Consider the following 60,948-nt stretch of genomic DNA (forward strand, 5'->3'; position numbering starts at 1 on the left):
ATAATTGCTGGATGTGTTTCTGGAATAACATAGAATGAATAAGGAATGTCAATGAGTAAATTTTTACCTGATTGCCCTGTGTGGGTCATCCTCAATTATCAAGACTTCCAAGATGCTTACTGCTGTACCGCCAATCGGATTCTAAAACTACAAAGGAGCAATAATAGCTCAGTTCTGTGGCACTTTGGATGCATCAAAATTCCTCAGTGATTTAGAACACCATCACACAAGGGTAATCTCAAAAATTGTCACTGCATTGCAACTGATGAATATGGTGTTTGGCAATCAGGTTCAAGGAGGATATTCTAGAAAGAGATAAAAAGGGAAGTTTTCATGTTCTGTACTAAGAATTTGTATCTGAAAGAATGAAAAAAATATATATATCTGGGTTAATATGAGAAAGGCTAGACATTCAGCTCTTGCAATTGAAATACACCATTTAAGATTGGATCAAAAGTCATTACGCTTAAGAGGACCAATACCTTCTTATAACACTACGATACAATTATCGGAAGTTATAAGTTCTACTGTTCTAAGTAATTCCACAATCACTCTTAATCTCATAATTTTATGGCCTTCTCCTCATTCGCACTAACAAAGGTTCATTTTTCATACCCATGCCTTAGAAACCCACAAAACTGAGCCAAATAATCAGCCTGATAGTTGAAATACTGATCAGTCAATTCCATCTGACACAGATACCACATCACGGAAAAAAAAAAGAAACAAAGGGTTCATCAAAGATGCCATGGGAGCTGTCACCCGTCACAACGAGGAAGCAGATATCTTCATTCCATTGCATGTATTAGATGCTACTTCAAGAGCAACAGGGAATTTCAGAGATATTGATGATTATTACGTATAGACACTGACATTTTCATTCTCCTAATAGATCTTTGCTTTACTTTTAATACTGCATCGCATGTTGTCTGCTCCATCACTGGAAATATGGATAAAAGTACAATTGACATTGTTGAGAGATTATGTTCTGCAAATTGTTGCGAAAAAACAAAGGTCTGCTTGGTCATGCCTTTCATGGTGCAGGCTGAAGTTGAAAATTTGAGGATGTCTCAAAGAGCAGATGAATCAAGAATTCTCTAAGCCTCGAATCATGCAAAATGTGCAATGACACAGTCCATGCTTTCCAGAAGTTGGGCGTGGATGACCTCAACCTGGACAATCTCCCGCTTTGCTCTCGTAGAGTCTTGATACAACACATCCAGAGAACAAACCTCGGAAACCTTCACAACCTAATTTGTGCCTCGCTTACAGGGGAATGTAATATGGTAAATTGTAGTTATTTTTCAGCGGATATGCATAAACTGTGCAATGAAGTGCTTTGAGCTTCCTACACCAACGGTAGCCACAGAATTCATTATCATGTTCATGTGGCACGAAATGCAAAAGCAATTGTTTCTGGAAGAATTTAGAACCAATTCTCCCCATTGTGCAGCCCTACTCTCTTAATTTCTACGACTTAAATTTTAAATCTTTCTTACGACTTAAAATATTTTAAGTCTTTAAGGCAGGTGGCATTTGGCGCACGCCATATGACACCCAGTTTATTCCACTTGCCGACACACATGCCGAGCGAACATTAATTCGGCGCCACAGCGAGCCACTACGCGCCAATCACATAATCTTTGGCGCGAACTGGCGCGAACTGGCGCCGGCCCAGTGGACTCATAGCATTAGGTGGCTTCGATTAAAAGTTGAGTGTCGAAGCTGTTCGCAATCTAAATCTAACAAGGACTTAAACTTTCAGCCAATCAGATGACTTGTAAATGACGTCATGCGCTATCTTGAACCGCCTAAAACCGGAATTGGCGCTGGCCGTCACTTTGCTTCATGCGATGCTAGATAGCGTAGTCATACACACACATTCAGTGCACAATATGTACATTGTACATGTACATAGTACTTGTACCTACCTACCATCGACCATTTGCAAACAAACGCTATTAACAGTTGAGTTGGTCTTGAAGGCAGAAGTCATGCAGGCCGGAGTTTTTTGAGGGCATGATCTGATGGAAGCTTGACCAAGTTGCTTAAAGGTGAGCATATTACTGTATGAATGCTTAAGAATGTGTTTGATAACTCTGGGACTCAGTAACCAAAGATAAAAGATGTTAAGATGTGCACTAACCGCCCTACATTTTTGGCGAGTTTGAGCCTTGCCGCTGTATACAGCGCTGTCCATCCCTGAAGCGCCAGTGCTAACGTTAGCTGTTCATGGCTAATGTGTCTATCCAAACATTGTAACAAGTTACATGTAGGCTAACGTTATACTAGTATTGTGGGGGCTCTATTTCGGTGAAACTGCAAGTACAAGTGTAATAATACAGGGACTCTTATAAAGCGCCCATTCTATCTAATGATTTACGATGTTGGTGTCTTGACTGAAAGGTATAGCTATGGGCATAACTAACAGGCTACTGTAGCGTAGGCCTAACGGTCGTCTAACACTGAGTAACAGTAACATTAAGTTAGTGTCAGTTCACCCCTTCCTACACTCTTGTAAGGTTTAATTTATCAATTTCTACGTAGAAAGGCACAGTTCTAGGCCTTATCATGCCCCACTATGCTGTGATAAAATGTAGGGCATATGCTGTTAGATGGGTTTTATTTTTAACGTTGTGTTTAGGCCACCAATAGTACGTAGACCCTATGGGCGCTACATTAGAACTGCGACCAGCCCAAACACGAAGCCCCCTGTGTGATGAGCGCCCTAGGGTTTAGGGCGCCAATGTTGCAATGCCAGTGCAGTGGCATCAAGCTCTGAACTGTAAAAACTTCTATCGCATGGGCCATATTGGCTGACATCACCAATTTCCATTGACTTCCATATTAAAATAGGGGGTCTACAATTAATAAACAGTTTCTGTTCCATTGCATGACTAGGTCTACTGAGTCTGATGTCACAATAAACAATTACCTTTGGCGTGTGCACTCAACACTCTTACTATCAAGCGTGCATCATGTCACTCATTTTACTGGAATAATCAACTTCAATGCTACTTGCACTCGGCTGCGTACATGTGTATGTAATGTGAATGTGCTACTGATTTGCATTCCATGAAAATACTTCTACTATTATTACTACCACTCAGTAGTAGGCCTGGACACCTAGGCCTTATGGTTGCCATTTCTGCACTGAATTCAAGACTCTTTCTTGAACTAGTAAGTCTGTTAGTGTTATTGTTGAAGGCGTTGTATGAAACAAATAATGTATGGGATTAACTCGTGCAATGGAACAAGATTTCGCACCTGGATAAAGGTATTCTACTCCAGTCTTTCTCTTTTTAGCATAATCAATGTGGTGATCTGTGTTTGAGTAGAAGGATCTAGACTTAAAAATTCTACAGATCTACACTTCTGGCTGAGATGTATGCATTAAGCATCACATACACCAGTGAGAGAATGTAGTGAAGTTTTACAATATATGAGGCCTTTTTTATTTTTCACTTTTAATATTTCTTAAGATAAAGAGAATGCAAATTACCTGTTATTTATATAATTTGTACTCCAAGGAGTACTCTGTCAGGAATATCCCTTCTTGGTGTTTAGATATGCAAGACATCCCTGGTATTTCTAAAAATTGATTTTAACGATAACATCTGAAACAAAAATCAGAGATATCGGTCTCATTTTTTCCTCCAGCATGAAATTCAACCCTCGAGACCAATAAGAAATGATTAATTACATAAAAATCTAGAAATGTGGCTATGGCGACCGTTTATACCCCCGACGAAGCATATTTGTTTTCTTCCTTTTTTTTTTGTCAAGCGTTTCTGTTTTTCATTTTCCACTTCCTTATCACTGATATTTCACAGTTTTTGTCCCCGCCGAACGAGTTCGAGCAGGGGACTATGAAACGGGCTCCGTACGTGTGTGTGTCCGTGTGTCCGTCCGTCCGTCCGTCCGTCCGTGTGTGCGTCCGTGTGTGCGTCCGTGTGTGATCAAAATGTTCAAAAAGCTACTCCTTCGCCATTTCTAACCCGATTTTGATTCTGTTTGCTTTATATGATAGCACTACATGAGAGCTTTGAAACTTCTAGAACTTGTCTATACAGAATTGCAGTTGTGACCTTTGACCTTGACCTTTGACCTATATTGTACATTTTGCTTCAAAATGCTACTCCTTCGCCATTTCTAACCCGATTTTGATTCCGTTTGCTTTATATGATGGCACTAGGTGAGGGCTTCAAGACTTCTACACAGAATTTTGACCTTTGACTTCTTTGACCTTTGACCTTGATTTTTGACCTATATTGTAGGCCTACATTGCCTACAAAATGCTACTCCTTCGCCATTTCTAACCCGATTTTGATTCCGTTTGCTTTATGTGATGGCACTAGGTGAGGGCTTCAAAACTTCTACACAGAATTTTGACCTTTGACTTCTTTGACCTTTGACCTCGATTTTTGACCTATATTGTACATTTTGCTACAAAATGCTACTCCTTCGCCATTTGTAACCCGATTTCAATTCCATTTGCTTTATGTGATGGCACTAGGTGAGGGCTTCAAAACTTCTACACAGAATTTTGACCTTTGACTTCTTTGACCTTTGACCTTGATTTTTGACCTGTATTGTACATTTTGCTACCAAATGCTACTCCTTCGCCATTTCTAACCCGATCTCGATTCCGTTTGCTTTATGTGATGGCACTAGGTGAGGGCTTCAAAACTTCTACACAGAATTTTGACCTTTGACTTCTTTGACCTTTGACCTTGATTTTTTTACCTATATTGTACATTGGCTACAAAATGCTACTCCTTCGCCATTTCTAACCCGATTTCGATTCCGTTTGCTTTATGTGATGGCACTAGGTGAGGGCTTCAAAACTTCTACATAGAATTTTGACCTTTGACTTCTTTGACCTTTGACCTTCATCTTTTTACCTATATTGTACATTTTGCTACTAAATGCTACTTCCGGCGGGGACATATATTACGCACCGCGTAATTTCTACTTTTCCTTGTTGTGTTTATTTTCAGATCAATGCGGACTTTGCCCAGTTGTACCGAGAAAAGTGCAGGAGATGGTGAACAGATGGGGGCCATTTTACGTCAATAGAATCTTGCACTTGCCAAGCGAAACCACCCTTAGTTGCAAGACATCGTAAGAAGATGTGAAGACATGGATGATCCGATGGAGACAGTAAGTCCTTCCGCCAATCCTCATAGATCTTGTGGCATTGATTATAATTACTGGAACAATTTCTGTCCAAAGTGTAAGAGTAAAACTTACTCATTTGTTTATGCTTCATTGCTATTACACCTTTCAGGAAAGTGAATGTGTACGAGTTTGCTCTTCATAGACTGATATTGATAATAAGTCGAAAACTGAATGTTAGGGATTGTCAGAGCTGATACAATACGTCATATCTAATATTAAAGAGAATGGGTGAAATACTTAAAGTTGAAAAAAAAAAATGTATTGTGTTCCATTCTATAGGAATTGTGTGGAATGTCACTACTTGCAGCGATGCTTCACAGACCCAACATCCCCATGTAGAAGAAAGGGAGAGGACCTCTCATGCTCCCGAGGGATGCCCAGCAGTACCTGGTGCAGAATGACTATGTGCCTGTAAGTACAGTATATGCTTAATGTTTATAGACTTGAAATCAGTTTATGATCAAATCATTGAGCTTCCAATTTTGAGAATTATCAATATGCATGTTTCATTGGGCTTTTAAGTACCAGCTCATGTTTAGAGAAGAATATTTGAGCTTCGTATCTTACAAAGCAAGACTCGTGTAGAATCTGCATGTACTCAGTAACAGGTGGAATTTAAAAATCTGAATTTCTCATGCTGTCGTGAGAAATGCAAAGTTTTCTTCTCTGATATATCAGTGTTTTTGAAGCGATTCTTCTCAAACAAACTTTAGAACATTCAGCAATGAGTATTGTGTAGGGGTATCTACCGTGTTTTGACAGTTTTCTTTTAAATTCATTAAATCACAGATTAAAAATGCATGCTGACTTCTATTGATTTGTAATAATATGTACATCAAATATCTTATGAGTCTGGAACATGTAAATATCAAGTAGGCCCCACCCCGATGATGGCAAAAAGTAATCTGATTTCTGGGAATTTTTTTCAAGGCTTTGAGGTTTACCAGATGAGACAAAATGTTTTAAAATAATATGTTCCAAAATATATCAGAAATATTTACTTGTACATCACAAACTAAAAGTTATGTGATGAATATGTTATTAGTACATTGTATTTAAGATCAATATGTAAAATTATATTTTAATATTTTTTCCCTCCAGAGTGCCCTCTCACTGAGAACTTAACTTCCCTCTATGTGATGCAAAGTTTATTTGATAATAATTGTAGCCTTTGTCATTTGCTCAAACGATTCAAGTGAAATTTAGTTCGAAATATCAGTAGTGCTATACATGTTTAATCTCTTTTCAGGTAGGAACCAATGTTCATGGCATTGCTGATGCAGAGACTCCAACCCCAGCCCCCAAGCATCTTCTGATCTGGAGATTCTCCCACCTGAAAGCCCTAGCAAACGGGAAACGCCAAGTTGATCCGCGCGAAACGTATACATCACGAGCGAGAAGCGCGAAGTTCAGTGATGCTAAAGATGCCACCTTCAGCCAGCCCTGCTTAGTCAGATAAGGGAGTGACTAGACGTACATCCAGTATTTTCTCATCCTGGACAAGACCATACTAAGTCCAGGCTGGAGATGACCGGAAGCAAGAATTTGACAGACTCTTTAAAGCCCACTGTGTCTTCATCGTCAAATATGCTTGGGTGCTTGAAGCATTCTTTGATTTTGTGGCGGCATATTCACGTACTGCTACAATCCCAAGTGAGGGCTTCGTTCTGGGCATTAGCCACGAACTTCAAGAACACGTCAGTGTATGATACTAGTAAGATTTTCCGACATTGTGCCACAAACCCATGCACACAAGAAGCATATCTGACTTGCCCTGATGTGCAGCAAAGTTTTCTTAATTTTTGGTGAATTCTTAGATCAAAGTAACACAGGTAAAATGCTGCAATGTTTCCTTTGAAGATACTATCATGCATAATGTTTGACTCATGGATATTGAGTTATGTTATGTGTGCCTCACTTTTCCATTTATATTGAGCTACAAATCCATGCACACAAGAAGCATGTCTGTCATGCCCTGGTTGTACACAGTAAAGTTTCCTTGTATTTTTTTTTGTGTGCATTTTTAAATGAAAATAACACAATAAGGAAAGTTAATGCTGCAATGTTTCCTTTAGAGGTGCTATCATGTATGTGTGTGCCTCACTTTTGCATTTGCATTGCTACGTGAACATTTAAACAATATTTCAAGTTTTTATACATGTCCAGTTTCAATTTATTTATTGTTCATCTGTGGCTTGTTTTCTGTATATTATGTCTGGTTGATGATGAAAAAAAAAAAGTAATGCCAGATCCGCATTGATTTAAACTGAAAGAAGAAAGTTTAAGTTCCCCTGAACACTTTTGTAATTATTCAACGATTACCTAATTTTCATCACTCCCACAGTGTTGTTGAGCCATTGTCCATCACATTTATTGAGCGCTGATTTGTTGCTATTTTCATTATGACGTTGTGGCTAAACACTTTAATATGAAACTCTCTATTTATAAAGAAATAAACTTTGGTTTTCCAGCCAAAGTATGTGCTTGAACCCACGAGGATGGATAGATTCAGCGCAGATGGGCACCTTAAACAAATTTAGAGCATTTGACTTGAAATTTGGCACACATGACCACTATGGTATATAGATATGGAAACAATGTGGTGAGCAATGCGTTGCCATGGTAACAGCTTTTTTTAAACCAAAAAACATACAAAAATATTGTGGATTCAGCTAACTTCCTTTAGTCTTCGAGCATTTAGCTAGAAATTTACAAAAGACCACTGTGGTATGTAGATGTGTAAACGTATTCTTTCGTAAGTGTCGATCAATGTGTTGCCATGGTAACGGCATATTTTGAATGAAAATCATACAAAAATATTGTGGATTCAGTTAACTCCCTCACTCTTTGAGTAATTGGCTTGACATTTGGCACATGCAACAACTTTAGCATATAGATGTGCAAACTTAATCTTTCATCAATGGTGAACAATGCGTTGCCATGGTAACGGCATCTTTTCACTAAAATGCATACAAAGATATTGTGGATTCATGTAACAACCTCAGTCTTTGAGCATTTAGCTTGAAATTTGGCACACCTGACCACTATGGCACGTACATGTGCAAACTTAACCTTTCGTCATTGTTGATCATTGTGTTGCCATGGTAACAACATAGTTTGAATGAAAATCATACAAAAATATTTTGGATTCAGGTAACTCCCTCAGTCTTTGAGCATTTGGCTTGAAATTTGGCACATGCAACCATTGTAGTTCAGAAATATGCAAACTTCATATTTCATCATTGTTAAACAATGTGTTGCCATGGTAACGGTGCATTTTCAATGAAAATCATACAAACATTTCGATTCTCCTGTCTCTGTTTAGAGCATTTTGGCTTCAAATTTGGCACATGTTACCTCTACATTACCTAGATGTGCAAAAAATCTTTTGTCAGTGTGGAAAATGTGTTGCCATGGTAACAGTATATTTTGCACGAAAATGATACACTAATGTGAATTCAACTAAACCCCTCACCCTTTTAGCATTTAGCTTGAAATTTGGCACATATGACGGCTATGATATAGGGCCTATAGTTGTGCAAACTTCATTTTTTTTCCTTAATGTCCAACATTGTGTTGCCATGGTTACACAATTTTTAGTAAAAACCATAGAAATCGTCAGTTTATCTTGCTCACTCAGTTTTTGAGCACTTGATTTGAGAGGTGGAACAGTGCATTGCCATGGTAATTTTTTTCTTTATTAAAAAATAAGAAAAAATAATCCTGGTTGAGCTAATTCCCTCAATTGTGGGTGGGGGTATATTAATCACAATGAGTGATAATTCTAGTTAAAAATTCAGATTGCATCACTTCAACATAGTGCTTTGTTACGAGATATGACATCAAATAATTAAGAAACTAGTGGTCCATCTCACTTGAACAGTCTCTTGAGATGGTTCCCTGTCATCAGTTGAGATGGATTCTTAAATATCAATAGATTAAGCAGGAATTTGTATATTCTTTTGTCAAACATTTTGTCTACCAAAATGCAGTATGGAAATGTACTTATGTAAATCCATTTCAGACAATCGATATTCAAGAAATTTTAGAAGTAAGTTTAGAATGTTAATTGTTATTTGAGCTTCTTAATGTTTTAAGGTGAATTTACTTCAGAGTTTACATAGATCTTGCTCCCTACTGTTGTATGTAATACAGTTTGGATTCAACTGTGAATTTTCCCTACGGAATAGTGGAAAAATTAGGGAAGTCTGGTAAGAAATAAGGAAATGTAACATGTTTTCAGAAAACATTTCTTGACTAGTCCGTATGAATATGCAAATACATGCAGGTGAAAAGTGTAAAAATATTTTGAAGGAATGACATCATCAATTCCCTCATTTGGACGTTCATAAAGACTGGACAAGATCTGTTTTCTGGAAATGTGTGAAATTGAAAAGAGGCATATCTTCCTTATTTCGTAGCTGATTTTCATAGTCTTTACACCATTCTGTGTAGGGAAATTTCTTCTCTTTTCTAATTTGATTACACTAATTTTGGCCTTCACTTCCCTCTTGATTAAATTTATAACACAATAAGGAAAGTTAAGCATCATTCCAAAAAAATCAAATAATTCTTTAAATTGCATGCATGGGACGTACAAAGCGTGTAAATCTAAACGTCAACTTAATGGAGGCTGTATTGTTTATTACACAGCATCATTTCTAAAATTTAAGTTATTAGAATTCATATATAATCTTATATTTGTTCATAGTTTCCATCTTACGACTTAACGATGCTCACCAGGGAAAGAAATACATAAAATGAAAGTGAATCGAGTCGTATGGAGTCATCTTGCAAGATTTTTAAAAAAAAGTGAAAAAAAGTAATCTATTTGGCAATGAAGGTTCCGGTCGTCTAGTAACTTGTTTACAGAACACAGTGAAAGAAGCATCAGTAACATGAATGTGAAGATGTGACCATCTGATACTATTGCAAAATATGCTCTGTTTTCATCATGTCGTATTTCATTTTTTCTGGAGCCTACATGTGTATGACAATCATCTGTATATTTTGTAACTTATCGATGTTTGTGAAAAAAGCATCAGTTTGATTTTGTTAAAATAAATAGACCTTTACATGTGAAGAAAGTGCATCAATTGGCTGTCATTTTCAGTAGTCTGAGTTTAAATCCATGATGGATTTATTTGAAATAAATCCAAGGAAGGCTTACAATAAGTCTTTCGTCGTTTAAATCCAAGCTGGATTTATTCTAAAAACAAGTCTAAGAAAGATTTAAATGTAATCTAATAAGACTTAAAAAATAAATCCTATAGACTTGAAATTTAAGTCGAACATAGACTTAAATTTTTAAATCCTAGCTAAGACTTACTTTTAAGTCCTAAGGTTTTGTCTGTATTTACAGTCCGCTAGGACTTAAAGAAATAAATCCTTAGGACTTAAAAATAAATCCTAGAAATTAAGAGAGTATACAAGTGCTGTGACTTCAAAAACAATGCATGCAGGGAATGAGCCTAGAAGACATAAACTAAGTAAATATCCCGTGAATTTTTAGTACACGGTTAATATTGTTCATTTAAATTCTACAACCAAATCGTCTTAATGGGGGCATTTAGTCATTCAGACACAGTTATTGAGGCACTTTTTTCCATTCACAAGTTTTACCCAAATGCAAGCTCTTAAAGGAATGTTTCCCATGGCTGCCATTTTGCATTTCAACATGGCAGTGTACCGACTGGAAGCAGTCCCGCTTACGCCCCCAAATACGGGTCGAAATCCATCTTGAATTTCAAGAGTGGCAGCCAATGCGAATAATCCATTATTACAGAATGTATAATTATGTGTGTGTGTGTGTGTGTTTGTGTGTGTGTGTGTGTGTGTGTGTTTGTAAAAGAATGTACAATGTACACCACCATAAACATTGATATGCCGCAAAGTTGCTTGCCATTAACTGAAAAGCAGTCATTTTGAATGATAAAATGGCAGCCTCAAAAATGATCTGCAATTTTAAGGAGGGGATCAAAGTGCATCTGAATGTTCAACATCATGAGCCCGGTTTATGCCCGAAATGTGAACTTTCTGTATTGGTTACAACATGAAATATGGGTCAAAATATACATCCTGGTATGGCGGCCATTTTGAATTTCAAGATGGCCACCTATAATATCAAAATGGACCATCATTTCAGAAAAAGATGTTTCAGAAAGTCTGATGGCATATGCATGCTCTTTTCCTCAAATTAGAACCTACATAAACAATGCATATTATATGAGATATAGGTCCAATTACATTTGCTACGGTAGCCATTTTAAATTTCAAGATGGCCGCCAACCAAAATGATCCATCATTTAAAACAAAAATGTACATATTAGCATGTCTGACATCATGAGCATGCTTTTTGCTCCAAATTTATACTTTCCATGGTGCTAATAACCTGAGACACAGGTAAAAATACATTTAGCTATGGCGGCCATTTTGAATTTCAAGATGGCAGCCCTCAAATTGTATTAAAACAATATACAAGATCAGGAAATGGTGTATCAGAATGTCTGACATCATAAACATGCTTTTTGCATCAAATTTGAACCTTCTATAATGCTCACATTATGAGAATTGGGTCGAAATACAGTTTGCTATGGCGGCCATTTTGAAATCCAAAATGGCAGCTGAAGACGTGGTCGAAAAAAAAATGGAACCAAAGGTTTTTGGATTCAGCACCCCCTAATTGACAAAGTTAGCTTTAAAAAAAAAATCAATTTTGGCACGAAAATCTCACGGGGTCCAATATTTCGACATAGCAGACTATATTATAAATGTACAAGGCAAGAGTTCCAGTGCTTTTTGTATGACAAAGTAGTAGGTAGTAAGTGCTCTGAGCTAGGCCAACTAATTCAAGACAAAAAAACAAAAACGAGCAAAAAACAAAAACAAAAACAAAAACATAATCACGGAACCCCTCGCTGCTGACAGGGGATTTCAGTATTACAGCTTCGGACTTGCAAACAAACAAATACTCAGTACTAAGTAGGCATACATTCCGGTGTTGGTCGTTCTTAATAGAATATGTGACCTTTCTGATAAATTATTAACAGAATATGTGTGTTGTATTTCGTTTTTCAATGCGATATAATTCAATTTGAACATCTCATGGAAAATTCCGGACATGCTCATTGAAATAGGAAAAAATAAAGCATAAGACAAAGAAAGAAAGAAAGTTAATGAGATAAAGAAACTAACAGTTGAAATGTATAACACCCCCTGCTATAAGTGGTAGCATACAATACGAATGCAGTGGCGGATCCAGAGGGGGGGGGGGCGCAAGAGGCGCATGCCCCCCCCCCCCTTTATTTATCGTTAAAAACAAAAGAAATAAAAAGAAAAAAAATGAAATGAAACCCGGAAGTGGCACCAGAAATATTATCCGCCCCTGCGAATGGGAAGCTTTCAAACAACGGCAGCTGCTTTTAGTCGTTTTCTACATTTAGTATGCATCATTATTAACACTCCATGTTTTGGCAATGAGAGTCGCCAGGTGAACAATTGACTTGAGGCGGGCCAGGTGAATAGACCACTGAGGACCTAGCACTCCCAGTAAATGCGATGTCGACTGCGTGACGTACGTACGGATGGCAGCGATGCAACGACGGAAAGCGTTGCGTTGCCGTGGGAAAGCTGGCGAGTGGCCGCAGGAATGCCTCCCCACAATGTGTAACGTGTAGCGAATATGCATGTTTTACAGTACTTTACAGTACACATAGTATGCAGTAGTATGTAGGATTACATGTAAACCTACATTTTACTGCTTGTAACACGCCTGCATATGGTAAAATGCGAACTCCGCATCCCTGTGAACGCATCCGTAATTGAACTGGTCTTCGGCTGGAAATTCTGCATCGTGCAAAAATTGTTTTTTTCCTATGTCATGACGTGAACCAAGACGCTGGCAGATTGGACACATACATCAATATTCAAAGACCAGCTCTTAAAGTGTTATTTCGTTTTCCCTGCCCTGGCTTGGTTTACCTCGACTCGAGTGCATAAGATGGACGGGAAGGGGTAAAAAGGAGAGATAAAACATCATGAGGGAGATGTCGAATAGCCAGCATGGTAAGTCACACCAGGTAACGTTAGTTAATTTTTTGTTTAATTCTGAGAAGTTTTCTAGGTCCTACGTACTATAACTGCGACCAGCCCCAACACGCAGTGTTGGGGCTGCGCATTGTAGCAGACATGATCATGACAGGCGAAGTGTAGCGCCTAAAAATCAATATGAAATCGCAAAAATTCTGCAATATGAAGACTTACAGGTGAAGATGTAATGTTGAAGACTGACTGCGTTCAACTTTTGGTTCTTGCAATAGTCCCTTTCTGCTCGGTTTGATGAGTTAAATGCGACTCGGTCGAGAGGAACTCGGGGGAACTACATCTTACACGGTCAATGGATTTGAGATTTGTGCGCATGCGCTGGCCGTCAAGTCGTGTAGCTTTGTGGCAAGGCTTTATCATACTGTTGGCAAACCCTCTCGCTGTATATTGCGTTGCTTTCTGGGTGGGTGCGCGCGCGCAGGCCTTGTCAGAAGGCTAAACGCATTGCGACTCCGCCAGCACATGAATATTTACGTGCGCAGTGTACTGCATACTGATTTCGAAAATGGTGAATGGGATGGGGAGCTAGGACTACGGACCCGTATATGGCCGTGAAAAAAACGTTTTTTCAAGATCATTGGACCAGTGTGAACAAGAACAAGGTGAACGAAGGGTATTAATTAGATAAGAATCTTATGTATACTATAAAAGTACGTTTTTTCCTCGTGATATTCGAAACTTACGGAGGTGCGAAAATCTGTGACAGACTGTGTATGTTTTTCAAGCTTACCGATATAGCACTCTATTGACTCAGGACGCTCCCACAGTGTGTAACTGTGTATACGGAGCGTCCCGGGGTTAACGTACTACTACTACAATGCATGGTCATGCAATTATACAACGGAAGGCGAAGCTTGGTTGGACAAGGAACTGATCGAGTCTTGCAAATGTTTATACACAGCATGCAGCAGAAGCCAAAGAAGCAGAACAATGTTAATGGTTACACTGACTGAGTCTCTGAGTCCACAGACTGAGATCAGCTAAAAGTAAAATTAAAACTAATAATAATTTTATTTGTTTTGAGTAGCCTACACTATATAATTGTAAGAGGTACAATTGTACTTGACTACAAGCTCCAGTACCCGAGTAGCATTCATGATAACTAACTGTTAACAGACTACAGTATATGTTTAAACAATCAGAACCCGACTTTAACAGGATATCACCCACAGAAATTGGTGAGTGTGCAGCCTTATATTTAAAACATCTGTGTAACGTTAGGTAAATATACACAACCTGTTGCTGTATTCACTGCACAGAATTCGCTGTAGACCTACTTCACACAACGTCAGATTGGGCTATTATCTACACTCGTACATCTTGTAGCAGTTCATAAGATTTGTGTGACACAGCACTGGTCACCTGACATACACACACGTTGATGTAGTGCTGATCACATGACACCTCAGGGTACAGTTGCTAGTTGTAAGATTCATCCCACAAGCATCTTTAACAGACACCATCTCCCCTGGTTCTTTGTCTGTTATCTGGAGGTTGTTGGCCCCATGTCTACCCTGGTTAAAACTGCAAAGTAAGATTTCTCCAGAGGCTCTCTGGAGGCTGTCCACCGTGAACTTTGCATAAATTACTTACAAGCACAATCTTCCTTGGAAAAAAAATATATATATTTGCCAGAGGCTACTGTACATGTACCCTGAGGCTACCCTGCATTTTGTGGCCTGTTAAGATGGGCTTTTGTAGAACTTCATGTAACTACTCAACTGGTACATGATCTCAGAGTAAAAAACAATGTGCAGCAAAAAATGATTCTTCATTGTATTCAAAAGGAATTTGAAAAGTATGAAACATCATCCCAAAAGAAAATGTCACCATATGGTCAGAGCCAATTGTCACTGTAGATAAATTGCTTTCATGACAAGGAGATCAAACTCTTTTTTTAGAGACTATTGTGTCATGAATGATATTTCTGAGATCATACTTTAACTTCATTCTCACAGTTCTAATACAATGTAAAGGATACATACAGCTGTACATTATGTATACGTGTATGTTTGTGAGCCATCTTTTACTGATTTAACATCTTATTTTTCATTCTAGGTGCTGTTAAACGCTTTACTTACAATGGACCCAACTCAACAGCCAAAGACAACTCGGCCCACACTGATGATTGGTTCAGTGGTGCTCCCACAAAGTCAAAATCAGATCAGTCTCGTAAGTTCTTTACATTACTGTATGAACCTCATCTTTTTTTTAGAGATTTGAAAGGATAAAATTTGGCACAGTATGAATGTTACACGTGAAATGTAAAAAGATAGAAACAATGACCGTTAATCAATGAGATGAAAATGAATGGAGAATACAACATCTATAAAAGTATTTCTTTATAACGTGAATTAATGAAGCAAGTGCAATTACATCAGTGAAACTTGCAAATTGCCAAGAAAGTTTGTAATTTTTTATTGCACTCTTGGTTTCTTAGTTTATTCTGATAAACTTTTTCTTGGGGGTTAAACCCATGCATGTTGAGTTGTGAATGTATATTATTGTATGCCCAGCCAAAATGGTTGTTTTCACATGGTGATATTGTAAATGATGACAGGTGGCATGACTTGTACTTAAGAATATTTGTAGGGTGTGACAACGCATTTTGATCAAGTCACTATCCACCATACAGTGGCAGATCCAGAGGGGGGTGCAACCGGTGCACGCCCCCCTTTATTTTTCGTTAAAAACAAAATAAATAAAAAGAAAAAACATGAAATGAAACCCGGAAGTGGCACCAGAAATATAAGTAACGCCCCCCCCCCCCCCTTTACAGAATTCCTGGATCCGCCCCTGCCATATAATGTCATTACCATTCCTGACATACAGAATCAATGTCTATATATGCAAGCATTCAATTTTGTGGTAAACCATTGTGTAACTTGGTTGAGTTAATGCAACCGTCCTGAAAGTTGTCCATAGATCCTTTGATATATAGCCAGGTACTTCACTGTAACTTAACATGTATCAAGCTTTGTCATCATCATAATTGCTTTTAATCCCCCTAAAACTTGAACTAATCATGAATTAGACAACCTGGCTAGGTATAACAATGTCCCATTCTAGCAGGATAGTAATGGTTAGACACTAGGGGTTAGGGGCTTTATTCATGTAGGCATATCATACATGTACCTCTTCATTGAGAGTGAATTTCAAGACAGCTACAGTAAAGTGCACAAGAGCAGATGAGCCAATGGGTGCTTGAAGAGCAGTAGTGGTTAATAAAAGCTTCTTTTACATTATAAATCTAAAGAGATGAATGTATCAAAATGTGTATTATGTACAACCATGCTGAATGATCAGCTCTCTCTGTTTCTCCCCGCAAAAGTTGTCATGGGTGGGACTGAGCTGGATGATGTGTGGAGTATCCGCAAGAATGTGTCCACTAGCCTGAACAAGCCCTCACAGTTGGCTTCGAAGCACGCCTCCAACACTGGCTACTACTCACGCCACGGCCAGTACTCCAAGTCATCCAAGCTAGACGAGGGCATGGCTGGTCTGACCACTTCTGACCCATCTGGAATGTCAAGTATGATTGTGTGCACCATATTAAGGAAATACTTTTTAGCCATGCAATAGTTTGGCAATAATATAATGCTCAGACAGTTTGTGAGCATTGTGTGGATGCAGCAGACTTGTAAAAGCTTTGTTTTCAGTGATGCATTGGCATCATTGAAAATGACGTCATAGAGCACTGCATAATGTACAATGTAAATGTCACACTAAGTAAATGGTATACCAATAAACAAAAATATTTTGCTATAATATGGTAAAACAGTTTTCTGTCGGCTTGAAAATGTCCCTTATGTCAAGAAGCACACTTCCTTGGATTTAATTGTCAAACTAGAGAGCCAAACAAGTGTATTGTAATAGCGCTAACTTCAGTTTTAAACTTATGTGTTCATTAATTCAAAAAAATAGCAACTTACAATTTAAAACATGTGGCTCTTTATTTCTCTACTATCCTCTGCCAATGCATGTGCTTGAATGCTTGGGTGTACATTGTGTGTAAGATAGTGTGTACATTGTATGTGTGTGTGTGGGGAGGGGACTGCATGTGAGTGTGCATTGCCATCATATCAAGCAAGATGTTTTTGGCGTTCAAACACCCCCTTAGACAGAAGAGGGGTGTTTTAGATGTCGAAAAGACCCCCTTTTAATATGAATCCATGTTTAAGGGAGAGTCCACCTGAAAATAACTTGGTTGTAATAAGAACAAAAAAATATGTAGAAACAGGTTAATGATAGTTTGAAAGAAAGTGGATAACAAAAATAAGTTGTGAATTTGTGAAGTTGTTATCAGTCAGACACAAATTATCATGCGATGTGATATCTCACCCGCTGTGTAGTAAAATGTAAAAAAAAAAATGTGTTCACTCATAAGAACATTTGCTATACAGTACATGTACATACCAAAGGTATGAGTATCGGATATGCTCCTGAGAATTATCTATATTCCTGGTTCAACTAACATGAAAAATTGAAATTTTTATGTATTTTGTACAGAGCAAAAGGGATCTAAGTTTACATGTATTACCACAGAATTGCTGATACATAGTGGTCGATCACAACACTAAAAATCCGTAAATTTCTTATTAGATTTTCCTTTGACTGAAGGATTCATGTCATTTCTCTACTTTGATTGAGAACTTCTTATTGTCAGGGTGGATTGTCCCTTAGAACTCCCTTTCATAGCAGTGCTGCCAGTACTTTTCATGCATTCATGCATGTTCGCAAAATCAAGAGTAAACAACAACTCCCTAAAAAAAATCCCGGATACACCACTGTGTATGTGTTTGTTGTAGTGTGTTGTGTGTCTTAAACTCACAAAAAAAAGAGACACCAAGCAAGACACAAAACACCCCCCCACCACCACCACCACCACCACCACACACACACACAGACACACACCAGCCTACCCATAAAGACAGATTCAGGTTTAAAACTATTACATTTTTTTTTCGGCCACGACTGGGGGCTTCCAAAAGAGGGAGAAAATGTGGTTCAGTTAGTTATACGCTGTAATGAGCCAAACATGTACCCTGCTATGTCTGGGAATAAATCAAATACACTAGGCATACTTGAAGCCCCCATTTATTGTTGAAATATGCATTTAAAACGGTTACTAAAGCCTCTGTACACATTTACATTATAAATGAGAAATGAGCTGTGAACAAGTCCACGCACATGCGCAGTCTTACAAAGCTGCATCTCATGAATATTCATATCATATTTGCCCCAAAGGTTCAGAAAAAAAAAAAAGATCACGACTGGGACACCGAGATAAGTTCACTGATTAACAAGAAATCAAACTGTTGAAACTTAGCAGGATACAAACAGTCATGAAGTGTATGTAAACTTGTTAACAGATATTTACAGTCAAAATCCGATCTTCTCTTGAAGAATAATACTGGTACATTTATATCCGCCATGTATGTATTATTTTCATATACGTTGATACTTTCAATATCATTTTCCCCTGTAGGTTTGTTATTAAAATCTCTAAAAAAACAAATTGCGAGATTGCTATATTCCTACTCAGGATCTGATCGTCTCTAGAAGGATTATTAGACTGGTACATTTATATCCACCATGTATGTATTGTTTTCATAGACACCGATGACTTATCGTATTCCCCTGTGGGTTTGCTATCAAAAGCATGAAACATGGCAATGTTGAGAAATCACCTCTAGGCAATAGTTGTAACCAGCTCCTGTAAAGCAGTCAATATTTGTATAATGTTTGTTTCTTCTCACAATTTTTTGTTATTTATTTATTTATTAGGTTCGCAGTTGACCGATCACCCAAGTTCATTTCATCTATGCTCAAAATTACACATATAAGTGTATTCATGGTCTGCCTTGCGCAATACCCATTTTTTTGTACGTGCAAACCTAGCCTGTCTTGTTGCCAAGAGACGACACTGTGTTGGCAGAAAAAACATACTGTATTTGTGTCAATGCAGAGAGAAGGATGACACATCCTCTCATTCACTAAAATATGCGCCTCTGACGTACAAGTGGAATGTTTTATAGCAAATCGTCAGCGTGGTATTTTTTTGTGTGTGTTAGTATTTCCCTGTTGAAATAGTCGGACTGGGATTTTCATGGTGGAAATACGTGTACATGTAATTGTATGTTCTGTCACTTTCAATGACCTCGACCAGTCAGAGGACAAGAAATAATTTGTGAGGGATATAATTGCTCATATTCATCGTGTACAGGAGATAATACTTTAAAAAAATACCAGGCCATTAGATGAATGTAGATTGAATTATGCTCAACACAACCCCAGTAACAGTCTATCCCTTAAAACATGAATATTACATTGTGATTCACACATGGTATCTCAAAAATTGTTTCTTCCAAAGATGTCCACCAGCTCTTGATGGAGGCTCATATTCTTGTTATTGCCTTTCTGTGCAATGCACAGAACTACCGTACTGAGGGCAAATATCATCAAAATGATCAATATTTGGTATCATCATATCTATGATATGTTTGCAAACAAACAAAAAATGATTTAATAGACTTACTACTGTCATAATAATTGTCTTCACCCTGACACCGTGTACACTCTTAGGATCTGGAGGCTACTCGTATGGGCAGAGCAGGAGCAGCTATTCCTATGCAGGCGCTGCTGGAGTTGGTCCGGGCCAGAGTACCAGTCCCCGATTCCCAACGGGGCCAAGCACAACTCAGGGGATTGGCAAGGGAGGAGGTGGGTTTGGTAAGATCACTACCATGAGAGGTGATTCCTAGTCACACCAGAAATCTGTTCATAGATGGTTGATGGCATGTGTGGAAATGAAAAGCTTTTCATATATGACCAACAGTGTCGCCAGGGTTACCCTTTTTTCCTCTCTCTCCGTTCTTTTTCATTTCTTGGCTGTGTTTCTGGATAGTTGCACTTACATCCTAAACACAGTTGCACAGTTCAGGCATGAGATAGTGGTATGTTAGTTGTTAGATTAGAAAAGCATATACAATAAGAAAATGACACAAACACAAGAAACATGGTCTACACATCAATAAATAGAATGTTCATTATGATAGTAAAAGTAGATAACCCAGTTATAGACTGAAAAGTACCATAAAATATTTCATTTAACTTCTTGTGAACCATAGTTTTATTGTTGCTGTGTATGTCTCTGTCCTGTGGTTATGATGTGGAAATCATTACCTGTTTTATTACATATTGTATACTTTATAACAAAGCGAAACAAAAATTGACAACAAAATCATTTTATAGGAGCTAAAAGTGTCACAAGTGTACTTCAAGATACAGATGTCATACTATCTCACGGGACTGTAGCTACTTGCAGTTTTTGTATATCATTTTATTTGTTTGTGTTTTTTTTCCTGCTCAGGACCACCGCTGATAAGCAGTTCCCGTTCACCGACACGTTCCAGCGGCCACTCGTCCGGCTCCCAGTACAGCAAAGGGAGGGGCAACGACAGCTGGAGCAGCTTCTGATCAGGATCAGTGTGTATAAATGTGTGTGTGGGGGGGGGGGGGGAGATGGGTAGGTATGTGCCAGTGAGGACTGTCTAATGCAAGGCAGTGGAGGGAGGGGCAACAACAGATGGATCATCTTCTGTTTGGGCTCACTGTGTGTGTGTTTGTGTGTAAGTACCAGTGAGGACTACTGGCTACTGTGATGGAGGATTCCAGAGAACATCTGACTCTGACAAGAATTAGAGAGACCCCTGTAGGAGCTGCACATTCAAGTGAAGAGTTTGACAGACAATCAGGGGGAGGGTGTTTGGTGACAGTAAGTTTGGTATGGAGAAGGAATTCTGAAAGTGGACTGCTAGAGATATTATGACTGATTGAGTGTAAATCATGTAACATAGAAATTACTATTTAATCAGATGAAATCTTGATCTATGATGTTATGTTTTTGTCTTCAGATAGTGTGAATATTTGTTGTGAGCATTGGCTATTTAAATCTGCTGTTTTGTGTCATCTTAATACTTACCCACTCATTTGTCTGTAATGCAATTGTCTATTATGAGAATTCACAGTGTTGCAGGACATGTTCCAGCGGTCATGTCGAAACAGTGTACTTTGGAATGGACGGGGGAGGGGGTGGAAGGGGGGCTTTATTGTAGTAGCTAAAGAAATGGCAAGTCCCATGAGCTTGCTTGTTGAGTTAACTGTGGTAGCATTCTATTCATGGCTGAAACTTGATTAATTCTCATTAGATTCCAGCCTTTTGTTCTTGAAAACAGTTTCCAAATGGTCAAAGAGAAAGTTGTTTCTTGTTTTGTTTTGTTTTTTTTTTTTTGGGGGGGGGGGGGAGGATCCTGTCGGTGGGTGTGATAGTGTTTATACCATGGCACTCTCAAAATCTTCTCCATCACCATTTCAAGTGGAATAGGAATGTGCCACATTTCATCTTGATCTGGCTTCTGTTTCTGAACATGTAATGGCATGATTGCATCATAGCTTGCATACCCAAATTCAAGTGTAACCTCAGAAGCCCTGACATATTGAGCAACAGTGTACCTTTCATCTACAGACATGTGATTTTTTTTTTTTCAGGGTTACATTACAATAGGTTGGAAGGCTTAATTTTGCAGTGGACAAAGGCTGAATATCTGAAAGGAATATGTATTTGCACAAGATTCAACTACAAGTTAGTTCGAAGATTAATGGCTTTCAGTGTCACCAAACTTTTTTTTTTTTTTTTACATGTACATACACATAATGTTGCTTGGGCAGGTGCCAGCTGAAATTCACTCTTTGTGAAATGAATGTGGAGGTTTTTAGGTCAATTTGTGATGCAGAGTGTATGTCTGTTACAATTTACTAAGGAGTAGATTTCATTTCATCAAATTTGGTGCACAAAGCTCCTCAGTTTGGGTAGTCTTTTGGAGATAGTTTTGATTTTCACCATGTTATGGAAATTAGGTGTATACAAGATAATGCTGTTAAGGTATCAAGTTGGTATTGTAGACCAATGAACCAATAATTCTCTGGCCAAATGGTGTAAGGGGTGGTACTGTAATATATTTGTGCAAGCATCCACTACAATTATTGATTTTGTGTCAAAATTTGATACCTGATATTTCAATGCTTCTGTGTTTTATGCATGTAAATACACAAAGCAAATTCACATTCCAGTCTTATTGTACAGCTGTACACTTCATCGCCATTGTAGTATAAAAACATATAGGCGTATGTTTACATCAAAATTCACAAATGAAACCTAACATTTTAAACTTCCATAGGGATTTTGTCTTCACATCTTACAAGTGAGCATCTGAAATATACTTTCCAGCAGGAAGAGCACTTAATGGATTTTAAACATTTTCCTCCACATCATGTAACTCCCAGTGCCACATGTTATAACTTGTACAATGATTGTATACAGTGTTTCACTCATCTTAACATACTCAATTTGATGTTTGTCAAGTGTTTTGTTATTATGTACCATGACTGTGAATTTAATGTCTGTCCCAGTCACAGCAAAAGAATGTCAAAGAACCAGAATTGGCTGAAGTGAATCCATAACAATTTAGTGCTATACTTTCCCTACATGTGATTTGGAGTATTGCACAACATGGACAAGGTATAACAGTGCATGCTTGATAATCTTGATACTGAAATTTTGACATTGTTAGTGTGTGGGTGTGCATGTATGAACTTTCATGCATTATATATACCGGTATTGCACTTTCTATGGATATAATTTGCAGAGCACAACTCGTATTGTTATAGTTTGTTTGTGGCAATTGTACATCAATAGAGACAGATTCACTGTTTTTTGCATTGCAGACACCTGAATGATACAGGTATACTTGTGCCTCTTACAAGCCTTAGTGATTTTTTTTTTCAAACAAATATATTTTTAGAGAAAGTTCCCTCACAATTATTTTTGGTTTGGTAGTTGATCACAGAAATGGCCATGTATTCTTGTTTCTTGTGTGGCAGAATGCCACACTTACACAAAATAATTGTGATGAAAAGACTGACACTGGTATATATGTATAAATGAGGGACTTGCACAATTACACACTGTATAAGACTATGTTGTTGCTCTGTGCTGAAGGGAAATCACATGTTAAGAGGCTGATGTAAAAATGAAAAAGATAGCTTTACTACTTGTATCATACAATGTATATCATTTTCACCCCCCCCCCCTTTTGTGTGATAAGTTCATTTAGTTTATGTGTACATTGTGAATAAAGTTTGTCATTAACATTCTTGTAATTCTAGGATTACCTAGTAGGTATACTTGACCACAACCTGTGGCAGAGTACTTTTAACCTGTTGAGGGCAAGCTGATTTTACCATAACGTGCTTTCTCCATAGACACTTGTCTGAGTATACTCGGGACTAGTCTTCAACCAGTTTAGCAGTAGGTGAAAGCACGTACTATTGTATCATGCTTGGTGACTTGCTACAAGGCTTTTTTCCCCCACGCTTATGTGATTTGATATGTCAAAACTTGCACAGTTAGTCAAATCATTAGATAAAACAATTATATTAAGACTTTTGTAGGCATGGAAATGAAAAACCAAATATGACCCTGTAGAGAAATTTCTGAAGTGAGAATGAAAAGTACATGTTGCAAGATTTTGTGAATTGGGCCATGCTCACATTCGATCATCAGGTATTAGAAAAACTACAGTAACCAAAGTACCAAATAGATTGTCACAGCTTAATTATTAACTGATGTACCCACTGTTCAATTAGCATTGTGCAGTAAAGTTATCATCTCTGACAAGGACAACTTTAAAGCTGATTACATATGGTCATGTTGATGCATGGTAATGTTCATACAAATGACAAGACAATGAACGTACATTCTCCAGTATGACGTGACAATGATGCTAATCATGCATTTTATGCCTCTACGCTTGTAGGGCTTCAGGTCATTATTCATATTCATGTTTGTCAGGATAATAGGTAGCAGTGGTAAGTGCATCATTTTAGGTGCGTAGGACATTTTTTAAACCAAGATTTCACTTTGTTCTTTCCATCTGAAGTGTCACCCACCCTCATCAGTTCATTCAGTATATTTCCATCTGTCTATTATAGCACAGTGATTTGCTGAGTCTCATAAATCATATGACATTGTTTGGGTTTTTAGTGAAAGAATGACTTTATACATATAATATTATTCTGAGTGCTTTGTTTCCAAAGATTGCTGTAAGTGAACAACAGGTCATCCAAATTTCAGACCTGCCTGTGGCAGGCTGTGAAAGGACTGTGCAACAGTTGCACAAGCTTTAATGTGTGTGGATTTATGATGTTTGTTTTTCTTCTTTGTGACAAGTATGGCTTTAGATTCTTTGTTTGTTTGTGTAAGTGTGTTTTTGTGTTTGAAATCTCCCTTTACATCTCAGAGTATAAAATTTGTGTTTGTGTTCTAATTTTCATTATGTACGCTAGCTGCAGAGTTGCTGATAGATTCATACTGCTTGTAGCAGTACTTGTACATTATATGTGCGGTGTTTAGTACACAAATCCTGATGTACATTATATATCATTAACCACATTCCAGATTGTGTAACTCTTCTTACAACTTTAAATTGTAACTCTTAAAGCACCTCACAAATGAAAATGCTGTAACAGTGAAATCACTATGACCAGATGATGCAAAGATATTGTGCTGTGACTGTTAAACAACTCCTAATTTGTCATGATTAATGTCAAAATTAATGTCAATTGTGTATGATGTTTCAAAAGATGTATTTGCACAAAGTTAATGTGAGATACTTCAAAGAAAAGTCCACCCAAATGTATGTGTGGTTTAAGTGAATTCAACAATATCAATAGAACACATCAGTGAAAGTTTGAGGATCAAGGACTTAAAGATCAGACTATCCATTCAAAAGTAATGCTCTTTTAAAGTTTCAGCATCGCCATCACTGGATGAGAAGATTTCAACAGTTTGTGATGTCTCTACAGGATAACTATAAACAGAAAATATGAGCAAAATGTAACATGTATTTGTATTTCTAGCAAAATGGAAGGGCATTTGACTTGCCTCTTTCAGTAATCAGTGTAACAATATTACCCTGAACATGAGTTTGTAACGTTAAGTCGAAAGTGCATATACGTTTCATACACACACACACACACACACACACACAAAGAAATTTTGTGGAAATCTCTTTATATTTTCTTGATATGTTGTTTTCTGGCAGTAATGACACAAACTGTTGTAGTTTTCTCATCCAGCAATGGTGGCGCTGAAACTTTAAAAAATCATAACTTTTTACAGATTGTCCAATTTTCCTCAACCTTCACTGATATGCTCTACTAATATTACTGCATTCGCTCAATTGGCAGGTGTATTTGGGTGAACTTGTCTTTATGATGTGTGTCTGTAAGTGATACATTTCTAGTCAAAACTTGTATTTCCATTGCAGTTGAATTGTAACTGAATGATAATCATGAGATAATATGATTGGGAAATCATGAAATATATTTTCTCAAAAGTGTTGTGATATCAAAATTATCTAGAAGAAAATGCCACACTCACTCTACATTCCTATTGCAAGATCATGAGGTTACATCATGATATGACCTCCATAGTCTTAATTATACGCTACATATGCAAATCCATGCACTAACACATTCCTTCTGCATAAATTTGTGCATATATGTAACAGTTTATATTGTAGCTTTATCGCGCTTCAGAAATTTAACCTGTATTCTTCATTCAAAGCTGTACCTTTGTGAGCTGCAAATGTCACATGATCGAGTGTGCATATTCAACATCTAATTAACAGAGTATCTTTTGAGTGGTATTCCATCCAAATTTCTATGTCATGTGTAGATAGGGGATGGGATTGGATGGTTGCATTAAAACGTGTGAACTCTCTGAACAAGTTTGATGCATTCTTTTATTTTGAAAAGTGACTTGTCTCAATGTGTGATGTTCTTATGTGCGAAGTGCACATATGTTTCTATTTATAGAATTGCAACAAAATTAAATCAATAATTCAATTCAAGTTTATTCCACAAATTCAGTTAAAAAACATATAACAGAGACATTCAATCAAAATATACATATACATTATTTCAGGTAAGTACATATAGTCATGATTAAAAAGAGTGTGATGGAGATTGACATAACAATTTGAGTATTAATGGTGATGGAAATCGGCAGTAGGTCATTGGCCTTTCGAGGCTGATTCCAATAATCACAGCTATGAGAATCTTCCGTGGCTTCACACATTTCAGTGTAAGGTGATCATTCAGTTATAATGCCAGAGCACTCATAATATGTTTCAGGGCTTGTAAAAGTATGTAGGAAAGAACTGTGTGACATTTTGGCTTTATAAGCAGAAAGGGTTGATAAAGCAAAATATACTCTTTACTGAAACATAAATTGCACCGATTATCGACCAGATGAAAATAAGTATACTAGTACAGTATTTTTCTTGACATACTTTTAATGTACAATACATAGAACACATTCGTACATACAGGTGTACACATACCCATACGTGGGCCCCTATGTAGGTAGATGGATAGTAGATAGATAATACAACATAGATAGATAGATAGATAGATTGATAGACAGACAGGTAAATAGATAGGTAAATAGATAGACAGATAGGTAGATAGATGATAGAGATAGAAAGATAGGTAGATAGATAGACAGATAGACAGATAGCTAGGTAGATAGATACGTGTAGATAGATGATAGAGAGAGAGAGAGAGAGAGAGAGAGATAGGTAGGATAGGATAGATGTAAATAGTAATAAATTTCAAAACTATCAAGGAAGATATGAAACTGCCAAACTTTGCAACGAGAGATCACATAATTATGCCCCGTCAGCAAATTGCCACTAGGGATTTATATGTATGAAAGACAATTGTAATGATTTATTCTATTTTATGGCAAATATGTTGTTATTTATGTAGAGCGTCTTCATTGTCACAAATTCACAATCACAGTCTTTTAGCATTGCACCACCTAAGCATTCACGTATGCACAGCATGTGCGAACAATAAAATTTTCTTTCACATTATTATGAAGGTGAAGCAGAAGTTTAAAATGTATACTTAATCATTATGCTGCCTTGGATTCTATTACAATGTATAAGGAAGAAAAACGCCCACAAGTTATTACAGTGCCAAGGAAATTAACAAAAAAATAATTAAATAGTTTAATTTTTCAAAACAGAAAAAAAAAAAAAAACATAGAAGAGATCTATTTTATTTCCATGCATGAGTCATATCCTGCTTGGAAAGATGGTAGACAGAAAGATCCATCTGACCGGAGGAGTCTTTTTTTTTTTTTTTTTTTTTTTACGTTATCGCTCTCCTCTCTGGCCAGAGCAATTTTTTCTTGTGATTTATCATCGGTGACTGATGATAGGATAATATTTCAAATGTGGGGACTGATTTTGTGATCTGGGCTCTTTTCCTTTCTTCTTTTCTTTATTAAAGGCTGTCAGGGTCAAGCACTGGACAGGCCAGATGAGGAGTATTCTTACCGCACTTGCCAGAAATCGCCCAAAACAGAAGATCTCCCATAGGCGTACACCAAACTTTCAGGGGCATTCGTACAAAAACTAGCCAATCTTGCACTCTCCGCCACCGTGCATGCTTTCTACGTAAAGAAGTTTGCGCTTACGTTTAGTTATAAAAAAAGAAAAAAAACAAACATTGGGCTATATTTGATCTGTGTTTGGCTTAAAAATGTGTAACCGGCTTGGATACCATTTACGCAACGATTGTACTAGTACGCTAGCGTGGTTAGTGTGAAAAATTAGGGATTATGGCATTCTCCTGCCGGCTACTTCTGTCTCAGTATCACTCAAGGCTTCAGCAAAGAACATGTACACTCTGCCTCTTAAACCGACGTGGATGCAGGAGAGTCAAAACAAGACTGATTTTCAGGCATGACACTTCTGTTCATTTCTCAAGGACAGCTGCTTTCTGCACTGCACATGGAAACTCATCACCATCGAACAGCACCAGCAGCCTCTGCCCGAACTCCGGGGACGAGAGTTCTCAAGCGACCGATGATAAAGGCGGGCCTGCGACGAAACTCCGAGTCCCACCCCGTCGTACACAACGAGTTTCTATAGAATCCGGCCCTTCATTAAACGATTTCATCGCAGAAAGCCAAAGCAGTTCCAGAGAAGATGTCATTTTTCGCAAAGGGGATTATATTCCTTATTTGCCTGAAGCTGTTGAAGGTCGAGCGAGAAAAGGTATTTATTATGACTGTCATGCTTTCCCCCTAGCTAACATTACTTTTTTTCTTCATATGAAAAGGATGATGAGCCCTCATTACTTAATGTTAGATGGATGTCAGCCCTCCTTGTACTGTAGCTGATTATGATGGGGTACTCTGGGACTGTAGTAGGCTACTGTCTACAGCTCTGTAGCTTACACAATCATGTACATTTAAGCTGGTTCCACTGTTGGATTAAAATTACACTGTACATTATTGAACCTATCAATAAGTATCACAAGTATAGACACTACTTCACTAGACCTACTCACCTAGTGTCATGCATATTGAGCCAATAAATGCATTATTGGATTGTGATTGTATGCACAAATTATTTCATTGTCTAAGGCAATCGCCATGACTTTCAAGTATTCAATTAAAGATATTTCTGTGTTTACTTCAATCTTAATGTTATGACAAAATTTGACGAAGTCAAGTGATATTAGTATTACCAAAGATGGTGGGAACAAAAATGAACTCTGCATGAATGGATTCGGCAATTACATTTTCACTGAGTTTTGGTAAATGGGTTGGCTGGCAAATACTACTGTATACATGGCATGAAATAATTTTGTGAAGAAATCTTTGTCTCAATTTCCTCTTCATTTTGCTATATTGTTTGTGTACAGTTTACTTCGAAACCTATGGCTGCCAGATGAATGTCAGTGACACAGAGATTGCATGGGCCATCCTGGAGAAGAGTGGATTCAAGAAGACAGGTGAAATCTCTGAGGTAAGAGAAGACTTCCCTCAGTGCAAAAAAAAAAAGAAAAAAAAGTCAAATTCATTTATAGTGTAAAGTATGTGTATGTTATCACAATAAAAATTTCATTGTTCATTCAACATCAATTATTTCAAGTAGATACCCACATTACACGTTTCATGATAATTCTATAAGGGGTAATCCATCAAGCATGGTACAGGTACATATCGTCGCTGGGGCGACAAGACCTCGTATCTACAAAATGTCAAATGTTCAGGAGAGCCAAAAAACATGGCGGCCAAAGCACTGTGGCGAATGGGAGAGCCTTTCCTTTGATGTGCTGTGGTGGCTTCATTTTTGGAGTAAGACAGTTGGGATTTGGACAGGACATCACTTAACCCATTATTTGACCATTAATCAAAAAAAGTCATTTTCATCAAAATTGCAGATACAAGGTCTTGTCACCCCAGCGACGATATATTTACATAAGGTACTTATATACATATCATTGCGGTATGACAGAATATTAAAGTCCCATCTATTCAGAGGAATTGGCTGTAATGGGTTAAATACTGATGCTGATGTGCAATGTAGATGCTGCTGACACTCATGGTATGCAGAAGCATAGAAAGGTTAATATCAAATTGCACACTAAGACATTTTAAATCTAAAATAGATTAATGGTTTATTTTGTAATTATAAAATGTATTGTCTTGTCATTCATTTTGTGCCTCTCCTCCCCTGCTGCCTTTTCTTCACTTACATGTAACAGACCCTTCCCTCCAGTCTACTCACAGAAGGTGGTTCTTTTGAGGACTATCCAAGATGAATACTCCTTCATTTCTTCCTCTTTCCGTTCCCTTCACTTTTATTCAACTTTCTACTTTTTCTTTTTTTTTCTCTTCTTTTCTTTCTAGTGTATTTTTTTTTCTTGCCATTCTAATCTTCCTACTCCTCTTCCCTTCCCAGACAGACATTTTAATGTTACCAAAATGTCAACCATAAATTGTACAACTGAAACTCATGCTTTTGTACTTTTCTTATGCTGTTCATACAAATTTGTCATTCTAGTACTCGGTATGCTTTGGTAAATACACATTGAATGTTTCAAATGTTTTGTGCCATTTGTGCATACACTGTAGGCTGATGTAATCCTGGCTGTCACTTGTGCAATCAGAGAGAATGCTGAGCAGAAGATATGGAATCGCCTCAAGCACTTCCAGTCACTCAAAAACAGGAGGAAAAAGGGGGAATTTCCTCTGAAGATTGGTCTGCTGGGTAAGTGAACAAGTAGAAAATAAGCAGAAAAATTTCTATTTATCATATGTTTGATGGTATTCTGTGAAAGAATATTAAACTGAAGAATCTGTGCAGCCTTGTTTGCCCATGAATGTTTTGATGTGAGAATTTGTTTTGTTGATTATAGTTTGAATTTTCTCATATTTTCCATTCCTTCCTTGTGCAGTATAAAAGTCATTTTGATATGAACAGATACCATGGAAACATAGTAAATGGCTTTATCCACCTAGGTTGTCAAATGTAATTTTAACCCGCATAACTGGTTCATACATGCCATCGACATGTGTACCATACAAGACCTACAGTTCATTCTCTTTGAAGCTACAAACGTATCTCACAATTATAATCCAGATTAGATTACATGAGGATGTAGCACATTAGCCATTCTGTTTCAGTGGCATGGGTGCCAGTGGATGTCGTAACACTGCAATGAGAAGCAGTGAAACAAATGGGAAAATGATAATCACAATTAATAAAATAACAAAATTTTACGTTGGATGAACCAAGTTTAACTTCCGCAAGACAAACACACATACTGAATACATCTCGCAGCCCTTTTTATATTTCTCTCCGTAACCCAGGATGTATGGCAGAAAGGCTGAAGAAGAAGCTCCTTGAGCAGAGCAAGACAGTGGACATTGTCGCAGGGGCCTGACGCTTACCGTGATCTCCCGAGACTCTTGTCGGTCGCTGAGTCGGGACAGACCGCAATCAATGTAATGCTTTCAATGACGAGACGTACGCAGACATCGTGCCAGTGAGATTAGACCAGGAGTCCAAGGCTGCCTTTGTGTGAGTACCCCTTATATGCCAAGTCACTTGTGTACGTGTACAATTACCTCCACCAAGGAAGGAGGCTTAAAAGCATAATTTACCATTTGCAGAAGAAACAAAAACCCAGCATAAGTGTCTTAAAATAGTTCTGAAATGTGAGTTAGGGATAGAAAAAAAAACACACAAAAAATTTGAATCCGTATAATCGATGTTAAGTCTGTTAAATACACAAAATGTGAACAATGGTTTATAGTAAATATGTTTCAAGACTAAACTCCGTCTGCAGTTACAGTTTAATATAGAAAAATAGTGATATCTCTGTATATTTTAGGCTTATTGCAAAAAAAAAGATTATATGGTAGGATGTTTTGTGATACAAAGACCTACACATATGCACCCAATGTGATATCTTGAACATTTTTAAAATCACTGTTCTCGAAGGTAAGCAGGACCTTTAATGTCTTCATCAGTGTTTGTTTGCTTGTTTGTCTGTCTTCAAAATAACTTAAAGGGATGGTATAGTTTTGGTTGAGACCTAATTTCATGTTTCTAACATTTTTTGGTGAGATAATGAGAAACCTCATATGAATTATGAAAGAGCAGCAGAAATTCTGTGAGTAATTCAATGTTATTTGATGAAATTTTGGTTTTTAAATGGCTGAGATATCCAAAACAGAGTGATTCTAATAAAGTGTGAGACCCACCTTTTATTACGATCGCTTAGATTTACCTTGTTTTTAGATTTTTCAGTCATTCCAAACCCAATTTTCATCAAAATAAACTTTGAATTCCTTTAAAATGGTATGCTCTGTACGATTTTATAAGTGTTTTTCTTGGCATCTCGCAAAAAGTTTAAAGCCTAATTCTCATCTCCACCAATACTGTACCATCCCTTTAAAAGTTGTGAACGGATTTGGATGAAACTTGCAGAAAAGTTTTGTAATGACACAAGGAACAGAATATTTAAATTGTGGTAGTGATGTAAAGAATTTTTATGAATTTTTAACAGAATTTTTAAAAAATCTTTTGGCATATAGGTTAAATGTTCTTTGGAGTTCAAGCTGCACTTATTTGAGGTTTTCGTATGCACAGTTACCCATCTAGTGGTACTAGTCTTTCTTAAGAGTGATTTCTGATGATCTTGTATGACTACGAGTTGTCCATGCTTCCTTGACGATATTGAATGCCTTTTGAGATACGTTGTTTACTGTGTTGCCATGGTGATATGCTACCAACATTACATGTCCATATTCTCTTGACAGGTCCATCATGAGAGGATGTGACAACATGTGCAGCTACTGCATCGTACCGTTCACCAGGGGGAGGGAACGGAGTCGACCAATCAGCTCCATCGTGGACGAGATTCGAGCTCTCTCGGATCAGGTAATTATAGTTCAGTGAACATAAAGAGATGAGAGGATTTTGTCACAAAATTATCAGCCTTTCATGGCAATTATCCATTGAGTAAAGTATGCCACAACAAGCCTGGCAGTAGGCAGTGGTGAGGTTTTACTTCTATAATATCCTATCCATGTAGAGTCATCAAAGGTGAGAAGTGCTTTTATTCACTAATAAAAATTACCTACAAAATACAGAAGGATTCAATGCCCTTTCCCAATTGATTTCTGGATGCCACAAATCACCGCCTTCCATTTCCTTCTGTGAGTTTTCCATGTGTTCTTCTTTTCTTTTGTTTTGTTTTGTAGTATCTGTTTCATTCTGTTTTGTTAAGGAGTTGTGCCATATATTCTGCATAATCAGCCAAGGGTTTTCATTTGAATTAGGAAGAAATTAAAAATTTGCCTCACATTCCTCTTCACCAAGAGTGACCACAATATATTCTTTTCCTGTTCATTTCACAATCAGTGTGGACTTTGTTTGTTTGTACAATTTTATCCACAAAGAATCAATTTTTGTTGCACAGATGTTGTATGCAACTCTGCACACTGGCACTGGTCAGATGGTCCCTGACCAGTAAAAATCACTTTTAGACCAGTAACTTTTTCAGGATTGGACCAGTAAAAAAAAAAAAAAAAAAAAAGAATGATTACCAACTGGTCTGAAATGACAAGTTGGACCAGTAGAAAAAAAAAATCTGTCAGTGTGCAGCCCTGTTGTATGACAGGGCAATTAATCATATTCCAGATAAAAATCTATAGAAGTGAGTGGTATGGATTCTATATGTAAAGGTTAAATCTGATTTTGTCTCTACAGGGAGTGAAGGAAGTGACTCTCCTCGGCCAGAATGTGAACAGCTACAGAGACGTGTCAGAGACCTCCTACTACAGCCTCGGTGATGAGAGCGCCCCCGATGGTGACAAGCCGACACAGCTTGCCAGGGGTTTCAAGACCATCTACAAGACGAAGAGGGGCGGCCGGAGGTTTGCAGACCTGCTGGAGCAAGTAGCCCAGGTGGATCCTGAAATGAGAATCAGATTCACCTCGCCACACCCGAAGGACTTTCCAGATGAGGTATTTTTTGAAGCTTTGGATGCAGTATTACACCATAGAAACCATGAATACAGAGGCCCTAGTATTATTTATAGAGGATTGTTGTACATTTTGTATGGCAGAGATACATTATGCAAGCAAAGACTGTGTGAGATGACAGCTCAGATATTATATGAGGATATACCAGTGGTTATGTCATGGCTGCCAACTTATGGTAGTTGATCAAGCTTGACAGATTTCTGTGAAATCTCACCTTGCAAAATGGCTGCAAAATGGCATCTGATGGTGTCGGGACAACCTCTTTCAGAATACTCTTGATGCTGTCTTGTCTGGTAGGAACGTAAAGATTTGTCCCCTTTTTTCTGGAGGTGGGGGTGGATTTTGCATGTGAAAAGATTAAAACCATCCTTGCTCTGTCCTGTTGAGGTGAGCCACTAAAGTAAGTATGACAAAATCATAATGTGCTATGTCTGGGCTGTGGTGACAGTACAGTGACTGTTGCAAGACAAGCTGCTGAAATCAGCAAATGTTCATAGATGTCAATAACACAAAGACACACATGTTAGGTTTACATGGTAATGTTTCATCATAGTGTGTTTTCTGTCATCCTCTGGCTGCAGGTTCTTCTTGCCATCAGGGACTTCCCCAACGTGTGCAATCAGCTGCATCTTCCGGCACAGAGTGGAAGCACACAGGTGTTGCAGAACATGAGGAGAGGGTGAGTGTTAAAGAGACACACACACTCCTTTGGTCTCTGATGTGTGGTAATTTGTCATAAATAGGACACATACAGTCAGTGTGTTCAGTTCCTGGAGCCATTTGATTAAACTACTCAATCTAAGATTTCTCAGAAGCCAAAAGTATTGTATAAGAATGATCCCTTCCTTTATGAGAAGGAGTCAAGCCTCAAAATAAAATCTTGGTGTTGACTTTTGTATTTACCCAGGAATTCAGTCTCTGTAGTTATAGTATTCATACTCAATCTATACCATATTATTTTCAAATGTCAGTAATGCCTTGGCAAAGGTTATGAGATCAAAGTGGCAAAACAGGAGAGCAAAAGCTATTACAACCATGTCATAAATCACATGTATCAATAAATCCTAGTCTCCTGGTCTAATGGGCATCATTTCTGTAAGATCCTTTGGTGATTTGCTCAGAGTGTTTAACACCTTCACCCCTGCCCCATTGCATCCATGAACTCATATACATGTTTACATTAAATTCACAGACATAAAGTATTTTGTTATTTCACATACTATCAGGTATAGTCGTGAGGCCTACATCGAGCTGGTGGACCACGTGAGGGCCTACATACCTGGCGTGGCACTGAGCAGCGACTTCATCGCTGGGTTCTGTGGTGAGACAGAGGCTGACCACGAGGACACGATGTCACTACTTGGGCTGGTCAAGTACAACTATGCCTTCCTGTTTGCCTACAGCATGCGACAGGTGAAAATGGAGGACTAGGATTTTGAGTTACACATGTGTCATCATATTCATGTCTGACTTGATGAGATTTGCTTCCTGTTTCTGTTGAAGGTCAAAGTGAAAACGCATTTTTAATTTACTTTTGTTTTTCAAAATGTGTAGCTCTGAAAGAAAAGATATATCAGTATTCAACAAAGCTTCCATACCACACATCATTGCACAAGAATGTCTTCTTTTCTCTCTGATTGGATGGACTAGGTGCGATCGTTCTGTAGGTTTGGATATAAAAAAACTTTAAGAAGTGATAAAGTTAAACTCTTACCATTTTGTCATCCCTGATAAAAAAAAAATCAGAACTTTTTGTGAAATTCTGCTGTTATATTATTTTATATTCCCACGTACTTAGCTTTATTTTCCCAAATTTCTTTTGTAGAATTCAGTTCAGTTCCCCAAAGACCAAGCTACAGAAAACAACTCCATACATATCCATAAACTAGTAGTTGCAACACGTCTGTTGTAGTGCTTGGTGCACAAAGCAAGCCCGCAGATGTGCCAATCAGCAAACTACGTATAGAAAGAGACAGAAGCTAAATGTTTAGATGTCATTAAGAGCAGAATGTTATAAAATGCCAAATAAAAAAAGGAAGCTGTAACAGTTGGTCGTTTCGCTAACATTTTGACGAAATTGTGAGTCTCCTCTCTTTACCTGTGTGCAGAAAACCCACGCATATCACCGCATGAAGGACGACGTTCCTGAGGAGGTGAAGCAGAGGCGTTTGCTAGAGATCATCGCAGTTTGCCGGGACGGCATGGCAGAGATTAATGCGGCTCAAGTTGGTGCTACACAGCTTGTTCTTATAGAGGGGGTGAGTACGAAAAGTTCTTATTTTCTGATGAATGTGTTGGTTTTCTGGTATTTTTCTCACAATACACAATAGAATTATAAGAAGTTACACCAGCTTTTTACATACAGCATTTACTGAACAGCCAAACAGAACATAATCACAAAATGTTGACATATGCCTGTTCAGTCACAACCATTTGTCACTGCCACATTTTGTCAAGAGAAATCCAGTTAGTTATGTGGAATGATTTTGATAAGGGTCCAGCAATTGATAACTTTATAATAATGCCATTGAACGTGCATTCACTTGCTTTTATCACAGTGGTGTTGTTGGTTGGTTGTTTTGTTTTGTTCTGTTTTTTGGGTTACTGTTTTGTTGTGGGTTGTTTTTTCTGCGGCAGGCAAGCAAACGATCTGATAAGGATGTGGTTGGTCGAAATGACGCCAACACGAGGGTGGTCATTCCCAACGTTGCAATCCCTGGGTCTGATGGTTGTCACGGTAACAGTCACTCCAGGATGAACCCTGGAGACTATGTGGCTGTTGAGGTGAGTTGATAGGTCCAGAGTGGGCAGTCAGTAGGTGTGGAGATAAACTTCTTTAAACTTGTGAGTTTTTACCATCTAAACTTTGTTTCCTCGTGATTAGTAGCCCTTGAGATATTGAGTGAAATTTCTGTCTTCGGAGAACATTAGCTCTCGTGAGCTCTCGTTATTCATTTTAATGTTTGTCTAATTGAAAGCAAACAAACTGTAAACAAACAAATAGAAGTAATTCACATCATGTTTTTGTTTTTATTTCATGAATTGTTCACTTTTAACATCTATATGAAAGACACATAGAAATATTACAGAGCATTGCATCAGATAGAAGATTTGGTGTCACAGAAATCAAAGAAGGCTTCCAAAATAACACACTAGCTGGGTAGCAGTCTAAAAGCAGGGAAGGGTATAAAATGTCTTGGTAAGACTCATACGTTTTGCTGGGAATGTCATCCAATTTCTGTCAGAGTGCTTGAATACAAATAATGTATTCATTTAGACTTACATGCACATGAAATTTCACATGCAAGCACTCTTCGTGCATACATACTTTAAAGAAATATGTGCATAAATGACATTTTTTTCATGTTCATCTCTGCACAGATCACAGATTCAAACTCACAGGTTCTGAAGGGACGCCCGCTGTTCCACACCACCCTGGCCAGATTTTCATCCTCCTTTAGCAGCAGTCTCAAGCAAGCAGCAAATCTGGAAGCTTACAGTTGAAGACTAAAGACATTTCGGATTAAATGAGGAAGTTTGCTGATCACGTGTATGCCCACCCACCAACACCCAACCGTGCAACAGATATAATGCAGTGCGATGTACACGTCAGACTCTGTCATGCCAATATAGGGCATTGCAACTACCAGCTTTATCTCTTCACTGCAATGGAGCACTTATTTCCCTGTACAGGGTACACTCTCTTTTAAAAGCAGTGTAACAAACAAGAAGAAGAAGAGCAGAGCCAGACAAAAGTTTTTAAAAAAAAAAAAACTTGGTGGTAATTATAATATTCATGGAAATTACAAGTACATCAGTATCAGAATAATTACAGGAGAAACAAGCAAGTAAGTCCTGTTGGAGAAAGAAAGACAAAAATTATATCAGCTTAGCTGACTACCTTATGACACAGTTTTCATTTTTATGATTGTCATTAGATGTAGCATTCACTTTTTGAGGAGGAAATGAGTGATACCATAGAAGAGACAACCTTACTTGACAAATGGTGCATGAACCAGTCACAAAAAAAAAAAAAAATTACTACAGTGCACCTGTTATAACGAACACGGTTATAACAAAATCCCGGTTACAACAAAGTAAAGATTCAGGCCGCAACATTATCCGCTGTTTGTGTTTTATTGTGTATGTGTTTAGTTATGATAAAATTTTGATATTACGAAAATAAATTGCATGCTAGGAGTCGACTGGATTTTAGGCACCATCTTTCAGATAAAACTGTGTGCTGTGTATGATTCCCTGAATTGCCAAATGAAACGAACTGTCAATTATGCCTGTATGCAAATAAAAGACTGTAAAAGTTAACTGGTACAGACATATAATAATTATGATTTCTGTGGTGCTGATGGTGAGATAATGAATGAATGTTACTGTTTATGCTATTAAAATGCTTACCTCATGTTAAATACCGTACTATGGTGTCACAAGTCTCACTAATTTTGCAGAGATTTGATATCTGTGAAATGTGTGTGTGTGTGTGTGTGTGTGTGTGTGTGTGTGTGTATGTGTGTTTGTTTATTTGTTTTTTTAAAAAATTTGACCATGTATGAAAGAGATTTGGTTACAATTCTCCGAGTTATGATGGTAAGCCTAAAAATTTGCCACCCCTCCCCCCCCCCCCCCCCCCACAAAAAAAAAGAAAAAAAGCCTGGATTATTCATTCTCTAAAGCTACCTTATCTGTCTGTAGGATGGTTATTTGGTCTGTGGTTTTTTTTTTTCTTTCTATTTATGTCATTTTTATCTATATATCCATTTGTGTGTGAGTGTTTGGATGTACATTGTATATCTTATATTCATTTCTTTATGTGTGTATGTACATATATATGTATATATACTTTTTTTTTTATCCATTCTGTCTATCTGTATTTTGTCTCTTTCCATTTCAACCGTTAAGAAATGTCTACTTTCTCTATCTCTGTATATGTCCTTCAATATTGATATCATCTTTCTCAATCTATCTCTCTGTCTGAGTGTTTTGTGGTAACATTGGAGAAGTTGAAAAAAAAAAGCAAGTAACTGTGATGGAACAATTTATTGCTGTGATGTGAGAATTGAAATAAGCCATATCTCAAGTTTTGAGAGTGGAGAGGATATTTATGATGGATAAAGCCATGGAACATTCCAACATCAACATCACATGGCCTACAAGTGCATCCGCTGTGATGTACATCGTTAAACCTTTCATATCTCCAATCTTGGCAAAATGATATATAGCCAATACCATTTTCTGTTTGCTATTATGGAATACATGTATTTTCATAATTGTGCCAAAGTTGGTTTGTGATGGGCCCTTGTCACATCTCTTACATGAAAGAAAAAAAAAAAGAGGTGGGAAAAAAGGAAAAAATCATTTGTTACAAAGAGGCATTATTTATGTTTTTATTGTGTGACTAGTACCAGGCCTATGTATTTCAAATATATTAAAATATGACATCACAGTATGATGAGGGAAAAAGATGTGAACTTTATTGATGAGAGAAAACTGATTGTAGGAAATTATATAAGATGGTACCCGGTAGGTACCGATACAAAGTAATTACACAGCAGAAATATAAGATTTGCTTGAATCACTTTATTACAATTAAGGTTGCTATGGCAACTATTTCTGTTATAATTTTTGTTCTGTGTCTGTGCATTACAAATTGCAGATATATGCTCTTACATTGCGGTTATGTAATTCTACCACAAGAATGCTTAGAAAGAGGATGTTTTTGGCATTTTGCATTCATTTGCTTGGTGTAGTCATATGAAATACATGTATGTTCCGGTAACTTGCTATATCTACACCAAACACAAGCCATTTTCCAACTTTTTTCAATCATGTCCGCGGGGTAGCCCTAGCCCTCGTCCTCCAAAGAAGTTAAGACAAGTCTGAGAAATATTTGTAGTTTAATATGGGTTTTATAAGTACCGATCGTTGCAGAAGATTTCCAATTTCGCCCATCCACGACTGAATACGATCAACACCCTATGTTGTACTATTTATGTACCTCAAAAAGGCCCCATGGTTAGGCCCTCCTGCTAGCTAGCTACTCATCACTGTACCGTCCGAACCGTATACCGGGCGGCGCGGCGCGGCCCCGCGACGTGTTCTCTCGACGACCCCAAAAGCAGTTCGGCGCTCATCCGAACGGGGCTTTCGTAGGGAATCCCCGGCAAGTGTTTCGTGCCATGTACCATTCAAATTGGTAAGTGTTGTGCATCGTCTCTCTCATTTTGACTGAACGTTTACCAATAGTCTTTCAGAAAATTCGATTTTCGTCAGCTTTATTATAGAACACATTTCAAAAGGAAAGCACAAATTGGCCAAAGCGCATAGTTACGGTTGTTAGTCCCACGTGCTCTAATGGGCGTTAGTGATTGTTTTATATGCACTTCCTGATGCAAACATGATGCAAAATTTTGAAGTGGCTGTTTCATAGATATTTATATCATAGTTTCTTAACCTTGCAGTCTTGCTGATGGCATATACGAAACTCGTTTAGATTTTTGTTTGAGGTTTGTTTGTGTGTGTACATTTAAATGTTAACAAATGTTAGCATAAACTCTGTGAAGGAGTTGGACTATTCTAAATAAAATTTAAACTTAAAGTTTTAGTGACTAACATGTTTTAGAAAGGATCTACATTCACTAGTGTACGACTCAGCTATATTCCTGTAAACTTGCTTGATAACCAAATGTGCAGTATGATCATGAATATGATGATTGTTAAGTGTCTTACTACTCTCTACACTATTTTTCTGTCAATAGAAACAAAAATATTTCACAACTTGTCTGAAATTTTACTCACAGATGATGTTTATACTTACACTAAGTTATAGATGTAAGATTAAAGAAATACTGTGAATTCAAAAGTGTGTGTGTGTGTGCACGATCTGGTTAAAACGCATTGTGATTTTACCTGCACTTGCTTGGTTGCCCTATATCTACTTTATGCTATCCTCTAGCCAATACATGTAAAGTGCACATATAGATATTCAAATGCAGTTTTTCAATATGTATTTACAATGTGTGGTATCACTGTTTTGCTGTTGCGCAAGTTATAGATGTAAGATTAAAGAAATACTGTTTAGTGTGTGTCACATGGAAAAATGTGATTTAATATATATGCAGCGATCTGCAAAAGTTAATTGTTTCGAACGCATTGTGATATTTTACCCTATATCTACTTTGAAACTGACACCCCTATCCTCTAGGCTCTTTTGCCAATACATGTAAAGTGCACATATAGATATTCAAATGCAGTTTTTCAATATGTATTTACAATGTGTGGTATCACTGTTTTGCTGTTGCTAATATTGTTTATTATCATATAACAAATTATAAGGGGTTTTTTTCCCCCATAATATTTGGATATATATTTAAATCCCCCCCCCCCCCCCCAAAGACATAGGTCTACATGTACATGCAGTGCAATTCATTGTAAATTGGTAACTGCTTTCCAAGGAATCTTTAAGTTTTTGGAATGTGTTCTCTACTCATTTTTTTTTTTCTTTTTTAATGCCACACCATCACACAGGTAGAGAAGAAGAACAGAATCTCCCAGGAAGGCAAGGCTGTACCTGTTGGGCAAGCTAACCAGGAAAAGCATTGACATTGTCTTTCAGTTACCTGTGACCTATGGTATATAGGAAATTACACTTGGTAGGTCGAATCCTGGGCATACTGTCTCATTGAACATACCTAATGTGTTCTTGAGTACTGTTTCTCCAAGGACCCTGCGTAGCCCAGGTTTATGCAGGATTAATCAGATATTTACAAGCAGATTATGTGTCGTATATATACAGTCATCCCTGTATAAGCCAACGACACATGTAATATTGAATAATTGGCTACAAGTTGATAAAAACAAAGTCCCTATTTTATATGGCAAATTCTTGTGTACGAAGTACACTGTATGCACATTATCCCTCTGTACATGCAGAAGTCGACTATTGCCTGAGAGTCTCAGACGATGCATTTTCCTCAGTCTTATCAAAATGAGCTTAACAACTATGTGACGCTGACTATCACAACATTTCCAGATGTACACTAATATTCACTTTTGTATTTAATGCATTGTGTCTGCTATTACCCAGGGCTGCACACTAACCCATATTTTCTACTGGTCCAACAGACAGGTCAGACCTGTAGGTACCCAGTTTTTCCACTTTGTACTGGTCCATTCCTGAAAAAGTTACTGGTCCGACAGTGATTTTTACCGGTCAGGGACCGTTGGACCAGTGCCAGTGTGCAGCGTTGTATTACCACCAACACATGGCCTTAACATACAATGTGCAGTGCAGTGAGAGTAATTCATACATGTCAAGTACCGGTATTGCTTATTTTTTGTACTGTGATATAATGCATTGATACGCTGTGTAGAGTTCTTGATAGATACATTTCTGAGACACAATTAAGCATCTCTATCCCATGCATTGTGAGCAGGTGTGTGTTTATACAAAGTAACTTGTAGTACAAGATTTAATCACATTGGGTTTTCTTTCCCTCCACTCAATCAACAAACAGAATCAGCTGGTGTTAATCACATGGACATCATGACTGTTTGCCGCCCGGGTAGGAGGTCCTGGAGATTCCTGGGCATGGCCATCGTCGTCACCTTCCTGGCAGGGTGCTTCGTGGCCATCAGCAACCTGATGAGCGTCGATTCCTTCCAGGAGGCGGAAGCGGCGCAGAACATCCTCAAGCAGCTGAAGAAGAACAGCATCCTCCAGAAGGGCAAGGGTGCAGGGGTGGCCAACCAGCAGGAGTACTCAGCCAGAGAGACTCAAGGAGAACAGGGAGACAGGAAGAGGAACAGTAGTAAGACAATCTCAAAGCTGAGGGATGACATTCCTGTAAGGCAAAATATCAGTTCCAAATCAAAGTTTCCTCAGCCTTTTAAAGACGGTGCGCATAGAGAAAATGAGAATAACCCAAATTTAGGGCCTGGAGGGGAACCACCTGACACCAACGCGGAAGAGGATGCGTCCTCGTGGCCACGCCCGAACTACAACCTTCACACCTTCTACTACCCCTGGTATGGCAATCCGGAGTTTGACAGCACCTACCTCCACTGGAACCATGAGCTGCTGCCTCACTGGAACAAGCAAGAGGCGAAGAAGTGGCCCCGGGGTCGATGGAAGCCTCCGGGGGAGATAGGGGCCAACTTCTACCCCCAGCTAGGGTGCTACAGCTCAAGGGATCCCGCCATCATTGAGGATCACATGAAGCAACTCAGATTGGCTGGAATAGGTGAGGAATACTGTCTCAAACATTCATGGTTTGGAGAAGTTAATAAGACAAAATTATGTTTTTATTGCAACTGATTGACAAATTGCCCTACATCAATGTAAATAATTTCATCGATTTGAAAAGTTATTACTTTGATTCAACTTGAGATAATCAAATGTAGGGGAGACAACCACTCATGTGTATTGCAATAAGTATGAATGTTGACTCTTTCTCTACCTAAACTTTGTCATACATTGTAACTACATAGAGCTACTAAATTCTCTTATTTCACCAGCTCTTCCTCATTTCTCAACTCATTCAAAACACACACCCCTGGCTTTCGAGTGTTCTCTTTTAAGTTCCTCATCAATGTGAAAGTTAAATGTGTGTTCCCGTATGTCATCCTGTCACAAAATATAGCTGGTGCAATACGTCAATATTTGTCATCAGATATCATTTACATTGTGTATGTAACACCGTATGCCTCCAGAACTTGATGAAAGATCATGACGACCAAGAGAAGGAAAAGAAGAAAATAGGAACAATGAAAGGGAAGGAGCAGCCTCTCTGTTTTTAAATTGACTTTTGCAGAGATAGTAAAATAGAATAGATCTGGGCAATTTGCTCTGACAGTCCAAAATGAATAGAAAATAATGGAGTTGAATACTTTTTTTTCTTTTTTAACAAAGTAGGTAAATTAGTCATATTTGAATGCAAATGACCTTACAAAATGTAGATCAGTAATTCGGTACCTCACAATTAAAAGAATAACAATTGTGGCCAGTGACATAGCCACTGTAATTCACATTTCTCCAGGAGGCAAGTACATTTGTAGTTAGATATCACTATTGTTAACATTCAGACGGTGATCCTTAACCTCAAGGGTAAGCTAACTAGTTTGAAGATAAGCTCTATGGGGCGCCAAGTGTCACACTGTTGGTTTGTTACAAAATTAGTCATTTCGGTGATGGACATGGCCATGAGACACTTGGCGCCCCATAGGGCTTATCATCAAAGTTAGCTTATCCCCAAGCTTAAGGATCACCCTCTGAGCATAACTATTATGTTCATCACTTTTGCGTCATCTCTTTTCTTTCATGTTTGATATTTGTAGCATTGTTTCTTTCAGCACCCACATGTGTTTGTTTTCATCGGCTTAATTCATTTGCTATGTTTTACAATGATTTTTACATTTTCAATGCCAGTTGAGCAATATATGATGTCCTGTAGTGTGTACATAACAACAGCTAGGTGGAAGTCTCTATGTCTGTCATATTGACTTGGTAAAAAGTGCAGTGACCATCATACTCAAAAGTTCAATGCCCCAAAGTGTTTTGGAACCCAGGAGCTTTCCAAGACACAGTCTTTTAAATTGTATACTTTCCATCAGAGGGTTCAAAATACTTTGATAGGTGTGGTGAGATGACTTTCTTAGTCATGTAGTTTCCAAGGTTTTGTTTGTTTTTTTGAAATTCTCTCTCTTTCCTGTGTGTTTGGATAACTCACTGCCAATTAGAAAATTTAACTCTTCAACAGATTACAAGTTTTCAGTTAAACATAAAGTTATTTTTGCCAAAAAGTGAAGAATTCTTCATTATTGTCTTTCTCATATAGTCAGGACATTATTTTTTGCACCCGGTGTAGACAACTCATAAAGCCAAATTAGTTCTGAAGGTAGAGATATGTACTGGAACCCAACCCTGAGAAAAAAGAAAAGAAAAAATACCAATACATTCAATCAAATTTTCCAAACAACTAGCTTGTGCATACTTTTACATGTACAGAAACCTCCCTCATCTGTGTCTCTCTCCCTATCTCTCCCTTTCTCTCTCTCTCTCTCTCTCTTTCTCCCTCACCCACTGTCCTCACTATGTTACGTGGTGCTTAACCCAGGGGTGTTGTCCATATCGTGGTATCCGGCTGGACTGGCCGATGACCAGGGTAAACCCAGTGATGACCTGATACCCACCTACCTTGACACTGCCCACAAACACGGCCTCAAGGTTGGTTCTTTTTCCACTGTCACACTTTAATGTGCTACTTGCAAATGAGGCAAAAGTAGCATGGCTGTTACATAGACTGGCGATTTACAAAATATTGTATATGCACAAGTTGATTGTGGTGGAGTTCACACTTTGCTGTCCACAAGTATTCTGACTTTATTTTGCATTTCATTTTGGCTTGGATGTGCACTCCATTTTCAATGTATATATCCTTTAACTCCATGCTTCTGCCCATGTGCTTTGCTTGTGTGCTCTTTTGTACATCTGTATGTGAAGGGTCAAAGGTCAAGTTTGCCATCACCCCACTGTAAAAAGATGTCTTTGGGTTCAATTTTTGTACTACTCCATTTGAATGTCTGTCTTTTAACCATCTCTTTGTTGTTGTTGCTGTTGTTGTTGTAATTGTTGCCACCCTTTGCTCTCCTGCGGTTGCATGCAAAGTGCTGTATATATGTGGATATCTATGGTGTATTTATCTTATACAAATTTCATGGGTCAACTGGTATCAGCAGCTAGTAAAATTTATTGAATATCACTACACAAATGCATTGCACACCATCTCAATGAAGAGTGGTGAAGAGTGGCTCATGAAGATCCATGGTTGGGCATGGCTAACATATCCTCTTACCAGGGATAACACACACACATGTACTTCTCTCTCATTTTATCAGTGATGTTTTTGGTTGCAGTTCAAACGTGAGTGAAGGGTCTTAGAAGTCCAAAATATGCAGAATATTGCGCTCATTCTTTCACGCCCTTGTATACCTTATCATGCATGCGTCAGAATCGTCACCAATCATTTTTATCTGTTCCCCTACGCCATTCATCATTCCTGCTCTCGCATCCAACATGCCAAGAAGGAAAAAGAAAACTTTGTACAGAGCACCCTGAAAACTATGACCATAAATTTGATTCTCATTGGGCAGTTATGATGAACGGTGAGCTAACCAACATCTCAAGAGCCTCTTTCCACCCACTCAGCTCTGTTTGCTTAGATTTTTTATCAAGAAGGAGCCCTAGTGCAAATTGACCCATAAATGTCCGAAGTAACGTTCATCAAAGTGCATTCCTACCTGAAAGATGATAAATTTTTGTGCATTGTGTGATGGCTAATGCACATTGACCAATAAATGTCCGAAATACGTTCAAAGTACGGTACAGTCCTGCATAAAAGAGGATATTGCGCATCGTGTGAGAGGTTGCAGTCCAAGGCAATTCAATACATCGCCGTTTTATTACTAAAGGAAATTAAAACGGTGACAAGTGCTGATGATTGCTCCCATGACCTCTCTGTATAAGATGCTTTGCTTCCAGGACACTACCAGGTTTTAAAGTGATTGAAGGAAAAGAAAAAATATAAAACAAAACAAAACAAACAAAGCTCATACTCCCATACAATGTATAAAAACATGGATGAGGTGGTGAAAAGCTGAAACCATTCTACAACCTGCAGGTGTGATGGTGTACTCATGGTATCCACCCGCCATGGCAGACAATGCTGGTAACCCTAGCGATGACATCGTTCCCCAAGTGCTGGACCTGGCTCTTGCACATAAGATAAAGGTCTGTCTATCTGTCTGTCTGTCTGTAACCCTGTCTGTCTGTCTCTTTGTCTCTACCTGTCCCACTGACATGCATGTTCCTCCTGACCTTGGCATCTTGTTTTTATACAATTTTTATATGTTTTAGCTATACGCCGTATATTTTGCATGATTTATGTTTTCTTGAATTATTTACGAGATCCAGGTGATAATTGTAGATTTTACAAAATGCGAAAATATTCTGAGCCTGACATGAATGCAATATGCACGCATACATTTCCATGTTTATTTTGATATTGCACTCTATGATTGTGAATTTAACCACTCGCAAATTATCAGGAAGTTTCATTTCGCAAAAAACAAACAAACAAACAAACAACTTAGACTCGCTAGATATATCAGCGATTTGTTCTCTCTCACCTGTGTTTTTTTTTTTCTCTCTCTCTCTTGGTGTGGTATGTTGTGCCTTGAAATACTATTTACAATATCAGATACCTAGAATACATATGTATTACTATGGGATAGAGAGAAAACAAGCAAATCTGTGAATTAGCATGACATTTAGGGTGTGATTTGTTTTCAGATGAATATGTGAGAATTTATATATCAAATCTCTCTTTGTTTTTGTTTGGGTGGACATAGAAAATGTGTGTTTCTAGCTTTTTGTGTTCTTTTGCTTGCTTGTGTGAATTCCTTATAATTTTTCAGTGTTTGTTACTAACATTAGTATTGAAAACAGAGTGTTGAAATCACATGTGGCATGCAAATTCCGTCCTGCTAGACCGAATACATCGATATTAACTTTTGCAAATACAGTATTCATTGCATAATCGGGACAGGTTGGGAGTAGCAAACACGGCCCCTTTAAGCGAGGTGCCTGATTTCGCGATGAGCACTCACCATACACTAACGACATACGACATGTACATGTAGTGCACACATACACACACACACACATGCATACTGACGTACTGTACATGTACATGAATACACAACCACGCTACCCCTCTCGGTGCGACCCTCAAGCTCATTCACAACTGAGGAAGATTGTGACGTACACACAGATCACAGTGTATTGAAAGTTGAAACACTCAGAGACAAGGAATTTGGACTTTGCCCTCAAAGTGTATGACTGAGACTAAACAACGTACACAGCCTGAGCTGTGTAAGCGAGGCATGTTTTTTATTGGATGTGAGTAGGAATTGCAAGCGAGCACATGGCTTTGCTTATGTAGGGGAGAAGAATGTTCTCGAAAGCATGTGTTTCGCAATGGCATGGATACTTTACACGGCGTTTTCGTGGCTATGCATGTACGTGTACTGGATGGACGGAGGTCAAAACACACCAGTCCGAAGCTTGCTTTGTAAGTTCGATGTAAACGACAACTGATAGGGAATCTTTGAAATATTGTTGTGGTATTTTGGTAGATTTTTTTGTGTAAAATATCAACAAAATCAAAGATCACTTGAAGAAAAGTTGTCCCGTTTAATCAGAGGTCCCCGCCCGATTATCCAGTGAAAATAACATGCATTGGAAATGTTTCTGGGAAGCGTATGTCACTTAAGCGAGGTTCCCAATTATGAGATGCCCGATTATGCGATGAATACTGTATTGCCCTTTTTACAGTGTGACATAAAGATGACCCCAAGAGAAGAGTGGCATACTGTTTGCAGTTTGATAAATCAGTGTGTGGGATTGTGGTAAAATTCTAGACACCCCGTCCCTTACAAATCATTTGCCATCACTATTTATAATTAGTCTGTCATGCTGTCGGCAAGAACACTCTTTAGTTACCGGTATGTCATGACTAGGGTCGTCAGCACTTGAAAAGCAGAGGGCGAGGACGACATGATTCTGAGATTCCATGGTTGTCCCAGTGTCACTAGCATTGCGCTTTGACATGTATTTATTATCATTTTCAGAGACATTTTTTAGCTGTTTTTCTAAATTACGATCTGTCTGTGTTTACAGTAGGATGTCATGGTAGCGACTTAGAGTGCGAGGGATGTTTGCTGCTGTTTTAACAAGCTATGTTTCAAACGGCAGCCTAGCTTCTCTTCAGTTTTCTTCCATTTCCTTTCTTCTTTGAGTGAGAAGTGAAACTACATTGTTATACAGTGATTATCTTAATAATGAAATTGTCGTGGCATATAGTGTGTGTACGTATGTTTCTGTGTCTGCAGTGACAGTTGTTTGGGTCAGAGTCAATGTTCCGTGTAAAGCGAGTGAACAAAAAAATAAGTTGTCATTAGCAGCTTGCATCATGGAAATCATGAAAATGTATAACTAATACCAGCTCTATCATGAAATATGATAATGGTTTCAGAATGTGTGTACAGTTTTCCACCAGTTATCAAGAAAATATAGTACTAGTGAAAGTAGCACTGAATATCGATGCCACAAATCTAATCATTTCCTCCATGTGCAGGTGGCTTTTCACAGTGAGCCGTACAAAGGCCGAACAGCAAAATCATTCCTCCAAGATGTGAGGTATATCGTCGACAGCTACGGAGCTCACCCAGCCTTCTATCGCTACAATCGGCGTGGTCGCTCTTTGCCCGTGTTCTATGTCTACGATTCCTACCTCACCAATGCCTCGTCCTGGGCGCAGGTGTTCAGCAGCGACGGACCGCTGACTGTGCGGAACTCCAAGTACGACGGCCTCTTCCTTGGGCTGTACGTGGAGGCCAAGCACAAGAATGACATCATAAAGGGTAGCTTCGACGGGTTCTACACCTATTTTGCCAGCAATGGGTTCACCTACGCGTCCCGCTGGCAGAACTGGAAACTGCTGGCGGAGTTTGCCAACAAGCGAGGTCTGCTCTTCCTGCCCAGTGTGGGGCCGGGGTACGTCGACACCCGGGTCAGGCCCTGGAACGGCATGAACACCAGGCAGCGCGACGGGGGCAACTACTACGACCGCGCCTTCCGGGCTGCGCTGGAGGTTAAGCCCAGCATCATTACCATCACCTCTTTCAATGAGTGGCACGAAGGCACGCAGATCGAGCGGGCCGTGCCCAAAAAATTCAACAACTTAACCTACCTGGACTATGGCAGTCAGGGTCCCAACAAATATCTGCTTCTGACGCAAAAGTGGTCCAAGACCCTACCGGGTGGTTAGTGGAAGCATGTTTGATAAACCTTGGATGGACAAATTGAAATGCCAGGCTACACAACCATAGCCCTGGAAGTGCATGTCATGAAAGGCAGCCTACAATATATGGAATCTGAATTATTTTGTTTTGACTTGCATCGGGAAAATCATTCTCAGATTTGTTTCTTCCAAAATTTGATTTGATGCAGGGATTTGAATATTTATTCTTGTCATACCATGTCAAGTCATTAATATTTAAATCCAATGTAGCTTGAAATGTAACAGGAGTGAGTAATGAGAAGAAATGGCCGAAATTTGTTGAAGGCAGCAGTCAGTACCATCAGCTGAGAACTGTCAGCACCCTTCTCAAATTATGACTCTGTGGTGTGTGATCTATAGGGTTCTCAAGATATTTTAGTGGCCATTTGAGAGTGGGCAACATTTTCATCATGTTCTAATGCAAGATTTCATCTGTCTGGAATTCTTCAGTAGTATATTCTCTCCTAGACACTGGTGAAACTGCCGTGAAAATTAGAGAAGTTACCCTTTTCTCTCATCAGATTGATCTGTGGTGACTATTCAGAAATGGTTAATCTGGAGTTTGCCTGGTTGGAAAGTTTTCCTTTGAAAACAGTCATGACTGACTGATGGTATGGTGCACGTTTGTCCGGTGTTGCGAGAACATGCTGCCCAGTGGTGAGGTGCGTAGTGCTACACTGCCCTCGCTGTTGATGCGGTGCATACTCAGAGCCAGCATGAAATTGGTGATGATCTAGCTCTAACAAGTTGTGATTTTTTATATGGCTCGCTGCCCTTCAGTGTGAAAGGTGTCAGGTGAAGAAATTAGTCGCTGATAACAAACAGAACTATTGTCACAACAAAATAAAAATTTAGGTCCCAGAATTATCATCTATACATGTATATTACATTGTATGTTTATACACTATACTGTTTGATTGTAACAAAATTTCGATAAAACTGAAGAAAATCAAGGTCCCGGGGACTTCATTGTAATGGGAATACACTGTACTCAATTAACTTCCTTATCGCTCTGTTGAATCTTCCTCCTTTTGATGTTGTAGTGTGGGCAACACTTTATCTCTGGTCAAACACTTGTGAGAATTGGAACAGATGGCCACATAGAAGTTATGGACCTTTCTGGCCAGGATGCAGTTAACCTCCATGCTTCCAAGGGGAATGAGAGGTACATCTTGATAGTGCGGGAAAGGTTCGTTGAGCAGTTACATGGGGCATGCAAATTCTGTTTCCTGTACTTCACAATACATTTTGTGTGACCATGGCAGTTAACCTCCATGCTTCCAAGGGGAATGAGAGGTACATCTTGATAGTGTGGGAAGGGTTAATTGAGCATTTACGTGGGGCATGCAAACTCCGTATCCTGTACTTCACAATACATTTTGTGTGACCATGGCAAGTCTCACCTTCAATATATTGCAAAATCAAGTGTCTTCAAGTTTGTTTGTTTTTTTATATTGTGGCTTGATTGTGTGTTTTTTTTATTATCAGTTTGTTTGTTTTGTAAAGAGTGGATAGCTCATGAACAAAATGTATCACAGAAATTTAGTGTTTGTCAATGAAGTGTTTCTTACTCACTTTAGCATGACAAGCAAGTCCGTGCTTATTTTGAACTCTTGCCATGGGATTTTAACTGAATTACTTTGATTCTGATAAAGCCGAGATTACTTTTAATCAAAGCTTCCATAGTTATTTTGATAGTTTTGCATCCAGTAAAAGATGTATGATATTGCCAGAGAGCAAAAAAGACTGAAATCCCTCATGGTGTCTTTGAATGCGTCACTAAAGAGAAAATGTTTAGGTGTGACTTTCAGCTTTCCTCATTATAACAAAAGTCGCCAGTATTCACAGTGTCATGAATGGTGCAAATGCACAGAGCACAAGAGACATTCTTATTGCAAAGTATTTTCTCATCTTACTAGGGATATTGTAATTTTTTTTTACATGTGTTTTTGTTATTATTATATTTTGTCCTTTGCAAGGTAGGGAATGTGTGAAGATGATACAGCGCACCCTGCTTGATTTTTTTTTCCCCGATAAAGCAAGTGATGAGCTCTTTTAAGCACTGTGGGGGGACACAGCATTATGGCAAGATGTGTACATGTATGTGTACAATTGTGTTAATAGGGGAATGCTCCTATCATGTAGTTTTATTCAAATGTAACAGTACAAAATGTTATTCGAAGGTAATGACCTTGGGCAACAAGAAACACCATGTGTATTTTGACATCCAAATACTTCTCTGTACGCTTGTAATCACACTATAGACTGTGCTTCTATCAGATATGGCATTTTTCCTTCGCAAGATGTATTGATTCAGGAATCAAGACATAATCCATTATTCACTGCCTATTGTGTCAAAAATGACAAATTTTATATGATGAGTAAATCTCCACTGCAGTTTAGAAAGTTTTTGGCTCTTTCCCGTCTCTAAAGAAAGTACATTGTAACTTTTCACTGAAATTTTTTTTAAAAAATGGAAAAGATGCATCATAAATGATATCTATTGTGCAATACAACCTGTATTTAGAAACCTGTAGTCTTGTGACTGCCGATGTGTAATCCATCATTAAAGTTCTACTACAGTGTATACTTTGGTTTGTGGTATGACATCAACGATCTTACAATTCATATCGTGATTTTATTTCCTGTTTCAGGTATTGGAATCCTGGTATTTAGATATCCTTTGTACAGGGAAATTGTGTTTGATGTATCAGTAATTCTGTTACATCAGTAGCAAGAAAAAAAAGAAAAGGACAAGTTCTGTTGAGACTATTATAAAAGAAAAGAGTATGTAACATTGCACAATGGACATTTTGTGTAGTGATATGTTATAAAATTATACTAATTGATTTCACATAGTCTGATTTGTTTGTTTTTTGTGTTTCCCAGTGAAACAAAATTATATATTTTTTTTTGTGTGTGTGTTTCTTTGCTACATTGTACTGATATATTTCTTTGCTGCTGATAATTGCCAAATGTGTAAAAATGATATGTATATAAAATATTCATGGTGATGTGTAAAATAGTGGCACATGATAAACTCATGATCTGTTATGAGTTGTGAGTTAGGTAAGCGACTGATATGTACATGTTGTATTTGATGTCTGGTATGAATAATAACCAGCCCATCTGCAACAAATAAGTGCTACTTTGAGGTAAAAGTACTGTGGTATGGCATTGATATCAAATGTTTTTACAGCACTATGATTTTGTCTATGTTCTGTTTTTCTTCTTTTTGATTGAAGCAGAAGAAAGTATAGAGTTTACACTGTAACTCTAACAGGACAAAAATAATGAATTAGTTTAGGTTCTGACAATCTGAGGCATTTCTCTTTCTTGCTAATGAATTTGCTAACTTCATGGATTCCATTTGAGCATTACCATGCAAAATTATGTTTAATCCATTTTTGTTTTCCGTAGCATAGCCAGAGGGGCTGAAGAAATATCTAAACAGGATTCATTAACATAGTTATATACACATTTTTCAAAAAAATGTATTGTTGTGGTGTTTTTTATTTCACATGTATAGGTTTTTGTATTGTATATATTGTTGAGTCAAGAAGATATCATAGGGAATTTTTTATATCACATGATATACATTCATTGGACAGTTTGTGTATTACTCAGACATGATTGTGTAAGGGATTTCATAATTGTACGATCCAGGATCATGAATTATCAGATTTTGGCATTGTTTCACAGGGTACATGTAGATTTTCTATTTATGTACGGTGTATTACACGAATGCAAAGAAGTGGGACTATTCAATAGACTAGTAATAAGTGTACTTTTGTATTCAAATTCATGGATATCCCCCCCCCCCCCCCCCCGACCCAGTTACAAGTTGCATGTGTAGTTCATAGTACTAGTAGTATATGACATTCTAACTCCATATGCCCACACTAAGTTACATCCAACATCATAACCACCTCGCGACTGCTAACACATCGTAGTGCATTTAATGTCCACTTTGCCCCCCCCCCCCCCCCAGTGGAGAGTCAATTATAGATTGGACTGTTATATACATATGTGAAAATAATGATATGACAATCATGATTATAATGTTAATAGTAGTTTTTATTGTTATTACAAGATTTCTTTTGAATTACCCATGATTTATCATTGTTATCACTTTGATAAAAATTTTTGTTATTGCTATAATACGTACTATGGAAACAATATTACTATTGATTATTATTATTGTTACAATTATCACAACTTGTTATGAATTAATACCCAGGAATTCTGTTGTCATTATCAATACATGTATATTTAAGTATGATATAGAATCAACATAACACACAACAACTGTTGGTGTAATGGTTGATCATTGGGCAAGATCTATGTTTGTCAGGAGTAACTAAAAATGTATGTTGTAAAGGTGAGCACGGCGTTTCAAGACGGTGGAAGATTGATTCGAGAGAAGGTACAGAACAATAAAATTACCGGGGAGGTGTAGGCAACTGCACACACGCTCTAATCCGAGTGATGTTCGTTATTTTTAAAGTTCGTTAATCCGATTATGAAATATGGTTTGTCATCCCGAAGCTTTGTTCATCCGAAAATGAAACAATAAGGTTTGTTATTCTGAAAGTTCGATATTTCTACATACACAAATTATCCCCATACCTAGATGTTCGTTAATCTGAAATGAAATAGGGATTGTTAGACCAAACATTTGTAGCGTTGTTCCAATGGTTCATTAATTCGAAAATTTAAAAAAAAAAGTTCGTTTGTCCGAAGGTTCATTATTCCTAAAATGGCATAAGGTTGATTATTCCGAAGGTTCCTCAATCCAAAAATGAAACAAGGTAATAGTCAATGAAACAAACAGACCAACAAACAAAAAAACAAACAAACAAACAAACACAAAACAAAACAAAACCAAGGTGCCTGCTAATAAACCTTCGGAATTATGAACTTTATTTAATGTTACGATTAACGAACCTTCGAAATAACGAACCCTTTTTCATTTCCGGATTTACGAATCTTATTTTATTTTTGGATTAACGAACATTCGGAATAACAAACTGTAAACATCTAATCCGTGGCGTGCGGGAAATGGTCACAAAGAGCGGAATGCATTAGTTGGGGGATATCGATAGAGTTCACTAAGGGTTTACATGATCTGACGAGAGAATTTGTATAATTCGTTTGATCCCATTTGTTATGTAAGTCACCCTACGTCACCAGTGGTATTTGTATATATTTGAATCATTCCAAATAAATTATCAAGTTTTCATATTCTTTTCTATACCCTGGAAATGCGTCGTGTATCTTGACTGAAAGGTGTACAGTATTGTTTTGCGAAGTTTTCTTGTGGTGCGTTGTCTTGATGTGCTAGTCTGTTGTGAATCAACAAGCACTCTATGCTAAGCATCGTGGATGGTCGTTTGTGTGTGTGTGGGTGTGTGTGTGTGTGTGTGTGTGTTGTATGTATGTTTGTTCATGTGACCTACGTGTGTGCAAGAGGCTTTTACAATGTAAAAAGTATCTGTGGAGTGTCAACATAATACATGTCTCTAGAAGGTATTTCTGTTTCGAAAACGTACATTTCATACCTCTGTCTCATATAGTTCTTTCGTCAGACAGATATGTACGACATACACTAGTGTAGTTGAGGCCCAATAAAATTGTTTCCATAGGCAACAAAGCCGTATAGCCTAGGTGCAAGTTTGTGTGTGTGTGTGTGTATGTGTGTGTGTGTGTGTGTGTGACGTAGAGAGTGAGAATTTGAGGGAGATAAGGCATTACCAAAGATAAATTCAAAAAAGAAACAAAAGATAATTTAATCACTCTTCCACGGAAGCAAAAGGTAAATTCATCTATGTACATGTATAACTTCCTGCTACTCGAAGATGTAAACCTGTTTGTCCACGGAAAATGGACGAAAATTATATTCCCCTCGTTGCATGAACTTATGGAGCCTGGAGGTATTAAGAATCATAGGCGAAAGACAGTATGCGACACCAGTCAATGCACATCGCCATATTATGTGCGTAATTCCATAAATAAGGATACTTGTGACAAGCTTATTTTGACAATACAATCAAAAAATCAGCTTTTTGTTGAACAAACGTTTAACAAACATTCATATTGAGTAAGTCCCTTCAATAATGGATGAAAGCCGACGTTCTGAAACTAAAATTGAATCAAATCTGCATACAAAATAGCAGTGTACGGGGGAACATGGTTCTCGTACAAGCGAGATACCCATGGGGTGTCCGCTTACACGAGGTAGGCTCTTCCACTTTGATATCTCAATACCTACAGTGTATTTTACACTACATGCATTAGTTATATGGTTGTAAAGTAGTATGCAGATTACCCTGCCATCTTCCTATCCCCTTCCACCCCGCACCCCCCCCCCCCGTATCCCCAATACAAACTTGTTGTTCTACTCATAATTTCTAGATAATCAATTTTTTTTTACTCATCAAGATTACGATGACTACGCGTCTTTTATCTGGAGTCATAATTATACGAAGGATATCATTTGCTTTCAAAATCACTTCCATTGACAACAAAATACACCAAATTGTCTTAATTGTTATTCATTTGTATTTATTCAGTATAAACTGTTTCAGAAGTTCCTGTTACAATTTGATCGATTTTCACATTTTCCTTTTTCTTGACCTGAAGTCACAGTAAGCTGCTAGGACTTTAGAGAGAGAATATTACACGAGAACAGTTAGTGTTAATATAATTTACACTTGCTTTGACGTCACAACAACCGGAAGGAACGTTTGTGATGACTCTTGTTTTTTTTTTTTTTACTGTCTGTAGAACCCCGACTCTTTAGGTCCCTACAGGTATTCAAGTTCTGCACGAATTTGACGTGTTATTTATTCTATTCCCCTTTTCTTGAATACACCTCTATTCGAGTCAGTTATTTTAGGGTGTGGTCTAATGCATTGATCCCACATGTTCACACATAGACACTCAATATGTATAAAGTCGCCTCTTAAAGCTTGACAAACAGATTTGTCCGCAACACAAAAAGAACCATACCAATGCAAAAGACATTAGATTATTAATATCGACACCAACAGAATATGACTTTCAAGTGTACAAAACTGTGAAAAAGCGTGAAGAATTTAGGGGGCTCTTACAACTAGCCAAAGCTCCTTCGTTTACAATCGACGAGAAATGTATAGGAGAGTTCATATCATTAATGAGAGTCTTGTTTACGGGCGAAAGCGACGTATTAAAGTTGACAAAGGTACCTTAAATGCTTGGAACAAGAAGGCGAGAAGGTGGCTTTGCGAACTCGCCTAAAAGCGCCTTGTCTTTTCCTTAACGAGCGGATGGCCATAAAATAAGACTCGTTAAACGCCTTGTCAGAGATCCCAACTCAAAGCACCTTTTAAAGATCACCTGCATGCGTATATGGACCCCCTCCCCCGAGCAAACTAAAGACTCTTGATTAGACGATCATACATGTGCCTATATAGAGGACATCAACTTCCGACCGGGTTCCAGAGTCCTGAAGCAAGCCCTGGGAGCGCTAAGGTTAATGGATGTTCTCTGGTGCTATGTTTCAGCCTAGTTTTTACATATATGTATTCAATAAAACTAATGTCGGGCAAGAGAGAGCTAATCAAATTCTAAGCGAGAGAAAATACGTGTTAGACTGGAGACACATAGCAAGAGAGGGAGAAATTCAAGCATAAGCGGGATAGCAGATTTTGAGAAAATGGTCTTACAGCGGGAGATGTCCCGACGAAAACAGGAGGGCTGGTGTCTCTGCCTTGTTTAGCACGAGATGACGAAAATGTGGTTTTCTGTAGTTTAGATCATGTAGCGAAAGGGTGTGTTCCTGCCGCAGATGGCGCCATTTTACCTTCTTGCCCTTTCATCCGAAACAATTTAAGGGGCCCTGGCGAGTTGTCTGTTCCTTTGTCGTCGCATTGATCTGAATCTGTATACTCTTGCGTTGATGTGAAAACACTGATCACTGTTTTAAAGATTCCAAGCGTGTTCGTATTACACTCATATAGTTTGATTGTAGGCCTAAATTGTACTGCATAAGTACAAATTTGGCTAATTCTCACCTCATAAGTTCCTAATTCAAAGTCAGTGATCAGGTTGGTAGTGATGACACTTTTGCAACGGCAAGGCAACTATACACCACTAGGCTGCGAGGATCATGATGTATATCGCGACTAAAATGATATCGAACCAAAGTGGTATGATACCGTCGGGCTTTACGAATTTCCGCAACTGTGTTCATCACAATAACTCCTTAATCATATAATTATGAATTCCACCTACAACAATCAAGATCGATCATGTGTATTCCATCAACCAGTTCTGGTCTATGCAAACCATAAAGTTGTATAGACGCTATCGCAATCAGCCGGCCTTCCAAAAATAGGGAGCCGTCACAGCGTCAGCGCATTGATTGATCTCTTGATACTAAAAGGAAGAAAAGGAAAATGAGAGGAAAATGACACAAATAAGTTGTCCGGGTACGTTCTCCTATGATGGACGTGGATTATCTTTGTATTCCATCCACTCCTATCTGTCTCGAACCTTTCGGCTGACACTGCTTGACATTATATTTTCTTCATTTTCTCTGACGCGTCTGGATCGTCTGAGTATGTTCCAGTATGCGACGAGAAAGTAGGGGTGTTGCCTGGCGTATATGACCGGACGCAACGCTCCATTCAGGTTGAGGAATAGTGTCAGAACAACTCGTAGCACGTGAAGTGTTTCCAGGTCGATCTCGACGTAATGGCTGACAGCTTCTATCACGCAGTAACAGATCACAGGTAGCCAGCACGCGACGAAGAAGAACACGACAACGGCCACAGCCTTGTTCGCCTTCGCGTTCGAGGACGAGGAGTCGCTGACACTGGAACTGCGAGATGAGTCCACGCACTTTCGAGTGATATGCACTCGTTGCTTAGCTCGCATCTGAAGGCGGCGCCTCAGTAGCACCAGGGTATGGACGTTCATGAGTATGAGGAGGACGACTCCAACAATCCCAATAACGGTCATCATGACAGCTTGCTGGAGGGACAATTCTGCACAGACTGCAATGTCGACCCAGTCGTCGTCGTAGTGGTAGAACAGCAACCTGGGCACCAGACTGAAGGTCCACACGGCAGCCAGGGCGTGACGAACGAGCCGTTTCGTTACGATCCGGCGATGACGAAGAGGCGACACTATCGAGAAGTATCTTTCCGCTGTCATGAGGAGAATCGTCATAAATGATGCCGTAGCGAGCACGTCACGTGGAAAGAACAGAAAATACTGCACCGTCAATGAACAAACGACATGCGATGGAATGAAGGATGGAATCGCGGCTGGGGCCGCAGCAACCACCGTGATGCACACGTCCAGGAACGCCAGAGCAGCCACGATACTGTAGGAGGGACGACTGAACCTAGTTTCGCGAAACACGGCGGCCAGAACAAGAGAGTTCCCAAAGGCGCTAACAAGCGAAACTGGAACGATGACTGCAAGGTAGACCGGAAGTAGTATGAGATCGGTCTTAAACTGGAACTCATATGGAATAGGTGATGCTTCCATGATCGAAAACGTAGTGCTGGTGATCTTGTATCAAAATCATACACCAATGCTAAAGCCTGTGATTACACCACTTGGTGCGTCTAACACTCTGTATCATTCGGCTGGAGCATGATTATAGTCTAGGAATTCGAAGGACCCCTTTTGACTCTCTGTGCATTTTTCACACGTCATTCAAGACCGCAAGACCATGTTCAATATCCAGACTTGAGAATGGTGACAAGGGTTTCAAAAGTACATGGTTACCCAGATGATCACGTTTTGACGTAAAAATGCATCAATGCGACAGCGTTTTCTTGAGTGTTTCTTTTTTTCATATTCCTTTAATGTTTGGTCTTAACTCCAAGGTGAATAAGTGTCAAATGTACGTTTCGTATGAGCATGGAGTATAGATCCATATTGGCTCTGATCACGGCGCTCTGATTGTACTGTCCCCATATAGGTGTCGCGCTATTAAAGCATGGGTCCCGGGCGTAAACTGCGCTTGACACGGAGGAAGCTACACCTGTTACAGTGAGAAACACTCAAAAAATACTCAACATGAAGCTCTTATAGCCAAACCGTATCTGTGTAATACGGATCAAGATGACCTTACGGTCATCAAACGTTTTTACTGTGTTAAAACAAACCGGCAGAGCCTCTAGAAATTACAAGAGTACTCGACAAGTCGAAGTCAAGAGATGATGCATATTATAGTCATAACCACGCAAGGCCGTTGTCACAATTTCATTGCCGTAGTCCTGATGCAGAGAATGACTAAGAGGTTTCTGTCTGCCAGTCTTCATTGTGAAATGGCCATGATGATATACGATTCTGTCTCCATGTCGAATAAAAAAAAAAGCTTGCCTACATAAAATTAATGTGAAAATGGTTATGTTCCTCATCGCCACTTTGTCTCTGTGACAACGTCCGTTGGAAACGGTAGCTATATAGTGTCTAATCGGGTGGTACGATTAATAATTGACAGTTTTGCGACTAACGCGGAGGAAGCACCGTGTAGTTGATGCAGATTACGTGATAAATGAGGTCATTAGAAGTGAAAACTCCTGTTTGATTGCAAGATCATTGTTTCTTCATAGATATAAAATGCGTCCACCTAGATCTCCCCCATAACGCAGACGAGCAGTGGCTGGTTATGGATCTATACGGCAAGGGCGAGGCGGGAACGATGACATTTTTACGTCATGGCAAAGTAATAATTTTCATCTAGCCTGTTTTAAAAAACAAAAACAATGAATACCGCTGTTTGCTCAGACAGTTAATAACCACAGGCTGTGTATCGAGCAGAAATTCTGTAGCAGTCAATGTCAAGACTAATTCAACAAAGGGGCTGATGGAACGGTCACCATTTCAACTCTTTCTCCCCCTTCACGAAGAAAAAAAATTAATCTCACCTGACACGACTCACTATGGACCTTTTGTCAAGGATCGTAGAAATTTGGAGACTCTTTAATAAAAATAATTGTAGTGATAATAATGATAATAATGATGATGATAATAATGATAATGATAAGATGAAAAAGAAGAAGAAGAAGAAGAACAACAACAACAACAACAATAATAACAATGATAATAATAATAATGATGGCTTATTTATCCAGGGTAGCCTCTTCAGTGTTTCCTCTGCTCTACCAGAGGGTCCTGCCATTATTATTACCCCAGCCTTGCCAGGTACCCATTTAAACACTTGGGTCGAGAGGGGGATAGGTAAATATATCTTGTCCAAAGACGTAAGCACT

General features: G+C 38.4%; 4 protein-coding genes across 4 annotated transcripts; 3 read left to right on the forward strand and 1 right to left on the reverse strand.

The window, feature by feature from the left end:
• The first annotated feature begins 13,117 nt into the window (after nucleotides 1–13,117).
• LOC139742534 (uncharacterized) lies at nucleotides 13,118–20,070 on the forward strand. The gene is made up of 4 exons (XM_071653066.1): nucleotides 13,118–13,245; nucleotides 15,343–15,456; nucleotides 16,616–16,816; nucleotides 19,870–20,070. The coding sequence occupies exons 1-4, from the start codon at nucleotides 13,218–13,220 to the stop codon at nucleotides 20,046–20,048; spliced, it is 522 nt and encodes a 173-aa protein (XP_071509167.1). The 5' UTR covers nucleotides 13,118–13,217; the 3' UTR covers nucleotides 20,049–20,070.
• Nucleotides 20,071–28,036: 7,966 nt separating this feature from the next.
• Nucleotides 28,037–37,338, forward strand: LOC139742515 (mitochondrial tRNA methylthiotransferase CDK5RAP1-like). The gene is given in 13 exon segments (XM_071653047.1): nucleotides 28,037–28,475; nucleotides 29,128–29,231; nucleotides 30,344–30,479; nucleotides 31,082–31,146; nucleotides 31,148–31,226; nucleotides 31,229–31,292; nucleotides 32,537–32,657; nucleotides 33,489–33,746; nucleotides 34,346–34,443; nucleotides 34,991–35,177; nucleotides 35,873–36,022; nucleotides 36,402–36,548; nucleotides 37,146–37,338. Coding segments are annotated over 13 exon segments (1,971 nt in total). The 3' UTR covers nucleotides 37,269–37,338.
• Nucleotides 37,339–42,214: 4,876 nt separating this feature from the next.
• On the forward strand, nucleotides 42,215–50,302 carry LOC139742517 (glycoprotein endo-alpha-1,2-mannosidase-like). The gene is made up of 3 exons (XM_071653048.1): nucleotides 42,215–43,018; nucleotides 44,891–45,000; nucleotides 48,971–50,302. Exons 1-3 carry the CDS (start codon nucleotides 42,313–42,315, stop codon nucleotides 49,661–49,663), a joined length of 1,509 nt encoding a protein of 502 aa, XP_071509149.1. The 5' UTR covers nucleotides 42,215–42,312; the 3' UTR covers nucleotides 49,664–50,302.
• Nucleotides 50,303–58,195: 7,893 nt separating this feature from the next.
• On the reverse strand, nucleotides 58,196–59,212 carry LOC139742518 (cannabinoid receptor 1-like). Its single transcript, XM_071653049.1, has one exon. It carries the CDS (start codon nucleotides 59,210–59,212, stop codon nucleotides 58,196–58,198), a length of 1,017 nt encoding a protein of 338 aa, XP_071509150.1.
• Between the last annotated feature and the right edge of the window lie 1,736 nt (nucleotides 59,213–60,948).

This window comes from Diadema antillarum, unplaced genomic scaffold (genome assembly GCF_040938485.1).
Source record: "Diadema antillarum isolate AM-2024a unplaced genomic scaffold, OU_Dant_1.0 seq00001004_RagTag, whole genome shotgun sequence".
Classification (NCBI taxonomy): domain Eukaryota; kingdom Metazoa; phylum Echinodermata; class Echinoidea; order Diadematoida; family Diadematidae; genus Diadema; species Diadema antillarum.

Coding starts and splice junctions, on each gene's coding strand:
- LOC139742534 (XM_071653066.1), top strand. CDS start 13,218: ATGAGGGAGATGTCGAATAGCCAGCATG. Junction 13,246..15,342: donor GATGTCGAATAGCCAGCATG/GTAAGTCACACC, acceptor TTTTCATTCTAG/GTGCTGTTAAACGCTTTACT. Junction 16,817..19,869: donor TGACCCATCTGGAATGTCAA/GTATGATTGTGT, acceptor GTACACTCTTAG/GATCTGGAGGCTACTCGTAT.
- LOC139742517 (XM_071653048.1), top strand. CDS start 42,313: ATGGACATCATGACTGTTTGCCGCCCGGGTAGGAGGTCCTGGAGATTC. Junction 43,019..44,890: donor ACTCAGATTGGCTGGAATAG/GTGAGGAATACT, acceptor TGCTTAACCCAG/GGGTGTTGTCCATATCGTGG. Junction 45,001..48,970: donor CCCACAAACACGGCCTCAAG/GTTGGTTCTTTT, acceptor CTCCATGTGCAG/GTGGCTTTTCACAGTGAGCC.
- LOC139742518 (XM_071653049.1), bottom strand. CDS start 59,212: ATGGAAGCATCACCTATTCCATATGAGTTCCAGTTTAAGACCGATCTC.